At 34.0% G+C, this 72,089-nt stretch overlaps 4 protein-coding genes and 3 long non-coding RNA genes across 21 annotated transcripts in view; 3 read left to right on the forward strand and 4 right to left on the reverse strand.

Annotated features, from left to right (window-relative positions):
* The window catches only part of LOC120074447 (protein RMD5 homolog), a 4,270-nt gene extending 870 nt beyond the window's left edge, over positions 1–3,400 (forward strand). For all 4 annotated transcript variants that reach the window (XM_039027569.2, XM_090311770.1, XM_039027570.2 and 1 more), the window contains one exon: positions 1,912–3,400. In XM_039027569.2, coding sequence (XP_038883497.1) covers positions 1,927–3,093 — 1,167 coding nt within the window. In that variant the 5' untranslated portion in view covers positions 1,912–1,926 and the 3' untranslated portion in view covers positions 3,094–3,400. The remainder of the gene's footprint in view (positions 1–1,911) is intronic.
* A 118-nt stretch (positions 3,401–3,518) lies between these two features.
* On the forward strand, positions 3,519–5,779 carry LOC150037149 (uncharacterized). The gene is made up of 2 exons (XR_016528416.1): positions 3,519–3,680; positions 5,344–5,779. It is a non-coding gene; the product is annotated as an uncharacterized LOC150037149 (long non-coding RNA).
* Positions 5,780–6,449: 670 nt separating this feature from the next.
* Positions 6,450–9,812, reverse strand: LOC120074446 (E3 ubiquitin-protein ligase WAVH1-like). Its single transcript, XM_039027568.2, has 2 exons — positions 8,934–9,812; positions 6,450–8,763 (listed from the first exon to the last, which is right to left on the reverse strand). The coding sequence occupies exons 1-2, from the start codon at positions 9,291–9,293 to the stop codon at positions 6,967–6,969; spliced, it is 2,157 nt and encodes a 718-aa protein (XP_038883496.2). The 5' UTR covers positions 9,294–9,812; the 3' UTR covers positions 6,450–6,966.
* A 15,258-nt stretch (positions 9,813–25,070) lies between these two features.
* On the reverse strand, positions 25,071–27,929 carry LOC150037150 (uncharacterized). Its single transcript, XR_016528406.1, has 2 exons — positions 27,770–27,929; positions 25,071–27,704 (listed from the first exon to the last, which is right to left on the reverse strand). It is a non-coding gene; the product is annotated as an uncharacterized LOC150037150 (long non-coding RNA).
* A 788-nt stretch (positions 27,930–28,717) lies between these two features.
* IAA9 (indole-3-acetic acid inducible 9) lies at positions 28,718–32,527 on the reverse strand. Of its 6 annotated transcripts, none has more exons than XR_016528402.1 (6): positions 32,341–32,522; positions 30,670–31,387; positions 30,310–30,536; positions 29,997–30,138; positions 29,657–29,897; positions 28,718–29,072 (listed from the first exon to the last, which is right to left on the reverse strand). XR_016528402.1 is itself a non-coding variant. In XM_039026889.2 (6 exons), the coding sequence occupies exons 2-6, from the start codon at positions 31,341–31,343 to the stop codon at positions 29,035–29,037; spliced, it is 1,143 nt and encodes a 380-aa protein (XP_038882817.1). In that variant the 5' UTR covers positions 31,344–31,387; positions 32,341–32,527; the 3' UTR covers positions 28,718–29,034. The 6 variants fall into 6 exon arrangements, 3 of the variants coding, with proteins under 3 accessions (XP_038882817.1, XP_038882819.1, XP_038882818.1); XR_016528404.1 differs by having other exon boundaries at positions 30,670–31,402; XR_016528403.1 differs by having other exon boundaries at positions 32,198–32,522.
* Positions 31,795–32,470, forward strand: LOC150037151 (uncharacterized). The gene is made up of 2 exons (XR_016528405.1): positions 31,795–32,047; positions 32,142–32,470. It is a non-coding gene; the product is annotated as an uncharacterized LOC150037151 (long non-coding RNA).
* Positions 32,528–44,597: 12,070 nt separating the features above from the next.
* Positions 44,598–52,019, reverse strand: LOC120074107 (uncharacterized). Of its 7 annotated transcripts, none has more exons than XR_016528108.1 (3): positions 51,192–51,998; positions 51,053–51,116; positions 44,598–46,270 (listed from the first exon to the last, which is right to left on the reverse strand). XR_016528108.1 is itself a non-coding variant. In XM_090311463.1 (3 exons), the coding sequence occupies exon 3, from the start codon at positions 49,070–49,072 to the stop codon at positions 48,242–48,244; it is 831 nt and encodes a 276-aa protein (XP_090167589.1). In that variant the 5' UTR covers positions 49,073–51,116; positions 51,192–51,266; positions 51,371–52,019; the 3' UTR covers positions 47,756–48,241. The 7 variants fall into 7 exon arrangements, 6 of the variants coding, with proteins under 6 accessions (XP_090167589.1, XP_038883052.2, XP_090167590.1 ...); XM_090311463.1 differs by lacking the exon at positions 44,598–46,270 and having other exon boundaries at positions 47,756–51,116; positions 51,192–51,266; positions 51,371–52,019; XM_039027124.2 differs by lacking the exons at positions 44,598–46,270; positions 51,053–51,116 and adding an exon at positions 47,756–49,730 and having other exon boundaries at positions 51,192–51,266; positions 51,359–52,019.
* Between the last annotated feature and the right edge of the window lie 20,070 nt (positions 52,020–72,089).

Consider the following 72,089-nt stretch of genomic DNA (forward strand, 5'->3'; position numbering starts at 1 on the left):
ACCGTATATTCAGGCACTTTACCATTTCTGTAACGCCTTCAATATCAATTACATCATTTTCCATCATCTGTAGTTTGGTCCCACAATCACCGTGATGCTCCCAATTACTTGCTCTTATTTATGCGTTAAGCCTGTTGCAAAAGATTTGGTGCCACTGTCGAAGCATTTTCTGACAAACTGCGATTGAGAATGAAAATTGATTTTTATTCCCTACTTCCATCGCTCATCTAATGGGTAATCTGGTGTTATTAGTGTATCTTTCAGATTGAAATGTTGACACTGGATAGCCTAAGTTGGCTCTACTACATATGTTGTCTTAAGAAAATAATCGTCTCACTTATTTATTTATTTTGATGAAAACAACAACTCTCATTGAGAAAAAAATGAAAGAATACAAGGACATACTAAAAAACTAATCCACAAAAGAAAGGATCTCCCTCTACAAGAAGGGACTCCAGCTATGCAACATAACACATATAGCCTTTGAAACCGATGCCCACAAAAGAAACGCGAAAACGGACAAGAGACGAAACCTCACTTGGGACCTTTTGCATTTGCGTTTTATTTCATTGAAATTATAGTTCTTTTTTTTTCCCTATATAGGAGAGGATCTTTGTAGTAATGCATATTCTGCTCAAGTGTTTGAATGTGGTGCTCTTCTAACATTTTCGAAAGAGGCCTAAGTATTGATAATTGATATTTGGAGTTGTTTTTCTTTTCACGACTAATGACCCGTAGATTTGGATTGTTCATTAAACTTTGGTTTAAACTTTCAATTACCAACGTCGGGTTTATATCTTATAGGAGCTCATTGGTCCTAGAAAGTAGTTGAATTAGTTGCACCAAGTATTTGTTAAAGAATTCTAGTGATCACTGTTTTATAACACTCGAGCAAAAATAAGCGATGTGATTTTGTGCCTAGATGTAGGTGTGGTGCCTGACATTCTGAGCCCACAATTATTGCTTTAGCACAATATTTGTTATTATACTAGGGTTAAATCAAATCAAAGAAAGGACAAAAAAAAAAAAAAAAAAAAAAAAAAAAAAAAAAAGAATACTGTAAGTTCATCTTCTTCATTTGACCTCACTCGATTCTCTCTCGCTCTCCACCAATAGATGTGGTGGAAAAATGGAGATGAGACTCAAGAGGAAGATTTGGAGAGCAATATGTTGAATGATGTGGGAAATGGGAGTGGGATAGTTATGATAAGTCCTATGTTTTAGATGTTTAGATGTTATATTGTAGTTTATTTATGTGAATTTGTAGCTATAAGTCTAAGGAAGTGACAAAGAGAAAGACTTGTAATATTTGAGTTATATTACTAAGACTCGTAATATTTGAGTTTTGTTTCCATATTATTCACGGCTAGTGACCTTTATGTCTGGGTTATTTACTTATTTTTTTATTCATTTAATATTTACCTTTACCTGAATTTTTATATCTTGGGAACTCATTGTTATATTGAAGTGGCAAATTGTCAACTTGATATGGCATTAATAGCCTTTCTTGATCTTAGTTTGTTGGAATCCACTCTCATGTTTGCTTTTAATACTAAGATGAATATAAATAAATGAATAATATGGGGAACTGAAGCAGTGAAAACATTTTGATTTATAGATCTGCAGGATTTTCTCCTCCTATTGCCTTGTAGGGTTTTTAGCTATAAAGTAGGTAAATGGTTTTACTTTAGAGTACTAAGACCTTTTCTTTCCTTAGTAGAACTCTGTATTAAATTAATGGCATGGCTTTTATTCTGTTTTCCCTCCTCCCTCTTTCCTCTCTATTAGTATTTCTTGGCATTTTTGTCTTTGAGTTTTTTTGACACCTTGAGATCCTTCCATTCCATTGTTTGGTAATGGTATCTGTTTGTTACTGAGCAAATTTGTTTGACAATTTGAGTTTCTTTGCAGGTATTAGAGTAAGAAATGGAGCTGGATAGCATTAAAGATGCATTTGATCGTGTGACAAAGAAGCAGAAATTATCTTCTTCCAAAAGTCAAGAAGTAGCTGATAAAATCCATCTGGAATTGGAGCAGGTGCTACAAAAAATACAGTTAGCTGATAATCCGGAATGTCCAATTGATTTGAGTTCAGTTGCTGCTGAACTCAAAGCTAAATTGAAGGATATTGCCCCACTCACTCAGCTTGAAAGCACACAAAAGGAGTTGAATGCTGCTCTGACCAAGTATCCAAAGCTTGTTGAAAAATCTTTCAATCCAGATATATCAAAAGCTTATAGAAACGTTGATTTTGATAGGCATACTGTTAATCAGATTATTGCTAGTCATTTCTATCGCCAGGGTATGTTTGAACTTGGTGACTGCTTTATTAGTGAGGCTGGCGAGTCAGAATCTGCTGCCTCGTTGAGGTCTCCATTTCAGGAAATGTATCAGATCCTTGAAGCCATGAAGTCCCGGAATCTAGAGCCAGCTCTGAACTGGGCTCTGAATAACTCAAATAAGCTTAAGGAATGTGGGTCGGATCTTTTGCTAAAACTTCATAGCATGCAGTTCATGGAGATTCTACAGAAGGGAGATAGACATGATGCTTTGAAGTACGCTCGGACCTACCTGGCTCCTCTTGCATCGAATCACATGGCTGAACTTCAGAAGCTTATGGCTTGCCTATTGTGGACTGGAAGGCTTGATTGCTCCCCGTACTCTCATTCACAATTATTATCAGTAGCAAATTGGGATAAAGTTGCTGAGGAGCTTATAAGACAGTTCTGCAATTTTCTTGGTCAGTCCTACGAGAGCCCATTGGGTGTAACGGTTGCTGCAGGGGTCCAGGGATTGCCTCCCCTCCTGAAGTTTATGAATGTTATGGCTGGGAAGAAACAGGAATGGCAATCTATGAAGCAGTTGCCTGTTCCCGTGGAGTTGGACAGAGAATTTCAGTTCCATTCCATCTTTGTTTGTCCAGTGTCAAAGGAACAGTCAACCGAAGAAAATCCACCAATGTTAATGCTGTGTGGCCATGTCCTCTGCAAGCAGTCTATCATGAAGATGTCTAAAAACAGCACAAAATCGTTTAAGTGCCCCTATTGTCCAACAGACATTGATGCTACACGGTGTAGGCAATTGTACTTTTGACGCTTGCACAAAAGTCATGGTTAATGTTGTATGAAACTTCCTCTCTTCAACTGAACCAATATTTGCTGGATTTAGTTGTATGGTGTAACAAAGGGTGTGAAATGGGGGGGAAATGATGGTCAGTTGTGTACTGTTTGTTGCTGTATTTGTTGTAAATACATATTCTTTCTACGTGTTGGAATGTAGAGCAAGTCACTACACAGACATCTTTTAAGTTTGATAGGTTTACAGCATAGGAGTGTGCTTAGCTGCTTCTGGAGCTCACCTCCTACTAAATAAATATATTTCTCTCCTTTTATTTTCTCAACATAAGTATAATTTAGATCAGGGAAATGTGAGCCCTTATTAAGTTAATTGGATTTTGTCTAATGAGACATATATCTCCCACCTCTTGGATTCTTAGGTTTTTGTGGCCCTTTCTTCAGGTATTGATTTGGCCATGGGCCTAATTTCATCAACATTAGGCCTTGACGATGGAGATGGTGGAATTTGATGTTAGGCCAATACAAATAATCCTTGCCCCCTAGCACTCTACTATTCCAATCTGTGACAAGCTACAGAAGACACATCCGATGAGAATACTGAAGGTGAGTTTCCAATAACTTTCAAAAGTAGAACTTTTAAGTAATTGTCCTTAACTATTAGGTTAAATTACAGATTTGGTTCCCGTGGTTTGAAAAGAGTTAAGAGTGTAGTTCCTATGATTTTAAAAGTTAGAATTTAATCCAGTTGGTTTGATAAAATTTCATAAATCATCCATATGCTCTAATAAAAACCTTATAAATAGCTTCTACCATAGAGACTATTTATAAGAATTTATCCAATCATAAGGTCTCAATTTTAACTTTATCTAAACTATAGAGACCAAATTTACATTTTAATCTTATTGTTATTATTATTGTCTGAACTTTAGAAGAAAGAATATTTACATATCTCTTCCTCTTTTAAAAAAGAAAGTTATCATAACTGCCCCTTACTAACTTCTACTTGTCACTGTTTTGAAAGTTACGTCAAACTCATTCTTACCCATGTATATCAAAAAGTTCATACAAATACTTTAATATCTATCTCCAATGATTATACTCATTCCCTTTCTATTTGTATATTCTGAACAAAATGATTCATGTGTTGAGGACGCCAAGAATATTTGAAAGAAAAGATAAAATACTCGGAGCAAGACTTACCCTCTTGATTACCAACTTTTGCACCTCCTCCTCAAGTCTTTTGTCTCTCATTACGGAAACCTTGCTGCCCACATAGACATAGGGATTATGATGATGCACCACCTTCCCCATTTCTTTTTATTGAATAAATGGAATGGCCAATGAGCACTAGGGGAGAAGGGGAGAGGATGTTGATACCTACCCACATACACTTACTTTATTATTGCATTATTCATAGACATGACTCATGCTTCTTCAACCAATACATTATCAAAACAAAAGTAAAGCTAAAGAATACATGGCCTAAACCACTCATCATAATTGGTTCCAAAAGTCTGCGCAAATTAAGGAGAACCCCCTGGAAAAAAATGAAAGCTTAGAAAAGCCTCCCCTCTCATTCTAAACCTTTTCTTACCTTCTGTCCTAATTTAACCCTTGAAAGGACCAACTTAAATGCACTTCTTTTTAGTATTGATGTGTTTGAGTTTTGTGCTGCCTGAACCCTTTCTTCCTGGTGTCAAAGATATCCAGTTATTGTGATTTGTTTAAACATGGGAATGGGAAAGTTTTTGACAGTGGAGTGAAAATCTTTCTTTACCATTTAGGCATTTCTAATGCTATAATATTTCGGGGAATTTATTCTCTTTTGTCACTGACATGTATTCATATCCTCAATATAGAAAGGAAGGATAGATTACAGGTTTGATTTTTAAATGTAAAATTTTGATAATTTAGTTTATTGTAATAGAAAACTTAGGACCTGTTAACTGAGAAACTTTCTTTCTTTCTTTTTTTTTCTCAATTCTATGCTTGTTTCTTTCTAATTTCCTTCGTATGGTTTTCACTTTTCTTAAAGAAACAAGCAATTTCTTACTCAAATTTAAAAAACAAAAACAAGTTTTTAAAAAATACCTTTTATTTGTCTTCAAAACTTGGTTAAATTTTTGAAAATATTAGTAGAAAATTAACTAAACATAGATAGGAGTTGTGTTTTTAAAGTGTATTTTAAAAGAAAACTAAAAAGCAAATGGGATTTACCAAACTGGGCTCACTGATTTATTATCTTTCTTTTCCTCTCCCCACCTAGATGTATCCCAAGATCAAGAGCCAAATCTTGACGTTTGCAACTTTTAGGTAGGTGGTGGTGGCTGCATCTTCCACAGAATCTTTACTTACTACCATAGGAAAAATTTTGTGGGGTTGTACCTCTAAGATCAAAACTTTTCTCTGGACCTACTGGTTCACTAAAATTTTGGTTTTTTTTTTAGAAAAAGAAAAAAGGAAAAAAAAAGTATTATATATATATAATTTATGAAAAATAATTAGGTACATTCTAAGATGTTCAATCATAATTTATTGTGTGACAAATTTGTTTATATATTTTTAAAAATATTTTGGATTTTTTGGGTGTGATTATAGTGACTAGTTATATGTATAACTATGGATGTATCGAGATACACCAAGTATTGTCTTTTCTCTCTTGTATTTGTTAAAACTTAATAATATGTAGTTTTTTTTTGTCTGCCTTGTGTGCATAGCTTTTATCCCGCTGCATGTTTTTGTTAAATTTATAAGAATATATATATATAAACACTAAATAGGTAACTAAAATGATGAGAGATTGTTTGTTTGGCAGAGAAAGAATTAAGAAAATAGTAAAATAGGGTACTCCAGAAAAGATGGGATCAGCTTTTATATTGTATTTGTCTGGAATTCCTCTTTTGGTCTGTTGTGAAAGATGTGAAACTGATATGATACACCACTTTCACCTTCTACCTCCATTCATTCTCTCTCTCTCTCTCTCTCTCTCTATTGATGATGTTTGAGGTTATCCAGAGTGTTTCTTTTTCTTTTTCTTTGACATTTGAATTGAATAGACTAAAGAGATGGTAGTGCGCCACATGTGATAGTGAGGCCCAAAGATATTCATATCCAAATATCTCAACCAATTCATATCCCCCTTTAGACATTATCATATCAATCACACCCCTTATGTATACTCTTCTAATTAAATGTCCTCTTTCATTATGACTATCACTTAAATACAAATACCCTTTTTATTAATATAAACAGACCCCCCCTCTCTTAAAAAACCACCCACCCACATGACTTCCTTCCCTCCAACTAACCCTTAATTCTTAAACCCTCCGAAAACAAAATACAATACTGTTAAAAGCAAGTGGTAGATAGGAATAGGAACAACCAACATAATCACTTCAACATTAACTAACAGCTCATACATACAATCATAGAAACAAACGTACGAAACTGAACATGTTCTGAGTTCATTTCATAATAAAACCTATATTATATCTTCAAGTTTTTTTCTTTACAAAATTCAGAGAGGAAAAAAGAAACAAATAGAGATGGGGGTGCTTCAGTTTTGGATACTTCAATTTCAAAATAATGCAATTTCTGGTAAGTGATTCCAGACAAAGCAGTCCCCTTCCTCTTCAGTCTCTTCTTTGTTGGGTCCCCATTTCTACTCTTACCAAACTGTTCCTTTCAATTGCCAATGCCCAAAATTAAAAACCAAAAAAATTAAAAGAAAAAAATTTTTAAAAAAGGAAAAGGGCCTAGCCGTCTTGTTCCTCTTGTCCATATTCTAGGCTCGGGCCCATCTCCACTAGTCCAATCATATTTTTTTCCCTTTTTTATTAATTTTTATTTTCAAGAATGATTTTTTATTTTATACTTCTTAAAATTTGAATTAAAATCTGGCATCTTCGAAGCCGTGTAAATCGCTGACTCTATTCATCGACTTCCTCATAATCGCCACTTTAGCTAGTCTTTCCGCGGCTCGCCAAGCCGAAGTTGGCGTAAGCTGCTCAAGCTTTTCGTCTATTCGGCTTGCCTCTCGTCCTGCAATGATGTTTTGTCTTTGGCTTTGCATCTGTTGTTTCCGTCGGCTCAGCGCGGCTGACTCGGCGTCTAAGCCTTTTATGTACTCGCTGGCTGATATTGAACCGGATTGTTTCAGCAGCAGGGCTCGAGCCGATGACAGCAAGTGTTGGGCTGCCGAGAAATCATTGTGTTCCATCAAACGTTGTGACTCGGCTACAGCTCGGATCGTGACGTGAAGGTTCCTCAGCCGTTCGATGTTCGAACCGGATGATCGGACGGTCCGAGGCCTTGGTACTGGCAATGCATGTTGTTTAGAACAAACAAGCCCTTGTGATTGCGATGACGTGTCCTTGAAAGTAGATCGTACGGACAATAACGAGTGGGTCCCAATCGACGAAACTGGCACTTTCAATTCCACTAGCATTTCTCGGACTTCTTCAGAAGAGAGATCACCGATACGAATCGAACCGGGTTCAAGGGCTGTCGGGCGAGATGAGAGTGAATAGACCGCAGCGATTTCAGCGGGGGTTGAACCGGATACGAACCCCAGTTGGAGTCTGAGATCTTGAACCACCACGCTCAACAAGCCGCTAACACATTTCGCCACTGCGTCTTCCGGCGGCGCGGGGCCGTCACCGAAGGAGATGGCGTGAACGGGAATCTCCAGGTGGGGGAAGCGCGTGGAGCACACAATTGGAGACGATCGTTTGCAGTTGCCGGAGTAAGAAGCTCCAACGCGGTCATCGTGACCGTCCGAAATGAGGATGATACTGGCGGCGGGATTTCTCTCCCGCCGATCTTCGAGAACCTTCGCCGCCTTCTTGATTGCGTCGTTAATGCACGCTCCTTGGCCTACTTCGCAGAGCAAATCGACGATTCGACGCGCCGATCGGCGGCCATTGGAGGTCATTTTCCGTAAAGACAACAGCCGCTTGGAACTGGCGGAGAACGCCACAATCGAGAGGCGGTCAGAGCAACCGAGCGAAGAAATAACTAATCGCATAGTGCGTTTCACCATCTGGAGTTTGACGCTGTTGGCGCTCGCACTCACATCCAAGACCGTTACCAAATCGATTGGAGGACGAAGGTTCCGATTCATCGGCGATGACGATGTCGTCGCAGATCGAGACGGAGCCTTCACCTTCAACACCACCGCATAGGTTTCATAGCTACGACCGGCCGCGACCACCGCAGCCTCAGGCAATAAACTGACTTCTACATTTTTCACAATGCTAGGTAATCTCGGAGAGGCTAGTGGTGCAGATGTAGCGAAGAAACCTTGAAACTCCACAGCGCTATCCTGTTCTTCATCATCTTCGTTTTCGTCGGATTCCGGTATAGGATTGAAACGACCACCGGAAGTCGTGGACATCAAAGGCTCGTCATCGTTGTAAACTTTAAGCGGCTTCGATTTCAGTTCTCCGACTTTAATCGATTCTACACTTCTTGTCTTGTCCGTCTGGATTGGTTTTTTCTGAGCGTTATGACCATCGAGCAACGGAGCTTCGTTCCACACAGAGCTGCAAACAGGACACGCCACAGTCCGATGCTTCTTAATGTGCGCAGAGATACAAGGAAAGTGAAAGGAGTGGGAGCATTCTGATGTGAAAATGGCAGTTCCTTGTCCTCTTTTAACGCTTTGTAAGCAGATTCCACACCTACTCTGCAAAGTGAAAGATGGGAAAGTGGAGTTAAAATGATAGCTTATTGAAAAAAGCAAAGGGAATTAGAGACACAATTTCATTGAATCTTGAATAAGAAACCATATTTGACTGCGACAATGATGTAGCCGTGCAGAGTACAGCAGAGAGGAAAAAAGAAGAATTTGGTTACCTTGGAGAGCCGTAAGCCGGTTTTAATGAAGGAGAAACTGGAAGGGGATTTGGGGGAAGAAGGATTGGAGAAATGGAACAACAATCTGGAGCCAGTACTGGTTTTCTTTTGGGTCGTGAGCTTGGGGCTATTGGGAGTGGAAGAAGGGGTAGAACCAGAAGTGGCAACGGAGGTTCGACATCGGAGACCGAGGCCTGCAGGGTGGTGGGGCTGTGGGCGGGATTGAGAGCGAGGTGTGGATGGGTTAGAGAAAAACCCAAATTTAGAGCTGATTCTGGGGCTTTGAGCTTCATTGGTGATGTCTATGGAAACAGTATCTTTAGGAATGGAAGTGCAAAACGCTCTTCTCCAACCCGTCATTGTATGTATGTATGATGTGAATCTGAAATGGGTGTCAAAAGCAAAAGGTGAGTGAAGAAGGAGATAGAGATATGGGGAAAAGGATTGTGAATAAGGAATAATCAGAAGTGAAAATGGATAACATGGAAGAAATGGGGAGAAGGATTGAGGTTGGTAGTTCGTTTATGGGCTAAAAAGGGAATGGGGTGAAAAGAGGAGACTGTTGCTTCCAAATGGAAACTCTGTGTGTGTGTGTGTGTGAATTTGAAAGTATATGATAATGATAAAACAAAAGAAGGCGACGGGAAAGAAAGAGAAAAAGAAAAGGGTTTTATTTTTGTTATGGGGAATAATGATGATGATGATGATGAATCTGAATGGAGAGGGATGGGAGATGGAGGAATGGGTAAGAGAGAATTCTGGGATGAACTTTGTGACTGGCAACTGGAGGTTGCCGCCTATTCTCACAGGTCAACGCGGTCGCTTCTAATTCTAATTCTAATTTACTTTCCATTCAAATGACACGTCTCCCTTCTCTTCTTCTATATTCTAATTATAATGTACCCTTTTAATTCCCTTTTTCAAAACTAAAATTATATATATATATATTAATGCCAAAGCCACCAAAATTCAACCGATTCTTTTTTTTTTTTTTTTTTTTTTTTAAGTTTGTAAATGTTTTTAAAAAACTGTGTCAAATTTTTAAAACTATGAAATGTAGACTCTCTTGACGAACTAATTGATTTTTCATAGTAGTTTTTAAAATTTAAGTCTATAAGTATTGTTGCTTACCGTTTAGAAGGGTTTAAAATTAAAGGCAAAATTTGAAAATTAAGTAAAAGTTAATTTAAAAATTTTTGTTTTTATTTTTAAATTTTGGTTAATAATTCAAATGTTCACAAAGGATAGTTAAAAGTAGTGACTAAAATATTACATGAAAATTAACCCAATTTTTCAAGAACTTCTATCAAATGGACTGTAGTTCTTAATAGTTTGTTTTCGTTTTTTAAATTTGCCCCAGACCTAATCTGTTTCCTTTAGGAAATGAAAACTATCATGAAAAAATTCAAAGGTATTGAGGAATGCTCAAGGCAAGACCTAAAAATTCATGGACAAGTCCAAGCCCACAGGATATCGGAATGAAGCATAGAGGAGAGAGCAGCCCAAAAGAAAAATATTAACGCCTCAGAACTTAGGCAAACCAATCGAGCTCACAAATATATATTAATTGAAAAATCACCAAATTGAACTTGAATTGGTACTCCTGTAATGTCTAGTGTTAAAAATATCCTTGACATCGTCAATATTACATTTAACCAAAGGTGAGCATTAGAAGAAAGACCTATAAATAGTTCCATTCAACCACCCATAAGGAGAGAATAAGTAATCTCCAAACGAGAGTCTCTAACCTTACTTCACGTGTGCTTAATTGAACTATACACTCCCTATCCTAATATAGGCATCAGAGTATGGTAGGTTTGACACCACACTGGTGCAAGAACCTCTTATGCATGTCAATTCACACTGGTGCAAGGACCTCTTATGCGTGTCAATTCAAAATAACTCGAGATCAGACCAAAAAGAAGCCAAATGTCAAGTCTAGGAAGAACTCGTAATGATATCTGACACAAACGAGATTCGAGCTCAACACATATCCAAATTTAACAAATTTGAAGATCTATATATATATAGAAAAAAAATCAAGTTGTAGAATTAAATGGTAAGTTCAAAACAAAAAAATGTCTTTTAACCTCACAAGAAAAGACCATAAATATATGATACTTAAAAAATGAAATGGAAGGCATGGTTTGGGATTGTAGGTATGGGCAGCCTTTAGCATTTGATACCCACAGCAAAAACTTACCAATTTGAGTGATAACAGAGTGATGGGGCTACCAAATATTTTTTGGTTACAAGGGTCTGTCTGTTTCCCTTTAAATTTAAATTCTAATATTTTAAATTTTGTTAAAAAAGAGAATGCCACTGAACCTCTCTGCACAAAAACTGCACACTCAGATCCTTCTGATCCTGTCCGTTTACATACACAGGCCAAGAGAAAAAAAAAGGTCCATTCCATTGCACGTTGAATTTCATTAATTTGATAAGATCTTCCAGATTTTGTTTTTCCTTAATAATGTGTTTTTGGCCTTTTTGAGTTTCCTCCTTCCCTCCCTCTTCTTAATTATTGGTTTTCTATATAACTTTTTTTGGTCCTTCCCTTTCTTTTACTATTTCAAATATGCCATTTATATATATAATTGTGCTTTGTTATAGATCAGGACAACTTACTTTATACCTCTTAATTTTTTTTTTTTACATTTCAAAATAACCCATTTGGTAAAAGACATTGTAAAGGATATTCAAAACATTCATAATCCAAGAGATTGAATCAACTCAATCTAACTCCTAAGATTTAGATTAAATTGGATTCATTATTTAATAAATGTTAGAAGAAATTTATAACTCTAAAATTGTGTTGGATCTAAAAAGTAATTCAATCAAACTCAATTTAATTTCAAACACCCATAATCCTTATCATAACATTTAGAAAAAGAAAAAAGAAACTCCGTTTCATAAAAGTATTTTAAAAAATATATATATTGATTAGACATTTCTAAAAAAGATTGTTGGTGTGTATATAGTACCATTAATGTTCCTTTATCATCTCGATTAAATGAACTAATCAAACATTAATATCTGTAACAAAATTGAGAAAAGAAAAAAAAAACAACGTAGAGAAGGTGACAAATAGAAGCAATATTTGAATGAAGGGGGATCTTGACTCATGGACTAAATTCACATGCTTTCCAAAGTCCAATGCTCAATAATTATAAAATAAAAAGAGAAATATGTGTGTTTTTGAAATTTGACTTATTATCAAAGCCAAAAGCCGCAGTTTTTATTTATATATATATATATATATATTTTTTAAAAAAAATAAGCTTAAAATAAGTTTGATAGAGATCTACAATCTTTATCATAGAAATTAGCTTGATTTTCAAGCCACCTTCTAAAATATTATTTTATTGTAACGGTTAAACAATTTAAAAAAAAATCTGGAGGCTTCAGTTATTGGCAAACTTAGGTCATGCATTAATGTGACAAGGATTTTTTTTTTTAAAGAAAAAAACCCACCATAATGGAATTGACGTGACTCTCTCTACAAAGAGTTATAAAAGTTAAATTAAATTAAACTTACCCTCCTAGAATTATTAATGCCAAGCAACCTATGAAATTCAATTCTTTCATTTTTCCCTTATGGTGAGATAATTAGAAATTTAATTGGTTAATAAGTTATGAATAAAATTAATGAGTAGAGAGAGAGAGAGAAAGAAAAGGTTTAATTAAAATTTGTGTGGGTAACATGGAGTACTTATTGCTGTCGCATTATTGGCAGCAAAACCGTTCTTGTAGCTTACTTTTTTTTTAAAACTCCCTCTTTTCTTTTATTTAATTTTGGAAGGTGATAATTGGTAGATGGAGGACATGAAATCATAGCCGTGGATTTTACTGTATTACGGAGTTCAAGAAAATAATTACCCACGATCCACTAGGAACGGAACGGAAGGTAAACGGGATCCGTCCGTGGGACGGTGGATGGCGGTAAAAAATTAAAAAAGGGTTTGGGGTAATTAGTGGAAAATAATTAGGGTTTGTGTAATATTGGGAAATGGGGATGATTGGTAAAGTAAAGGTTCGTGTGGATCCTCACCTCGCGGTTTGATTATGTTTTCAAAGAGGTGTGACCGGTTACCGGCTGGTGGGGGTAAATGACGTGGCATGTGAAATTGGAAATGGGGTAAAAGTCTCTGTAATGATTTTAACTTTTTAATCCCATGCATGAGATAATTCTGACAGTGAGGTCAAGTTGGAGCTTTCAAACATTCGGTTTAATCGTCTTTATTTTACCTCAGTAATTTTAAAAGTCTTCCTTTATTAACAAAGTTTGACATCAGTTTCATTTTCTGTTTTTTTTAGTTTCTATAATTTATTATTATAATTAAATTTATAATTTAATCAACTATTTTTTATCCACTTACAAGTTGTATCAATTACCTTCTAAATTTTAATGAATCCTAGATATTAAAGATTTGTTTGATATGCATTTTGGAATTTGTTCTATATTTTTACGATTTGTATTGAATGAGTTTAGCGACAGTACATTTATTGTTTATATTTATTTGTAAATTTTGTAGTAAATAAAAATTGTGAAAACAATATTATTTTCTCAATGTATTCAAATTCTAAAATTTAAAATTTTAAAATATAGAGTTACATTTGGAAAAGGAAATATTTCATGTGAGTAAATATTATTGTCAAATATATGACATTTAAAATAGGGTTATTTTTAAATATAAAAAATAATCAAAATATTTACAGAACATAACAGAATTTTAAAACTATCAATAATTTCCCTTTAAAATATATTTTTACATAATTTATTGCATAAAACATATAATAGTTTCTAAATTAATTATTGAATGGATTTCTTTTTAAGATTTTAAACTCATCAATTTCACCATTTGAGATATTGAAAATTGTCTATTAAACCATTCCAAAAAAAATTAGGACTACTTTCAAATATAGTAAAATTAGCCAAAATATTTACAACTATAATAAAATGTCATTATTTATTAGTGATAAACAATGATAGACTACAATCATATATCATTGATAGATGTTTGTAAATATCTATCGTTGTTTATTACTAATAGACGATAATATTTTATTATATTTAAAAATATTTTTCAATAATTTTATCATTTAAAATAATTATCCAAAAGTTTATGTTATTAAATTATCGGTTTGCACTGAAAAAATTGACTTCTTTTTAATGGCTAAGCCATATTTTACTAGTTCAAACTTCACACGTCTATTAAAAAAATGCTATAATTTATTTAAAAAATGTTGATGTAGTAATAAATTATATATTCATTAACATTATATACCCAATACATCGATATTTTGTTAACAAAAATTTAAAATTTTGGTACAGAATGATCTAATTGAATTTTTTAAATATCAAGACTAAAATTAAAATAATTTAAAATATTAATTAAGAATCAAATTGACACATTAAAAGAACGTCCATCTTTCGATATATGTTCCCCTTTTTAAATCAAATTTTCACTTTCATTATATATATATATATATATCACAATTCAAATAAGATTAAGATAATGGTTTGAACCTCTATCTTATAAAATAAACTATAAATAAGTCTCGCCTTGTAATTGTGTTATATCTTTATTTTAGTAAAAAAAAAAAATGAAATTGTGAAGTTTTGAATCTTCTACCTCAAAAAAATGAATAGATATATGAAACATTAAATTACATTTTTTTAAGCACACATGTTGGCAAGCTGAGTTATACTAGGTTGAGAAAAGAGAATATTTTTTTTTCTACATCTTATTTAAAGTTTAGTATCCATTACATTCTTTTAGTTCAACAATACGTGAAAATAGTAACTTGAATTATAAATTTTGTTAATCTAAAATTTTAACCCATTAAATTATGTACATTGTCCAATCATACATCAAAATATATGCACAATTTTGACTTAGTTAATAATATATATTTTTATGTCGTATTATTAATTAATCAAAGGCAATGATTAGATACAACCTAATTTTATGGATGATAGTAAAAATAATATAATTTAATTTTAAATAATTATCCATGATAAAATTTATTGGAAAGTGTTTTTTTTTATTATTAATTAATGAATTCAAGTTTGAGAAAGTAGAATTTGATTTTAAAAAGAGTTAGAATATCATGAACGCATCTAGAAAATTAATATAAAGATTAAGAAGGAAATGACATATTTAGACTATATATTTTTTTTCAATGAAAATGGAACCTTGTAAATGACAAACAATTTTTTCTTTCCCAATTTATGGATTTTTTTGGAAGAAAAGGAGGTCAACATTTTTAGACAATGTTATAATATTGAATATAAATATAAATAATGAAAAGAACTGTGTAAAAAGATGATTGCGAGCAGAAAAAAGGGCCCCCATCCAGTAGTTCTTTTCATTTTTTTCTGAAAAAGAGAATTTTTAAATTAAATGAGGGATAGTGAAGGAATAAATTATTGAGAAAAAAAGGTAACGAGGTAAAGTGGAGATGTACATAGTCCGAGTTGGAAGATTTTTGTAGACCAACCTAAAAATTAGGGTTGGAACCCTATTAATTTTTTTTTGAGGGTCAATCCAACCCAACCCAACTCAAAATTTTCGGGTGGGGTCGGATTGGGTCACTGATTTTTTTTTTAATTTGACCTTTTTTAACTTTTATATATATATTCGGGTTGGGTCGGGTCGGGTCAACCCGACCATGAAATGGGGCAACCCGAGACTCAATCCGAATTTAATATTTTTTAACCTTTTTAATTCAATCCAACTCAAAATAAAATCTAATCCAACCCAAATTACGGTTTGGATTGGTCGGATTACTGGGTTTTTTGAACACCCCTAGTATAGAGAAACAGCAGTAATAAATAAAAATGAAAAAAAGATATACACAGAGTTGAAGATGGTAGAAGAAAAATGTACAAAAGGAATGTAATAAAAAAAAAAAAGGTAAGTGCAAAAAAAATAGATAAAAGTAGATTTTGAAAGCTAGTAAAGCAAGTTCATGCCAAAAAGAGACTGGGCTACACCCCCACAATAATAATAGTAAGGAAAAATAAAAAATTAAAAAAGAAAAAGGCATTTCAAAGAAAAAAAGATTAGTGATAACTTCTCACATTCATGGGATTTTAGGAATATTCTTTCCTTTCAAAATTTTATAATTTATCTTCATGGTATTCCTAAAATATTTTAACGTGGGTAGTTAAAGACATGTAATCATTCACTTAGATTTATGTAAAATAGATAAACCTACATATTTTTTTAGTTAGGTTAAAGAAGAACGCTCCACATATTTTTACGATATAAGTATGAGACTTACCATTATAAATGATCAAACTTCCTCATTTTTCTTCAAAGTCGGCTGCCAATCTAATAAAATTCAACCACAAATCTCCTAACTATATTTTCTTTGTGACTTGCAAACTCTTAATTCAATACTTGAAGATTTCATTGACATCGCTAAGTCAATAGTATGGCTTTGATTGTACTTATTAGGGACAATTGTGGTATTGAATTTTTGTCAATATGTTGATATTTTCGTCAAATTTTCACTTTTTTTATGAGTTCGACATTCACATGAGGATGAATCAACATTTATATTATATTGTAAAAAAAAATTCATGAAATATTAAGAAAATGTCTAATGTAAATTTAATATAAATAACAAACATGCTAACTTATTTAAGCATAAAAATGTTCATTTACTAATATATATATATATATATCTTCTTCTAGAAATATTCGTTGACGAGGACATTTTATTCACATTTTCAAAAATTTGAGATATCAACATTTTAAACATAGAGACAACAAAAAAAAAATCCAAATATCTCCATTACGTGGTATTGTCTACTTTTGGGCCTAAATTCTCATTATTTTACTTTCTCATGACTTTATTTTTTGTTTAATCCAAAAAATTTTATATATGTTAGAGGGATATTGTTCATCATTTATGTGCTCAAGACATTCAACTTATATAATCAATGTGTAACTTTGGTTGCATCCAAACAAACATAGAAATATGAAAACATGCTAAATAATAAGCCTTCAAGAGTCTCTTGATCTTTTATTCACATCAATAACTTCTATATTATTTATTTTAATTGAATATATTAATAAGAGTCAACACATATAATATAACAAAATTTTATGAAGAAAATAGAGAAGAAAAGAAAAGATGGAATGAAACCTAAATCAAAATTATGTTCATATCTATTGAAGGGAAAAAAAAAACAAAATCTTCATAAAAAATTACAGTGAGCTAAAAAGAATAAATATCATTAATGGTTAACTTTACTAAAAAAGTTATTGTTCTCTCTAATTGAATAATTCTTTATGCATGCTACAAGAATAGTGAAGCCGTTGTCCTCTTTCAATAATAGAATCGTACTTGCATTAATAATTGTCACATTAGGAGGTTTCTTTTTTCCTTTTTCTTTCCCCTTTAAATTCTTCACCATGTGCCTATACTAAGGTAACATTAGAAATTTTTAAAAAAATCCTCATTTTCATTTTTTTACCAGTTTTTAAAAATTTATGGTTTCACTTCCGCGGCTTATTGTTTTCAATTGCAAATTTGATATTCATTTTGTGTATTTTTCAGATAAAATAATAATAATTTTAAAAAAGAAGGAAAAAAAAAAAGGGGCAGCGGGTAGGGTTTAAAATACAATTATTTGCACTGAATGTGAAATTAGGGCAGCACATGATTGATGGGAATTCCGTGTGTTTGATTGGGGGTTGAGTGGGCCTCCACGTCCCACCTATCAATCAATCAATGCTTCTCTTATCTTTTTATTTAACCCTCTCTACAAATTTGTCATATATTACAATTTCACAATTTATTTATTTATTTTATTTATTATTTATTCAATTCAATTTTTAAAATTATAACTATCAAATAACAAATTAATCTCCAACAATCCAAAACTAATATAGCCACATTAAATTTCTTGATTAATACCATATTTCTTAGCTTAGAGATTTAAGCATTAGAATAATTTTGATTTTAAGTAAAAAAAAGAAGGAAAAGAAATAATAGTAGATTGATGTGACAGAATAATGAGGCTGAAAAATGAGAAATTTGATATTATGTATTGGCAATGGTATTGTCACTGTCCTTTTTGATTCCTTTCTTCCAAGTATCCAAGCATCTGTCTCTTTTACATATATCACTCAAAGGGCCAAACCCAACAGCCTATTTACCATGCAAATCCCTAACCCTAACCTTACCATAACTATCAATTTTAACTCTATTGTTCCAATTTTATTATTACACCCCTCCTAAGTCCAAAGTCTCACATCTATATACCATACGTGACTTTGTTAATTATTTCAAAAGAAAAAAAAAAAGTTATTTTGTTAAATAATTGCTTTGGTTCTTGAAATATTCGTCAGTTCTTTATTCTCTTATGATATGGCGAATTGAAAAAAAAATATATTCAATGTCATATAACTCCAAGTTTTAGAATTTTTTTTTTCTTTTTTGTTTTTCTCGTAAAATTGTTTGACAACATCGTATTGATATCTTCTAATATTTTCTCTTGAAATTTAAGTGTGTGTTTAGATTGATTTTCCAAAAATTTAAATAAATGTTTATAAATGAAAAAAAGTATTTATAAATACTTATAAAGCGAATTCAAACCGGTTCTAATATTTTTGATATTTTATTTTGGAGTTGTCCATTTTAAAAATATTTAGAAAGAACGGAGGCGCCCATATGAAATCTGTATCTTCTTCACGAGGTTGTCGAAAATCTAAATTGGTTCATTATTCCATGTCATTTATTTGAATAGAATTAAATTTTAAAACAAACTTTGGATGTGTGTTTTTAATGACCAAATAATATAAATAGCCTATTTCTATTAACAAATATTAAGGGTTATTTATGTAAACTAGCCCAACTTTAGCTTTAAGATAGGTATCAATTATTGTCTCAATAAAAATAAAAAAGGAAAAAATATACGGATAAATTATACTCTTAAATGTTTAGTTATTTTATTCAAATTTCTAAACTTTTGAAATTATTTCAAAACTTACTTTTAGAAAATTTCTCCGTTAAAATAAAGAACAAAAAATTGACATGGTAACTTATATTTAAAAATTAAAATATGTATGCATAATATAATTCATCAGTCAATTTCAACTATATATATACATAAAAAATTTAAGATATTATTTATCTTTTACTAAAAAGATACTTATTCATATCACTTACAAAATACAACATTTATTCAACGAATTAGGGTGTATTTAAATTAATTTTGAAATTAAGTCATTTTGAAAAAAAAAATTTGATGTGTTTGACAACTATTAAGAATAGCTTTTAAAACACATTCAAAGTTTATTTTAAATAATTTTTATAAAAAAAAGTTTAAATAAAAATGATTTTTTGAAAAAATATTTTTTTCTCTAATCAATTCAAACAGACACTTAATTTATTTAAATAGTGGGTGTTTAATGTAAATTATTTATTATAAATGATGTTACGTACATCTTTCAATTTTCGCACATCAATTGTTAGGTCAATCAGCTACCAACTTAATAAATAACTCTTGAAGTGCATTTTTTTTTTTAATAATTTCAAATTTTAAGAGATAAAAGGTAACTTTGAATATTTAAGGATATAATTGAAATATATCAAATTTTATAATTACACTATTTTGTATAATTAAACTATACACTAATCTCAAGTATGACAAGTATATACAACAATAATTTTAAAAAGTTACATAGTTAGGGATGGGATTGAATTGAATGTAATTTTTATTCTTTAAAGTGTGAAAAAAAAATGTAACCCAAATTTAGACCCACTTTAACAAGGAATCTTAGCCTTATTTGAAGGGTCCATAAGGTTTCTTTGCCATCTCTATCAAATATAATATAAAAAAGGTCAAATAAATATAAAACGAAGTGGTTGCCAATAATTTTAGGACAATCACTTCTTTAGAGTGAAGAGTAGCATTCCCATTTCAATCTTGTCGTATGCTCCATGTTAATTTTATTCATTGTTAGCTTTTTTTTTTTTCCCCTTATCTTCTATCTTTTTAAAATATTTTCTCTAATTATTTTTCAATTAAGGATGCACTTTTTAAACTCTTCTAATGTTTTAAAATTTTGATTCTAATATTATTCATTGTTTTCTTTCATATCATATCTTTCCAGTCTAATTTTAATATTTTCAAGTAAGAATGTACTTTTATATGTACCTAATATTTTAAATGGATTCTTATTACCTAGTCCATATTAGTATATATTTACATCTAAATGCTGCAATATATTAATTTTTTAAGCACAGATTTTAATAGTAAATAACTTAACAGTCAATTACTTTGCCTTACAAAAAAAGTCAATACTAAAATGGAATCCCTTTATATATATATATATATATATGTATATGTATATATATTCTTAAAAAAAGTCCTCCCCTTTGATTTAAGTTCTTAAAATTTTAAAATGTCTACTTTAATCTTCTTTTTTTTTTTTAATTTTCTTGAAAAATAATGTTTTGGTCCTTAAACAAGAAAATAAATGTTTATTCTTAATAATATTTTATATCACCTTTTTTTTATTATTATTTTTTGTAGACTCTATACTTGTTTTAACACACATACATGGCTCCAAAATATGTTTAATATACCAATCAAAACTAAAGTTATAAAGGCATGAAATAGACAAAAATTTTCTTTAAAATTTAAGGACGAAAATAAATATTATTTTAAAAACTCAATATATATATATATTTTTTGATTGGGTGGGGAATCTCTGGTTTAATCGAGGATGGGGTCAAACCGGGGACGAGACGGGGATGGGGAGGATGTCCCCGACCCCGACCCCGCCTCGATTAGGTTTTTAAATATTTTTTCTATATATATAATTCGATTTTTAAATATTCTTTTCTCTATTATCAGGTATTTAACTTTTTACATTTAGCTTAGTTTTTAATTTAGCTCAATGTTAAGCTCAACTAAAGTGCCCAAACCCAAACCGATAATTTTACAAAAAAATAAAAAAAAAGGCTCCATAGGAAAATAAAAGGGAAAATGGGGAATGGGTCCCCGCAGAGACCCGTTTCCTCGATGGGGAATCCTTGTCCCCGTCCCCGCTTTGAAATGGCGGGGATGGGGATAAAATCCCCCATCGGGGATGGGGACGGGGAACCCTCCCCACCTTACTTCGGCCCCGTTGCCAACCCTATATATCACTTAGCCAAGCTCATTTTAGCTTAAAAACTTATTAATTAAGACCCTGTTTAACCATTTAAGGCCCCATTTGGTAATTATTTTGTTTTTGAAAATTAAACCTATATCATCTACATTTCTTACCATGATTTTGCATATTTTTTAAATATAATGGTCGAATTCTTAGCCAAATTCCAAAAACGAAAACAACTTTTTGAAACCTACTTTTTGTTTTTATTTTTTAAAATTAAGCTTATAGACACTACTCCCAGCTCCAAAATTCCTCATTTGTTATCTACTTTTTATCAATGGTTTAAAAAACCAAGCCAAAATTTGAAAACTAAAAAAGTAGATCCTATTTGGTAACTATTTGATTTTTTGTTTTTGTTTTTTAAAATTAAGCTTATTTCATCCACATTTCTCACAATAATTTGCATCTTTATTAAGTATAATAGTTGAATTCTTAGCCAAATTCCAAAAACAAAAGCAATTTTTTGAAACTGCTTCTTTTAGTTCTCAAAATTTGGCTTAGTTTTTTAAACCATGGGTGAAAAATTAGATAAGAAATGAAGAAATTTGGAGGTAGAAGTAATGTCTATAGGCTTAATTTTCAAAATTAAAAACAAAAAAACAAATGGTTATCGGATAAACCGTGGCTTTTAAAATTTTGTTTTTATTTTTAAAATTTGGTTTCAATCATTATAGATGCAAATCATGGTAAGAAATAGAAAGAAAATAAATTTAATTTAAAAAAAAAAAAATGGTTATCAAACCACCAAAGTAAATGAAAAGTTTATAAGCTCCACTGAATCTAACAAAGAAATTAGAGACAAATGAAATAAGATGTAAAACTTCAAAGATCAAATATTATTTAAAAAGAAATAAGACAAAATTGGAAGAATCGTGCATAAGGAATAATATTAAAAGCATTCTAGAAGGAAAGGAATTAATTAAATTAAAATTTGATAATTAACAAAAGCGAATTAAAAAAAAAAATCAATGATTTGATGTGTTTAAAAAGAGGGCTGAGATAATCTGATTTGCATCCACCAAGGTCTAAAGATAGAAATTAAATTGATTAAAAGGACCTAAGTCCACTCAACCAGTGGGATGCAAAGGGAATGCACCCACCCAACTCCTAATTATTAATCACCTCAACACAAATTAAATTACTATTAATTATATATTATCAATACTAATGGATTTGATTTCCCACCAAAATATCATTGTGATTCTTTTCCACTTTTCTTTTAATAATTCAATTAAATGGGTCTTTAAAGAAAAAATAATAATAAAGGCCACTTAAGAGAAATGAAGCATATGATTCCAAGGCATCTAATGGAAACCAGAATTGAAGTTGATTTTGAATATAAAATTTAAAAGCAAAATCTACACAACACATGTGATGGATTTTCTTTATCCCATTTTTTAATAACTTTAAAAAGAATTAATCTATGTTCATTGTTTCTAAAACCATTTTTTTTAGCAAATCTCAGAGCACTCTCTAATTCATTGCTTCCAAGTTCCAAGACACATCCCTTCAACTAAGCATTAAGTTGTCAATATGCTTTCATATTTTGGACCATAAGAATCCTTCTAATTACTTTTAAAGCTCAAAAGTAAAATAATGTAAGTGAATTAGGTGGAGAAGGAATTTTAATGTTTGGGTTAAACAAAAAAATAATGTAGAGTTTTTGAGGAACATTGAAAGTGAAGTGAAGCTGTAAATGAGCATAATTTTGGCTGCATTAGGCCCAAAATAAGGCATGATTAAGTTTTTGAGAAATTAAACCACCATCTTCTGCCACCATTTGAAGAGACCAATAGGTTTTTGAGTGATCCCCATAATCAAAATCAGAATAAAGCCAATGATATGTTATGGGACTTTAAATTAAACCAGATTTCTATTAATAATCCTGACATCCCCACAATCAAAAACAATGCAAACACTGACATCTATCATAATGCTTAAAAGATATGTTTGACTTACTTTTTTTCTTTTTTTGATTGAATTTATTAACTTTTTTTAGAGTTGGTATACCTAGATTTGTACAATCTATATATATTTTTTTTAATACAGATAAATTATAGAAGTTTAAGGTGTATTATTGCAACCAGCATGTTGTTTGACTTGTGAATTAATAATTTATTAAAGTTAATATAGTGAAGTTTTTAAAACAACAAATGTGATCCATAGTTATGTCTAATGTCAGGTCAACTTCTCAACTTTAAATTACATCCATATATATATATATGTAGTCATGTGGCATGAAGATAATTAAAAAAAAGTTCGAGATGTAAAGATTGGTATAGAAATGAATGTAAACTAAATAATGTATGATGAGAAGTGCGTATTCATAGTTCAAAAATAGAATTGAGTAATTACAATACATTTTACTATATATAACTTAAAAGTTAGAATACTTCGGAAGATATATTAGACATTTTTCTTCTTTCTTTTGTTTTGAGTTAAATAAATTTGTAGAGTTGAGAGATCGAACTATCGACTTTTGAAATAGTAATAATTGACATCTTATCCACTGAATTATATTCGAATCAGTAAGATATACCGAGCTTAACCAGAGTAGTACTACTATTATTATTATTTCAAATGATGGTGAAAAGAAAATATCTCTACAAAGATGCATTTACTAAGGAACTGAATGTTGATGATTACAAGGAGGACGTGGTTTTCTCAATGTGCAAGCCATAAAGTAATTAATATGAGCATCTGTCAACATCAGATCAGACAATAAGAAATAAATGTAGAACAACATAGCCTCATCTTCACCAACTTAAATTAACAAAAACAAGAGCTGAGACAGTCAAATGTTTACCATTCTCCAATTTCTAGGTTAAGAAACACCCACGATTCTCCCTCCATTCATACCATGTTTAGTCTTTAACCTTCACAGAACCTTAGTTTCTGTAGTATAAAATTTGTTATGATTTAGTTTGTAAATTAGAGTAGGTTTGCTATTGACTACAATCCCATTCTTAAGTAGCTCATATTCAAAGACTTGCTGAAACATGTGGAAATATATATATATATATCAAAGTGGGGTTAACAACAGTAAAGGTTGTGGGATTGAAAGAGATATCTATGGAAGTCCCAATCAATTGCAAGGAAGACATGAAAGGGTTAGAAAAGAGGATGGGGTTGTGGGAAGAACGCGTGGAGCACTGTGGCTGAGGGCATCAGTTAATGGCTAAGTTTTGTTTTTGATTTCACAAACTCATTTGGGAAAGGTGGGGGCAAATTTAGAAGAGAAGGAGAGGCCATAAAATTACCAAAAAGAAAAGAAAAGGCTGGATGTTAATGTGTAGGGACTGTCTAATACTGCCATGCACAATCACTGTGTTTCATTTATTAAATGCTTCTGCTTCAGCTTGAGCTAGGGGTACTTTGCTTTAGCGCCCCCCCCCCCATTCTTTTTTCTTTTTTCATTCAGGACTTTTCACAAACATGTTTCCTTCATTATCTTTCTCGCTTGCAGCTGGACGTCCTTTTCTGCAATTTAATGTTTTTTTCTTTCTGGTTTACAATGGAGTTTGTTGTCTCATTCTTTTATTTCTATTTCATATATATTGTGAAGAACATGGCGGTCAAGTTGGTTCTTGGTTTGAGTATCAAGAACTTTTAGCCATTCCTCACCCACCCATTTTTTTAGATCTGTGTCTCTTTTAAAACAAACCTATAACTTTGTTTGTACATTTTGTTTAATAGTGAGTTATTGATGATGCATGTTGAGACATGTTTGTGAAGTAGAGTGATCTCTTGATATGATAAAATCAACCCTTTGCGTTTTTACATAAAAAGTCCGCGATGCCTACAATACAATGTGTGGTTCAAATTCTTGAATCTACAACACTTGGATTTATATGATTGATTATTTTGGATACAACACTTTTCTGGTATCTATTTCAAGACAACGAACAAAAACATTATTTTTATCATTTTCTACTTCTAAAATGCATAATAAATATAACAAAAAAGAATTAAGTATTTCATTTTAAAAGCTTACTTCCATGTAATATTTGTACATGAAAACAAGAAATAAGAAATAGTGACAAGATATGCTTATATATTTTTTCTAATAAAAAAGAAAGAACAAGAAATAAGAAATAATTATTACACCCAGTTCTCTCTATCTTTTTTTAAAAAAGAAGAAGAAGAAGAAAAAACAATAAACAAAAACCAAAAAACAACAAATAAGAAATGAAAATGTCACCAAATGGACTTTGGTGAACGACAAAGAAAGTAGACCTATATTCATCCACAAATTGCTGCAAACTTAAATAGAAAACTATGGTTAGTTGCAACTTAGGCTACAACTAATCCTATATTCCCTTTTTTTAACACACAAAGAAGAAATTTAAAAAATCATTTCTTTTGAAAAAAAAAAAAAAACTACAATGTGGCAGTTTTTTACCGAAAAACTTCCTGAACGGCACGAAAAGCACCTAAGCACCTAAGTATTTTTCAAGAGAGAATGCATAATGTAAAGAAGAACGTAGAAAAGTACCGATAAAAAAATAACAAAAGTTTTCGTAAACAAGCAATACAGTGAAAGCGTCTCAAGAGAGAATAATATAGTGAAAGTGATGTAGCTGCTAAATAGGGTATCAGTCCTATAAAATGTTCCGAGAAAATTTAAAAAAGAACACGTATAAAAAGAGAATAATGAAATTAATTTCTTTGTCAGTATAAAAAAGGATGGGAGATCAAACCTGAAATGCATGAAAATGAAATTACCATATTATTCAGATACTGAAAAAGGTGGTTCGTTCTTGATTAAATAGACCAAAAATATTATCCCATTTCTAAGCTTTTCGAATTTATGAACTATAACTATTTTCATAAAAGTCATTTGAGAAGCAACAAAAAAAAAATGAAAATCAGAGAATTCTATAGGGAAAGGTTATTTTAATTCTCATTGTTAGCTAAACGGATCAAGAGAGGAAAAATGAAAGAATGGGAAATAGAAAAACCAACAAATAATCGATTGAAGTTCAAGATTTATAAGATGAAATTGAACCTTTAAAAGAAGTTAAACTTTTCGGCCTCATAAAAGTATCCATTTATTTTTAAACTTCAAGTTAATAATAATTTAGACCTCATTTGGTAATCATTTCATTTTTTGTCTTTGATTTTTAAAAATTAAGTCTTAACCAAATTAAAAAAAAACAAAAACAAAACAAAACAATTTTCAAATTTTGACTTGATTTTTTAAACCATTAAAAAAAATAGATATCAAAAGAATAAATTTGAAAGTAGTGTCTAAGTTTAATTTTCAAAAACACATAAAAAAAACTAAATAGTTATCAAACGAGCCTAATCTCTTACCTCTCAATTTTATAACCATTCAATTTTTAGGTTTTGCATTTCATAATCTACTTGCCAAAACAAGGATAATTGAATTCAAGTGAGAATGTTATTGGCCACGATTGTACTGAAAGAAATTTAATTTGTGATTTAATCTCTATCTTTAAAAATACTTCGATAAAATGAATATAAATCAAATATATTTAGAAACTACAAGAATTAGTTTAGAATAATAAAAATTGATACTTGATTTTGATGGAATTTAGTAATAGTAACTAAATCATTACAAATTCTAAAGTACAAAGACTAAATTAATGCCTATTTTAGTTCACAAACTAATACCCCATTTAGTAACCATTTCATTTTTTTATTTTAAAATTTTAAGTCCGTATTCTCACATTTTCTTAAACTAATTTGCATATTTATCAAGTACAATGGTTAAATTCTTAGCAAATTCCCAAAAAAACAAACAAACAAACAAACAAACAAACAAACAAACAAACTTTCAAAAACTATTTCTTTAGTTTTCAAATTTTGGCTTGGATTTTGAAAACATGGGCGTAAAGTAGATAACAAAACAAAAAATCTAGAGGTGGTAGAAGTATTTGTAACCTTAATTTTCAAAAACTAAAAACCAAATAGTTACCAATCGGGACTTAAATTTTTACAAACTTAAAAATAAATGGATTAAGTTGTTACAACCTAAAACTCAATAACAATTGTTCCAAAAAAATTCAGTAAAAGTGTTTTTTAACATTGTTATGTAACCAACAATTAAAGAATACCAAAAATGTAAAAAAAAAAATATATCCACACACAGATATACTAACGATGTGTTAGCTACGTCCATAAGACAAAGGGATAGCAATATTATTAGAGAAAATGTTTTCTGAATATACCAAAACAACGCCTCTAAGGGTTAGAGAGTTTATATAGCGCACTACTCTAAACTCTAGGATCATAATTGTAAATAACTACAAATAAATAAATATGTTAAATACGAATTCTAAATAGGTTTCAGGAGCGTTGCCCCCGTACCCCTACCAAGGCACACCGCCCCTGGACCCCGGCTCATTGATCCCATATTTGGTTCGAAGCACCAACAAACAAATTCAAAACATTCCAACAAACATTTAAATCTCTACCAGACGCACTAAAACTAATTTGAAAAGTAAAGAGAAGAATCATATTTTTCTCATTTTGGAATGTAGTCTAAAGAACTGAGATCAATTATGAGATATCTTTGCAAGTTATGGGATTTGTGAAGACCATTCAAAGGTCAATCTTCCAACACCTGGGAATATTAACCTCTCAAATAAAGGTAAGAAAAACAAGGCTATACAGTAATTAAAAAAATACCTCATTAAGTTTGTGTCGCATCTCGAGCCCAAATAATGCTCGAACAGCACCCACTTGATATTGATAAGAGTTGCGAGGGCAAAAAAATTTGCATAGGGTCAAAATTACCATGATTAAAAGCTTTTATCAACTAAAATATTGACTTATCAACTAAAATATAGCACTCACCTTTGATTCTGTTTCCCTCAAAAAGAAAGCCCCCAGCCAGTGGGCGTTGGCCGCTGGGAAAGAGATTTCAATGGTAAACAACAAAAAGACACATTGAAAGAAAAGATATCAATAGTCCATATAATCTAGAGCTAACAGGTCCCATCAAAATACCCCCTTTGTTCTTCCTAACTTTAAAGGGCTAGTAATGATTTACACTGCACTAACTTATGACTAATAATTAAAATTAAAGAATCAAATCCATGAACCTGAATTATTTATGATGCAAAGTTTAACAAATTGTAGGCAATATGGAACGGAAAAGGCCGAATTGAAAATATGTTCTCATATAGAAACAATCCAATCAAACAAAAAGGCAATGGAGGAAAGTGTTGAGATGACATGTGATTCATACATAATCAAACCAAAAAGGTTGAATATAGATGACATGGTTTGTATAATTACTTCCACTCATAAAGGATACTATTGCAGATAAGCAAAACTAGATGCGTACTTATCCCTTCAATGAGAAAGTCAACAGATCAATTATATATTTTCAACTTTGATGGAACTATATTTGCATTGTTTACAATTAATGCCAAAGTTGCATCTCAATAATGAGATTAGCAATTTACTATTAAACTAAAATTTACACCACTTTGTCTAAGATTACGATGGAACTTATCACTTCACAACTAAACAATGACAACCATAGCTGATTGGGCTCTCTACGTTACACACCAGGCTATAGCTTCAAAGCAAAGAAAACTTGGCCAGCGAAGCAGAAAATAGTCAGTCCTCTAATCAAGTGCATTCGATAAATACAAATTATCTGAACGATAAGATTCATAGATGGTTATAAGATCCACAAACACCAATTATGATAATGACTAAATTATGGTTTACAAAAGCAAAGGCAAAAGACAAAAAAAATAGATCAAAGAGGACAATTTTCAGGGAGTCAAAACATGAAAAAGGACAAGGTACGCATCTGAACCACAAATGCCATCCAGCGGAGCACAGATACCAGTCATTTTCTAACTTCTTTTAACTTTCACATCTCTCTCCTTCACACCACCATTCTGAACTTGGTAAAGGAGTCGTCACTTCAGCAATAGCTAAACCCTATTTTTGGATCTCTCCATTGCTCTTGGGGCTACAGAAGAAAGTAATTAATGAGTACCACAACTTATCAACCACAATCTACAAGTCATGTGAACCAGATCCCACCCCCACAAAAGTCAAACTAACAGTTGATGGAAAGACAACAGGGCAAATTCATGATGCAAATCAGTAAGTTATGCGTCTAATTGATCCTACGCTTATGTAGTTAAGTTCAGAGAGAGAATATTCTTCATACGTTCACCACGTAAAGTGAAGAAGAGAGAACAAAGAAATAAGAAACTACTGATGATTTTAACTCCAAGGCATATTTATAGTAATATATTCGCATGGGCAAGTAACTCCGAGGGATAAAATGACGAGCTGGAAGTGTATACAAACTATTATCATATAAGTTGATGGAATCCCCAGAACTTGAATGAGGAATAAATGAGCATACATATATTTATTTGTTAAATGCATAAATCACTTCTACCCCTCCTAGTCTCAAGAAAATGGAGTGATGTTGATAATCTCAACTGCCTTTCCAACTGGAAAAAATTGAGCCTGCCTAACAACTGAGTTTTGGCAGACGAAACATTTAAAAGGAAAAAAAAAAAATCAACTTCTGAACTGTACCTAAGCCAATTGCGTCAGAGCCCTTAACGATTTTCAGCCTCTTGCACGAGTCAATGAACATCCTGTCATGTAAGTCCACAAAATTTTATGTAGAGTAAGTTGCCTGAATCATGAAAATATCATCTGATAAAATGAAATTAGTGGGAGAAATCAATGATGATGTGTTGGAGAAAAAGTCCTTCAAAGAGCAAAATCCAGATAACCCCTTCTAGATGAAAGTACGGAACTTCTAAAACATGTCCTGCAGCCAACTCACCAGTATAGTACTCTTGTTACACTACTAGAATTTACTTTGACGGAAGTAAAAATATCTTCTAATAATTGAAGTCAGTAAACTTACTCCCAGGGGATTTCCCCAACAAGCATCCAGTCACCATCCCTATCTTCATATGTAAGCACATATTCGGATCCATGCAGATGATCCCTTAACTTGCTCTCACTCAGCTTATCCCTCCCTGGAGCTCCATGGGATCCACATTGACCTGCAACATGGGATCCATAGAAAAAAATTGTATTCTTGTGATTCAATATGACAATTAGATTACAACCTCCCATACTATCCATGATGAGTTTGGAAAACATTAAATATTAATTTGATTTTGTTGTAGAGAAAAATCTGGCATACTATTAAATTGAAAATAATTGAAGCTCACCTAGAGTAAAACAGCTAAACATCTTCTCGAGGGCTGAAGATAGCTCCTGATATGTAGAGTAAGTTCTCAGATCAACCTTCCTCAAATACGGGGCACCCTCCATGCTCACTTTCACAAAAAGAGCACTTGAACCTGGCTTTCCGTCAACCTCATCGTTGTTTTTAGAGTTAGTGACCAATGAATTCTTCCGGAATGATTTTATAGGTGGCCAACCAACAACCTGCGCCCTGTAAAAGGAGGAGAGTTGGCAATCTGTCATCAGGTGAACTCAAATTACTTCTTTCCTAGTTAATATCATAATAAATTCACAGTTCCTGCTATCAAAATTTTGTGCACCCGTCTACAACCAGTTTCACTTACTTTGAAGCAGGAGCATTGTTGTTGTCATTCGAAGCACCTTTATTGCCATGGTCAGATCCTTTAGTCTCACAAGGCCATTCCTGCAATCCCTTTGAGGGAAATTCTTTGGTTGCATTCGTCTGAGGTCCAGAAGGCCTTGATGATAGCATTGCATTTAGCCCTGAATTAGCATGAAACTTCCCTTGGCCCACAGGATATGGAGATTCAGGATCGGAACTGGCTGCATGAAACATCCAATTTCTTTCTGTGTAAAGGGGACCTTTCACCTCTGAGTACCCCTCCATAGTATCAGAGAAACCTCTTTTGCTGCCAGAAACAATATTCTTCAGTGATGCCACACTATACCCATCCTTTGAAGGAAGCAATTGAAGTAGGGTTTTCTCATCAGGTTCTCCAGAGCTCATCAAGGTAAATTCCTGATCTCTTTCCGGTGACAGAGATCCAGGTAAACCAAGTCTCAACTCGGTAGCTTTCAAATTGAGATTGCTTTTGTTCTCCTCTGACAAGTTAGACACGGCAGAGCTGTCCACAGAAGAACAGGGTGATAGCCGGAGGTAGTTGCGCTCTCTAAATTTGGTACCATTTTGGGAAAGACAGTCCATAGAAGGTGAAGCAGCCACTACAGGGACATTGCCAAGAGCCTCCTCTACAGAATTGAGCAGTGGAGGTGACATTGGACTTCAAATATCTATACAATCTAATCAAAAGGTTTTATAGCCTGAAATAAGCAAACCTAGATCAATAATACACAAAGATGAGAACTGAATTGAAAAAGAAACTACATAGTTTTCAAGGCAAAAAGGTTCCAAGTTTCTCCGGTTTAAAAGGGGTAATGCATGCAGTATTGAAATTAAAATTAAGGGAACACACGATTAATCTCCCTTTCTTCGAGTAAAAAGTCAAAGATCCCTTTTGAACTTAGCCAATAGCATCAAGTTTCAAAAAATTATAGAGGAGTTTTGCGATTCGAGAATCAACCCTTAAGGATCACTTGATACAGATGCTATGACCCAAAATACATTGTAAAAACAGCTTGACTTCAACAATTAACACCACGAAATACCCGAACTGCATGGCTTGATTTCAAAGCAAAAGCAGAAATTATAAAAAATAAAAATAAAAAAAAATAATTAACCAACCGAAAAAGACAGAAAGAGATACACCGGCAGCAGTCTTTGTTTTGATCGCAATGAAGAGCAAGAAGAAAGGCAATCAATAAATGAACTGAAAAGCACAAGTCATCTATGTTTTCGATATGAGAAAAATTAAAAGAAACTAGTCAATAATACTTCTCTTATTTTCAGAAAATGACATATACAGATTCCCGACACACTTATTTCACGGAGAGGAACAAAAATCAGCGACTGCTAATACACCGGTACTTCGCTTAAGTTTCATTATTCATTTGATTAAAACACCGTGATGAAAGTAAAGGTTCATCTTCCATTTCTTCGTTTCTTGAATATTCTCAGTTACTCAAGGCAGAGAGAGAACAAGAGTTTGATCATAGCAAAACTCGAGAACTCACCTCCGGCTAGACATGGACAAAGAAGAAGAAGAAGATGGATTCGGAACTCAGGCAACCTCATTTTGAAGCGTGTAAAGAGAAGAATATAAGGAAGAAGATGAACCAAGAAGACGAAAAGAAAGGAAGAACGGTGTAGAGAATACCTAGAAGGAGTCGTAGATCAGAATGGAAGATCGGAAGGCTGATGATTTTGCTGTCTGGGCGGAGAAGAAAATTTGCAGGAACTAGCAGGGAGAACGAGAGAGAGAGAGTTTAAGGGCCTTCCATTAAAGCAGAAACCAACAAAAGTGTTTGTGTGTTTCTTTCTTCCCCGAGAAACTCCAAGCTCCGAAATTAAAAAAGAGAAAGGGGCAAACTCGAAAATAAGTCTTAAAACTCTGTCCCTTTTTTCTTTTAATTTTGTCTATTTTTTTTTTGTCAGTATTGTCGTACAAGTTCATAATGATTATATCCCAAAAAGTGAATATATATCGAATCTTTATTTCAATTTTATGATATTTTAGATAATATACATAACGCTTGAGATGTGTTTAAATTGCAAATTTAATCACTGAAAGTTCATTTGATTTTAAATATTTCTCTATATTATGTTTGCGAACTTAATTGCTACTTTGATTCTTATGGTTCTCAAATTTTTAATTTAAATTATACATTTTACAAATTATTTTTAGATTTTCTCAAATTACATGATGAGAAGTTGGGATTCTTTTTTTTTTTTTTACTATTTAGACTATCAAAACCTAGGATGAGTAATGAAATAAAGAAATTTGATGAGTTTTTAAGAGGAATGAAAGATATTTGGAGATAAATTATGTAGTTCATACTAAATAGTGCTTTGGGTAACAAATAAAATTATGAATTTCTGAGAAGTGTAAGGATTTTTTTTTTCCTTTTCTTAAAAAAGTGTAAGGAATTAATAAGGATTTTGTTATGGTCCAACTAACTATTTGAGGTTTTAGTGATGCCTCAAATTAAACAACTTAAATATTGAATTGAATCTTTTAAACACGGCAAAATCCTATTTTTTTTAAAAAAAAAAAAAAAAAATCAAAATCACAATCCATTTACATGGTACGAATATTAGAGAAAATTCAAAGTTTAGTGGCGGAAAATAAGTCAAAGAAAGAATTGGAGGGCTATGATTAAGCGAGTGTGTGGAAGATTTTTTATGCCCACGTAAATATAAAGAAAACAGTGGAATCCCTTTCTTGGCCTCCCATGGTATGGCAGCAAAAATCATCTTCGAATTCGTGTGGCGAGTCAAAAAAATGCGCTTGTCTAGGTCAAAATCTCCACTTTACCCTTCTCCACCTTCTTTCATCTTTGTTTTGCTTATTAATTATAACTCACTGCTTAATTACTTCTCCTAATGCTCTAATTAATCAAAGTTGGAAAAATGAAAATTATACAAACCACCTTTACGATTAGACCCCTAAATTTTTAGTTAAATCAATTATCTTCAAATAGTTTGTTAATTATTGCGTTTAGATTTTTGCATTTACTTTTATTCGTTCCGTTACATATAACTTTTTTTTATTTATTTAAATAACATTAGGTGAAGTTTCATTTTACAAATATATAGATATATATTAGAGTTGATTGTAATAATTAATAAATTATAAAAGATTAATTGATTAAATTAAAAATTCAGGAATATAATTGTAACAAACCACAAAGTTCATCGATCAAGTTAAAAGTTCACATACGTAATTGTAACAAACTGATTTATGTAATTAAAAAAATCTTTACATAGTTCTGATTTGATTTATTTAGAGTAACTATTTTATTTTTTATTTTTTATTTTGAAAATTAAGTCTATTTCCTTCTAAATGTTTACAATAATTTGCATCTTTATCAATTACAATATTACATTTTTAACCAAATTCCAAAAACAAAAACAATTTGTCAAAAACTACTTTTTTTTTTTAGTTTTTAGATTTTGACTTAGTTTTTTAAACTATTGATAAAAAAAAAAAAAATAGATAATTAAGGGGAAAATCTGGAAGTGGAAGTATGTCTATAAGTTTAATTTTCAAAAACAAAAACAAAAAACTAAATTATTATCTAATGGACCTTATTTTTTAGTTTTTTTTTTTTAGTTAGTTGATATTTATATGGTAAAATAATGTGGTTTTTTATACAATAAAAAGACATTGAATAATTTTGAATATTAAACCCCTTTGCAAACAAAAATTGAATATTAAACTATTGTCTCATTGTTAATTAATAAGAATAAGCGTGATTTGTTAGTATTAAATGCAATGGCTGTGAATATGATAAAATCTAATTGAACCAATTGATTCAAGTAAGATAACCTTTTTATTTTATTTAGTTTGGTTTGACATTGAAATTGACCTAATTCAACTAACTTGAGTATACTAAAACCTTTCAACTACATAGTTTGAATTGTCCACCTATTCCATGTTTGAATTAGAAAAATAAATAAATATTGTGTCAATAAACTGTGATATAGGAAACAAAATTGGATTGTGTCAAGGAAACATGACAATATTCGTAATTTTATAATTTAAACTTCAATGTTATACAAAATTAATGTTGTGATCCTGTCGGCATTCAAATCCCGTATGTGTTGGAATTCACTACGAGTCTTTAGTGTTTCTGATCTATGGTCGTTTCTTTTTGGTCTAGTCTTAAGATACTTCAAGTTAGCTTGTGTATGTAAAATATTCTCGCACTGATGTAGTACCAAACTTACCATACTTTGATATTTTAGTTAGTACAAAAAGTGGCTAATTCCAGTTAAGTTCAGACTAAGCAAGGTTGAATCTTCATTTGGAGATTCATTATCCTCCCATTTATGGTGGTCGAATGGGATTATTATAAGTTTATCCTCTAACACGTTGTTAAAGAAAATTCTATTGAGTAGTTCAAAGACTTCCACATAAATTTATAGAGATATTTGAGCAACTAATTCAAGACACGAATAAGAGAAGAGAATAAGAACATCAACAATTATGGTGGTTCGATCATAACAGATATATGTCCATGTAGTCAATGTTGTTGAGTGTATTCAGTAGCTATATTTTCATATACAAGAAGAAGAAGACGAATGTGATAGTACAAAGATAAATCCTACCTTGAAGACTCAAGCAACCAGCAGCTTTACTCTCTATGAAGCTTTTCAGCAAACTCTATTAATCTCTCTATCAGCTTACCTTCGACCACTCTATTTCCCTATAAGGATTGATGAGAATATCAATCTTTTTTAATTACAGAGCTTCTCCCCTTGCTCATGCTTTTATCAATCTTAAAATTGCTACACTCTTCTGTCCCATTTAAAAGGAACTCACCTTACTTATACTCCTTAATAAGACGGTGAAAATGGCATTCCTTCTTCTCTCAGCTAAAAAAGCCCACTAGTCCATGATGAAATCATCGGCTTGAGAGATTCTAACAGAATTCGTTACCTGGCACGTGAATAGTCTCAAACCACCAATTAGTGAATTATGTGATTATTTAATAAAAGAGTGTAAAACAAGATGATGTAGTGGGATTAGGATAAGTTAGGGTATTATGGTCAAATCCTTAATTGATTAGGATTGTAATTAGTTTCCATGATTGATTAAAATTATGATCAGTTTCCTTGATTTATTAGGATTAGGATTAGTTTCTTTGACTAATTAGGATTAGGATTAGTTTATTTGATTAATTAGGATTAGGATTAGTTTACTTTCCAATTCTCTATAAATAGAGAGATTATCTTCTTATATTGGCAACTTTTGATTCATAATAAAGACTTTGATTTTATTATTGAAGATTTCTATCCAATAACTTAAGTGATCCTAATCCTACTATATCACAAGATTAATCTATCAAAATTAACAATCCCACCTTGATACCTTAAATCTTAAACAGCTACTTAACTCAACAACAAGGACCCCGATTACTTATCATGAATCAGACAGGACAGATTTTGAGATTTTGAAGACAACTCTTAAATTTATTTTATGGCAGTGACTTGGTAAATGCATCACCTGCATTTCTTGCAGAACGTATCTTTTCGAGACTAAATTTACCTTCACTTAAGATGTCTATGAGCAAATGATATCGGATATCTATATGCTTCATTCTATTGTGAATAGTCTGATTTTAGATAAATAAACAACACTCTGGCTGTCACAGAACACTCTAATAATGTTGTTATCTTAAACTAACTCATTAGTCAATTCCTTCAACTATATTGCTTCCTTAAAGGCATCAATAGCAGCAACATACTCTGATTCTTTTGTTGATAAAGATATAACACTTTGCAAAGAAGTTTTCCAACTAACAAGATTTCCATAGTATGAAAAACATAACCAAATAAAGATTCCCTTTTATCACTATCAGTAGCATAGTCAACATCTACATACCCAATTAAGTTGCTAATATGGATACTTTTATCTTGATTATACAATGAACCATGAGACAAAGTTAATTTTACATACCTCAAGATCCACTTGACAACATTCCAATGTTCTCTTCCAGTGTCTGCCATGAAACGATTAACAACACTCATTGAATGAGCTAAATTCGATCTTGTGCAAACCATCAAATACATTAGGCTTCCCTCAACACTTGTATAAGGAATATTGTTCATATTAGATTTCTCTTCTTCATTTTGAGGAGACTACACAGAGGACAACTTAAAATGTTTTGCCAAAGAAGTTAAGACACCTTGTTCATATTAATTTAACAAGCATCTTTAGAGAATACGATTTCTGAGATAAACAAAGTATTCCCTTAAGTCTGTCTCTTTTAATATCAATCCCTAAAATTCTTCTAGCTTGCTCCATTTCCTTCATATCAAATTTTCCCTTTAATTGACACTGAAGATGCTCAATTTTTCGTCAATCTCTACTTGCTATCAGCATGTCATCAACATAGAGAACCAAAAAAATTGGAGATTTTTCTACAACATGCTTAAAGTACACACAATGATCTAGGTATCTCCTAACGAAGCCACATGATATGATAAATGAATCAAATTTCAGATACCACTGCCCTGGGGACTGTTTGAGACCATATAAGAACTTCTTTAAAAGACATACCTTGTTCTCAATTGATTTATCAACAAAACTGATTGGTTGTTGTATATATATAGTCTCTTCAAGATCCCTATGTAAGAATTTCGTTTTAACATCTAGTTGTTCAAGCTCAAGATCAAACATAACAGTTAAATACAACAATATTCTAATTGATGTGTGATAGACGACAAGGGAAAAAATCTTTTCATAATCAATACCATGAGTTTGTGTAAATTCTTTTACTACCAATCTAGCTTTATACCTCACTGATTTTCTATCATCACCACCAGGTTTTAGTTTATAAATCCATTTAACATCCAACCAACTTATGATTAGATGGTTTATCAACTAAGACTTATGTTTGATTTTTATGCAAAGAATTCATTTCTTCTTGCATAGTCATCGACCATTTATCACAATGAAGAGATTTGATAGCTTAACTGTAAGTCATTAGTTTTTTATCAATCTGATCTATCTCAATAGTTAAAGCATAATAAACAAGGTTAGTAGACGCATACCTTGATGGTTGCCTTATTTGTCTTATTTGCCTATATCTGGCCAACTGATAGGATTGAAGATCATTATGAGGAGTTGAACTTTCAAAATGATTTTCTACAGTTTCTGATGAAGATTCAGCGAATAGATCACCTTCCAAAATTGTGTTTGAATCCTCCTCTTAGTTTTGTTCACTCTGAGATGTGGAAACTCCATCTTGATTGGATGGTATTGGACTTTCAGTAGTTATACCATAACTCATGTGCTCAAACTCCATTTCACAGGAGATAATGTCTTTTGATTTAGTTTGTTTTTTGTGAAGTTATTTTTGTAAGATTGTATCAATAGTAGCGGAAGCACAAGAATCATCTAAGTATTCGAATTCACTAATTTTGGCAAAATATAAAGCATGCTTTTTGCATAAACAAATGAGTTTCAAGACATACCTCTTGTAGAACTTCTTCCAAGCTCCTTTACCAGTTGTTATCTTCTCCAAATCTTGTTGTAGACCATATCAAGATCTTTCCCACTATTCTCTTGGTGCTCTAGATTGAGTTGTGGGACTCAAAACAAGCTTGAATCAAGGGTAGAAGAAGAAATGCTCACTGCATAAAACTAGCTGAAGAACTCTTTCTTCAAACCAAAATTTCTCTCAAAATCTCTATAGATTGCATGCCTGATTTTCACTCCAATCTCTTCATTATATTGCAGATCAACATGCAAATAAAAGAGTTGCATGAGTTGCAGCTCATGCTTGGAGAAAACAAGGCCAAGCAAATGCTTCATATGTGAGCAACTACAAAGATGGATAATGGAAAAACTCTTTTTTCCATTTTAGTGTTTTTTTTTTCTCCTTTTCAATTTTATCATAAAACCAAAATTTGATTAAGAAAATCTATTTTGATTTTAAAAAAGAAAAATTAATAAATTTCATAAATTAATTATTAAATAAAACATAATCAATTTAATATCAAATACTAAATTAATTTTAACACATATCCATCTTTATATATTTAAATAATATTTAAATATATAAATTCTCCTATTTCGTTTAATTCTAAAATTAAACATATAATTATATCTCATATAATTACTAATTCCCTTAATTCTGATTTGAACGTTTCAAATTAACTAATCATGTTATTCTAGAGCTAGTTTGTTACGAGTTAGTAGGGAGACCTTGCGGACCTTTAGATTATGGGCTCCAACGATCCGAGATTAATTGGCTAAACTCATTAGACCAAATTAATCCTCATTCGTTAACTAATGGGTTACTCCACTAAAGCCCATAGTTACACTCCCCTCACTGTAGATATATTATGTCCACATGATTTAACCATAATCAACAAGTCGACCCTTCACAGGTTGTTCGTAATAACGGTTGGGTCAAATATTTGTTTTACCCCTGAGATTGCGTCTTATTCCTCAAGTCCCTGCTGATCCTTTAATGAACAACTGGTTTGTGATCCGATACTAAACCAAAACTCTCTCAGCCTAGTGAGAGGGTGGGACCCCTTGTTCAAGACTTGGATTCAATACTTGAAAGAACAACCTTTCTCCTATCCCTAAATCGAGTAGGCGTGAACTTCGTCTTGCACCCTATGTCCCCAGCTATCTATTTGGTTTTACCCCTGAAATGAGAGTCTTATTGAGCCGGCATTGTTGAGCTAACCCTCAACTATGCAAATCTAAGGGCAATCTTGAATAAACAGGAGTTCATAGTTAGCTCATGATTAAGATCGAGTTACCTAGGTCATCTAGGTGAAATAGTCAGTCTTAAATAGTAAACAACGTTATACAGTAAGAATGACTTATTTCTTGGTCTTGATCTTATGCAAATTCATTGAATAGGATGCCCCCACTCCTCATGTCATAACATGTACGAATTAGGATCACATCGTATGTAGCACTTTACAACTCTTTGTAACAACTACAGAGTAGGCCGCATCCAATGGTGTTACCAGAATAAGATACCCAACCTTATTCATGTACCATAGATCATTTTGACTATTTACTCGAACATGATCCACTCTTATGTCTCCACATAAAGTTCAAGTACTCATACAATAGTCATGGGTCTTAGTTTATTAGATTTAGACTTTCATACAATTTAGGAGATCAATAACAAGTATATTGATAATAGAAAATATTTATTATTTTATAAGCTGTGAATTTTAGACATAAAACCCAACAGTTTTAAGAGTCATACCAATTTTTTATTCATAAAAAACAACATCACGACTGATGAAACATCTTTCTTTTCCCTTATCTAAACTCTACAATCTATAAATTTTCACTCCATGTGGATAGCCCAAGAAAGTACACTTCTCAGTTTGATGGTCTAACTTTCCTTGTCTTGAATGAGCATATGCCAAACATTTGAATATTAAACTGCTTGGATAGATCCGAAGGATAACTATGCCACATTTCAAAAGAAGTTTTATAATCCACTATAGATGAAGGACATCTATTAATTAAGTATGCAACAACTACTACAGCTTCTCCTTATAATCTTTTGTCTAGATTGGCACTAGACAATAAACATCTAACTCATTCTAATGGTATCTTGTTCATGCGCTTTACAAATCCATTTTCTTGTGGAGTTCCTTTGACAGTGAGATGTCTTTCAATGCCATTTTTGTCACGCATGTCCTTGAATTGAGAAATTAAAAATTCAAGTTTATTGTCAATAAGAATACATTTTAGTTTTCTCTTAGCTTTGTTTTCGATGATAACCTTCCAATATTGAAATTTTTTAAAGGTCTCATCCTTAGTCTTTAGAGAATACACCCACATTCTTCTTGAATAATCATCCAATATTGATAAGAAGTACTTGACACCACCAACAGTAGCTGTCTTTTCAGGCTCCCATAAATGTACATGTACATAGTCTAGTATTCTAGTGGAAGAATATTTGCCCTTTTTAATGAGACTTTTGTGGTTTTGCCATAGATACAATGCTCACATGTTCCTAAAGACCCAAAATAGATGAAGATCCAATAAGACCTTGCTTCTTTAACTCAGTAACTCCCCTTTCACTTACATGCCCTAACCTTGAATGCCATAATTCAACATTCTTCTAATCATCTCGTGAGGCAATAGTTGTAGTTCCAAGGATAATTGTTCCTTCAAGGACATATATTCCATTGAACAACCTTCCTTTAAGCTTGATCATAGCTCATTTGATAATTTTCATCACTCCATTTTTTACTTTACATGTGTATCCGATTTTGTCAAACACTCCTAGTAATAAGATACTTCTTTTCAAATTCAGTACATATTTAACTTTCAGAATCACTCTTACTTGATTATCAAACATTTTTACTTGGACCAAGCCTATTCCTTTGATCTTGCATTCACAGTGATTTCCAAGAAGAACAATTCCATTGCCCAAAGGTGCAAACTCTTGAAACCAGTCTCGATTGGGTGTCATATGGAAGGATCACCCAGGGTTCATTATCCAATCAGAAGTTCCTATTCCAGACAAACACTCTGAAGCCATCAACACTTCTGCAGACTCGTATCCCTCAATTGCATTTGCATTGTTACTTTCTTTTCCTTTCTTATTTTCAGATTTTCTTTTGTTTTGCTGCTCTAAACAATTTCTACAGATGTGCCATTCTTTATGATAGTAGAAGCACTTTTTAACCTTAGTTTAAGATTTTGATCTACCTCGGTTAGCTTCAGATTTGCCTTTACTACTGCTCCTTTTGCTTCCTTTCTTTTCAGATTTCCCCTTAGTGAAGTGAGCTTCTCCATCTCTTGAATTTGGCTTCTTAGATTCCAAGTCATGGGACCTTAGAGCATTGGATACAATTTCTATAGTTAGACTATTCCGGCCATACTTAATAGCATTTTTAATCTCATTATAAGTATCAGGAAGAGAATTAAGAAGTATTATGGCTTTATTCTCATCACCTAACTTTTCATCAATATTACACAGATCAATTGTAATCCTATTAAATTCATCCAGGTTTTGTTCCAAATTTCTAGAGGTATCCATTTTAAAGCCAAAGAATCTTTTCTTCAGGTAGAATTTATTGGTTAAGAACTTAGTTAGATAAATTTCATCTAATTTAGCCCATATTTCCTTTGATCTATCATATGATTATTTACATGAGGAGTACATTATTGGCGAGATACAAAATGATTATGTTGTAAGCGATCTCCTTCATCTCCAGATAATATTCTTCAATCATCTGTTCAGGTTTATCATTAGACTCGACAAGTGCTCTGGCCACCTTCTGTTGGACTAATAACACATTCATCTTCTTTTTTCACAACGAGAAATCCCTTTTTCCATTGAACCTCTCCACCACGAACTTAGTTGTCATTTTAACTTGAAGGCTCAAGGACAAACCACGAGGAAAAATAAAAATAAGTAGTATGCTCTTGGCTCTGATACCAATTGTTGAAGAAATCTCTATCGAGCAATTCAAAGACTTCCACATAAATTTATAGAGATATTTGAGCAACCAATTCAAGATACAAATAAGAGAAGAGGAGAAGAACACCAACAATTATAGTGGTTTGGTCATAACAGATCTACGTCCACTGTAGTCAATGTTATTGGGTGTATTCAGTAGCTATATTTTCAGATACAAGAAGAAAAAGATGAAGGCGACAATACAGAGATAAATCCTACCTTAAAGACTCAAGCAACCAACAACTTCACTCTCTATGAAGCCTTTCAGCAAACTCTACTAATCTCTCTATCAGCTCACCTTCGATCACTCCATTTTCCAAGAAGGATTGATGAGAATATCAATACTCTTTAATTACAGAGCTTCTCCCCTTACTCACGCTTTTATCAATCTTAAATTTGCTACACTCTTCTACCCCTTTTAAAAGGAACCCACCTTACTTATACTCATTCTTAACAAGACGGTGAAGATGGCATGCCTTCTTCTTTCAACTAAAAAAGCCCATCGACCCATGATGAAATCACCAGCTTGATAGATTCTAATAGAATTTGTTACCTGGCACGTGAATAGTCTCAAACTACCAATTAGTAAATTTTGTGATTGTTTAATAAAAGAGTGTAAAACAAGATTAAGCTGAGACATTTTTTCTTCTCGGAGTTCCAGGTGTCAACTTGGGTCCGACTCGATTTTTGAGACTTGCTCCAATGTGCCTCCTCTCAATATCTTGTGGGCTTGGGCCCTCCTGTAGGCGTTAGGCCTTGTCTCGAGCAATTCTCAACAAAATCAATCTCATAAGAATGAAGATATCGATATCGATAATCATTTTTTAAATATATTATAAAAAAATATGCACAGATATATTTAGTACAATAAATAGAGTAGGCAACGATGATAAGAAAAGTAGCATAAGTCTAGTTTTCATATTCATAGATAAACGTTTCATATTTTTAGATGAACTAAAATAATTATTTAAGTTCATATTGGAAAACGAAGAAGTTCATATATATTTATATATATATTAAACTTTTTCTATTGGTATTTTGATTTGATTTGATTTTTTATTTTTTTTTTTGTCTTCAATTTTTGTTTATATGTGTGTGTATAAATTTGAAAACACGAAAACACGATATCTGTTTAATATTATAAAAATAGGAGTTGACCTTTCAATGTGACATCGAACCGTTCAAATTGCCTGGGACCTCAGACTTGCGCTTTCCTTAATACACACATGGAAATATTGGCAAAATGTAATTAATTATCTATTTTTGCAGAGGTTTATCAGCTAGTTTTTTGTTTTTTGTTTTTTTTCTTTCTTTTAACTGTTTTGTAAATTTATTTAAGTAATACTTGCATATATTTCAAGATCTATCAATATTTATTCATTATCTTTTATCACTCACATAAAAAAAATTTAAATATTTTAAAAAAGAAATAAAAAGAATTTGTCATATGATAAATTATGATAAAATAATTTGATGGATACATAAAGATGTATTGTTCGAGATGTATTTAAATATTTTTTAATTTGTTTAAAAAAAAAACAAATATAGTACAAATGGGTGAAGATTAATCTTTTTTTAGTTCATGAGAAGTTGCAAAACATAATATGTTTACAAACTTAACAATTTACTACTATTAGTCAATAGTAAGCGTGAATATTCAAATATCTTTGATACGTGATGAACGTATAAGGGGTCATTTGTTTTATAGGCATTCTAGATTTTTATGAAGTGAGCATGTAGATTACCATATTTATTTTGCAGTATTGTGAGATGTCTCGACATCTGAAGAATTCCGAACAGAGGACATTGGGTTTTCCAGATTTCCGAAAGGAGGCATCCCCATTTTACCCTTTTGTCTTTCAATTTTATTTTATTTTACACATGTATTGATCTTCATTTGCATTATGTAATTAAATAAATATCGTCAATAATGTATATCATATATTTTTAAACATATCATAATTTTAATTATTTTTTTAGCAATATATTTAAATTAATATTTATTTTATAAAAATCTTAAATTATGATATATTATTTGTTGGAAAAAATAACATATAAAAATAATATAAATTGTGTTAATTTTTAAAGAAATTCAAATTGATTAAACGAATATGTTATATAAATTCAAATTATATCAAATTAATTATAAAGTAATAAAGTAAGGACATTTTTTTGGAATTTTGTGTAAATTTTAAGACATCCCCGAGTAGAGATCTTACGAAAAAAACACAATTATCAAAATATTCTCAGATATCTGCAAAAGCATTCTTACAAAACAAACATGGTAATTAAAGATGTTGGACATATATAATTCATAATATATATAATTTTGGACATCTAAGATTCCAGTTATTACATTCCTAAAAAACAAAGGACTCTAAAGGATTTGTCGAGTTGAGTCATACACAAATAAAAAATGAATATATATTTTTAGAAATATAGACATGAATATGTCACATACTTATTTGAATTGATTAGAGAAAAAAATATTTTTTAAAATATTTTTTATTTAAATCATTTTAATAAAAACTATTCAAAATACATTTTGAAAGTGTATCAAGAGTTATTTCGAGGGATTGTCAAACGCTTTATTTTTATTTTTCTAAAACGACTTATTTTCAAAATTAAGCAATTAAATAGTTAAACCAAATACATTTTAAATCTAAATTAGATTACAAATTTAGTACCTATAGTCGGAGGAAAATTCAAATCGAGTCCATGTTGGTTTTAAAAGTTACAGTTTTCTTCCTATAGTTTGATGAAATATCATTAATCATTTTTATAGTCGGATGAAACCCGTGTAATTAAGAAGAAAAAGGGTTATTTTCAACAAAAATCCACACCTTTTTTTTCCTCTCTAAAAACGGACATAATTTTCTATCATGGCAACTCCTCATTTCATAAATTAAATCACAAATTTAGCCTCTATCAATAAAGTCCTGTTTTACACATTGAGTTCAACTATTTCGAAGATGAAAGTCGAACTATCGATGTTAAAGAATAATAAATAATATATTATCTACTATAAACCATATTCTAATATAAAACAAAGTGAAGTTTTTTTTCCTTATTTTGTCAGGTTAGTCATGGTTTTTAAATTGAATAACATTTATGAAGTAGGGGTGTTAGTGTAAGAAATTAATAGGAAGAGAAAGGGGCGAAAAAGGAATTTTGTAAAAAAAAAAAAGGGTAAGAAAAGAAGGGAGGAGGGGGACAGAAGAAAACAGGGAAGAGGTGTTGGGGGGGACAGAAAAGCGCCACTTTCAAGTTCCTTTGCCGGCTTCTCACTCTTCACTTCTGACCCTTTCCTTCATTTGTTTCTTTTAATTCTCCCCCATTCCACCTTCCACCCCCCATCATTACCCCTTTTTTTAATCTTCTCTCTCTCTCTCTCTACTTAATTACTTATTCATTTTTAATTTTTTTAAATGAATAATAATTAATACCTATTTTTAAATTGAATTATTATTTAAAAAATGAAAGAAAGAAAGAGGAGTGAGATTGGGCAGAGTTGGTCGCCGCACCGGCATGGCATCATGACCTCAGCTGGGTCCGGTTTCCCACGCGACGGCCTCTTTTGCTTTCATCCTTTCCTTCCAAAACCCATGAGGCCATGACCTATTAGCTTACAAAACCTTGTAGTTTTATCACGCCCTGCTTCTTCTTCCTCCTTACTGGTTACTTCTCATAAACTCCCATTTTGAAGATTGCTGGGTTTTGTGGCGACAGGACCGGGGTGGTGGGGGACCCAATGCCGGCTTCATCTCCCTAATTTTTCTAATGGGCTGGAGGGAGGCCCAATTGTAAAGGCTTGGGATTTAGCTTGGAAAGGAATACGGTGACAAGGCAGGGAGCTGAGAGACAGTGACCACTGACATCCACATCAATACCAAATTGGGCTTTTTCTCTCTTCTGATTTTCAACAGTCAATTAAACCACCAACAGCCACAGCCACAGCTACAGCCACACACTCTGGGGACCACTTACTTATCACACGTTTCTCTCTCACGTGTGCAATATAACTTCCTTGTCTCACTCTAACTCTACCTCAAACTCCTCTGCTTTTCTTTTCGTGATGTTTGGATATTATTATCTATGGTAGGATGCATACCATCTTAGTCAATGCTACAAATAATGAAAGAAGACGATTATAAAATAGTAAACAACATAAACAATTAAGATTTTTAAATAGTTTTACCCCACCCAAATGTAAGTTCTAATATTTGATAAGTTCAACTATTTTAATAGGAGTCTCAAACATTGAGTGGACTACAATAGTCCATTCTATTCAAAGTAAATTGAGACCTAAATACTCATTTATGGCATGTTTGAAGTTAAGGGTACTCAAATAACTCGACAACTTGAACCATCCGAATTACCCAATCCAAATTATAAGGGTTGGGTTGGGTTGGATTTATTTTAATTTTGGGTTTGAATTTTTTTATGTTTTTTTCTAGGTTGAATTGGGCTTGGGTTGAACCCACCCAGTCCGAAGTTCTAATATTATTAAAAAACATTTTTATTATAACTATAAATATTATAACTTATATATATTGTTGTGATGTTTGCTTGACGTTTGTAATAAATATATTGGATTTTGATATTTAATATTTGAGTTTTAGTGAAATTTTATTTATTAATATGTGTTATAGATAAATTTAGGTATTTTAAGTTCATAAAAAATGTACTAAAAAAAAGAAAAAAAACACATGACAACTCAACCAAATCCAATCCAAATTTTAAGGGTTGGGTTGGAGACCAACTTGAAATTCCCTTGATCTAACCCAATCCAACCTATGTACACTCCTATTTGAAACGAAACCTTATAATTTTGAGGTATTTCAATTCATAACAGATTTAAAATGAATTCTATTGTTTGCTGTGGCCAAAAAAGAGAATGATTTTGAAATTCGAAATGATTTAAAATCCCGTTTTTACTTTAAAAACTTTTTTAATTAAAATGTCAAATTTTACATAGATTTCATAGAATGTAAAAGTAAATTACTTATTTAATCTTGTCATACAAATTTTGACACGTTATAGTTAACTGTTTATATTAATAAATTCTTAACTTTATTTTCTTTATCCGATACAATTCAAACACAAAAATTTGAATACATTTATTTCAAAAGTTTTTCGTTTCAAACAAAATATTTAATTTCAAATCATAAGATTTAAGATCATTTCTTAAACATACTTGAATAAATCAATGGAGGATTAATCTATCTAACTAAACCACATTTTATTTTATAACCCATTATCTTTTTATTATTGTATTTACTATTATTAAATATAAAATCTTCTTTATCCTCAATAATATTTCTTAACCGGAGCTACATATAACCAATTTGATGCCTTGATTTATAAATTAGAACAACCAGAGATGTCTAAAATAATAATAATAATAATAATAATAATAATAACTAAAAAGGAAAAGTATAATTACACTTAAATCATTTTCTTAATCCACTTTATACTATCTATTTCTTTTCCTTTTCAAAAGAAAATTAATTCTTGTCATTAATTTTCAAATTGATTTTCAAAATTGAATAATTTTCACGTCAACACTTAAATTCCAACACTTATACTTCAAATCCAAAATTTCAAAAATGTCCTCCAATAACAAAATTGCTGAAAATATATAAAAAGTGAAAATTTGGGGTGTTACATTCTTCCCCCTTAAAGAACTTTCGTCCTGGGAAGTTCATTTCTGGGAAAAAAAAAAAAACTCTTGCATAGGGATAACGAAACATACATGGTCTCTTATACTAACTAAGCATAGAAAAGAAGGCAGGCAAACATAGTCTCGAACAAACCTAGAGTGTCAAGGTCTAAAATGTAAATTTATCTATCACTACAGTGTCCGACCTCCCCACCTCATGTCAGGTTGTGGCACTGTTCTTGTTCCATTACTATTGTCCACTTGAACCCACCTGATCTTGATCTGAAGGTTGGTCCCTACCATCTGTAGTGCTCCTACTAGAGGACTCATATGCCATATGCCCTTTCTGTCCACAACGATAACACACCCCTACTCCAGCCAAGCAACGACCCCAGTGACACTTTCCACATGAGTTAGCTTTTCCTCTTTAATAATTACAGGTTTCTTTTACTGAGATTCAGAAGTCTTCTGGTCTGCTTTCCTTTTCTGACCTGTGGAGGTCCCAATCCCGAGCGATCTCCTGTCATCCTCTCCCACCTAGAGTCAGCATCAATCCTCACGGCGGTCCGTAGTACCGCAACGTACGTCTTAAGGTCCAAGGCATGTACCATGCCTCGCAGTCCGCTCCTCAGACCCTGGATGAATCTCTCAGTCCTTGCTGCCTCGGTGGCTACTAGTTCAGGAGTGAAGTGAGACAACTTATCGAATTCCTGTTCATACTTCTCCATTGACATAACTCCTTGTTTCAAGTTCAAGAATTCTGCCTGCTTGTTGTACCGGGTGTTGGCCGAAAAATACTTCTCATAAAAGCGCTCCTTGAACTGCTCCCAGGTTGTAAGCTTCTCACCGGTATCAATCATCTTCTCTACTGAACACCACCAGATTTCCACGTTACCAGTCAACATGAAAACTGTGCATTGAAGCTTGTGCTCTTCCGGACACCTCATAAAACGGAATATCGTCTCAATAGATGACAACCACATCTTTGCTTTGGTGGGGTCTCCTAACGATCCATCAAAGGAGCGAGGGTCATACTTCCTGAAATCCCTCAGATGTTTAGCCTCAAGAGACAAGCCCTGCATGTCTCTATTCTGCGGTCGGGTCTGCTGTAACTGCTCGGGTGGCATTGGTTCCTCCTGAGCCTGGGTCTGGGCAGTCTGTTCTACCATCGCGCTACGGATTAACTCTTGCAGTTTCCCCATTAGGGAGGATGCAACAACTTCACTAATTCTGGCTTCCATTGCCTTCTCATCGACTTGGGCCATAGGTGGATTTGAAGCTATCGGGACAGTCTGGTTTCTCTAAGCTTCTTCTTACTGCACCCCTTCTCTAACTGTCTTTCTTGTTCCAGGTTTAGGTGCCATGTCCAGTCATGAACTCATACATTAACTATCTCTGAGTCTTTCTCAGAAATCAAGCATTTAAAACACTACATCATTATTCTCACATATGCATTGAAACTTTTATTAGTTGGACGTACCTGGCGATGACGAGGGATCCGTTACTGAGCCATAGGGACTATCTAGACTTACGTAGTATATCAGTCTACAGAACCCAAAACATGGGCTGTAATACCAACTATAACGACCTGACTCCCTAGGACTTAAGTTAGGCCGTTACTAAACACATGCATGTGTGAAACTTAAAACGACACTCTGTTGTGGTGAAATAAATGCTAATTAAATAAGGTAAATTTAAAAGACTTATGCATTTAATTTCAAATATTAAAAAAAAACAACGGTAGGGTATATGATAATAAATAATTCAAGAAGCGATTCTAAATAGTAAGTTTTAAACATCAACACTGAAAGCTAAGAAAAACATGAAAAAAAGTTAAAATCTCATGAGCGGAAGCATAAAACTGGTCCCAGTAGCTCGATCACGGATTCCGCCTGTCACTCGCCAATGCGTCCCTACTCTTACCTGAAACATAAACATGAGAAAGGATGAGTATAAAAATACTCAGTAAGTAACCCTACTACTGGGGTCAGATTAGGCATTTATGTCCTCTAGATGCAAACCTTGGTGGAACATATAAACTGTCCTAGTCCTCCTGGGACTCATACATACATGAAAAGCTAATCTCTATCCTACTGTAGCTAAATATGCCTACTACCTCTAGTAAGTCCCGTAGGACCCACAACCTCTGGTGAATCCCGAAGGAAACACAATCTCTTACATACACATGATTATGCATACACCTCTTTCGTATACACATAACCCACTTAATGTGTACCTCTTTCGTACACATGATTACGTATACACCTCTTTCGTATACACATAACCCACTTAATGTGTACCTCTTTCATACACATGGTTATGTATACACCTCTTTCGTATACACATTACCCACTTAATGTGTACCTCTTTCGTACACATGGTTATGTATACACCTCTTTCGTATACACATAACCCACTTAATGTGTACTTTTTTCGTACACAGGGTTACGTATACACCTCTTTCGTATACACATAACCCACTAAAGGTGTACCTCTTTTGTACACCTGGTTAAGTATACACCACTTTCGTATACACATAACTCACTGAGTATGTACCTCTTTTGTACACCCCAGATCCTCTCTATAAATGTAGGAATACGTACCTCTTTCGTACACATGGTTATGTATACACCTCTTTCGTATACATGTAACCCACTGAGCGTGCACCTCTTACGTACACCCTAGTACCCTCTAGGTGTGCATCACTTTGATACACACCAACCCCAGTACATTTCTTTCATGTACTAGCGCCCTTGGACATGCATCGATTTCATGCAATCACATAGTCTGGACAGGAAAAGATATTGCATCTAACTTCATATTACATATAACGTTCACATGATTATGAATCCTCTAAAATCTCCTGATCCAGGTCATGTTAATTAACCTCAATATACGTAATTAATCTACTATTAATGGACCCATTCTAGTACTTCACTTTCAAGCACGTTACATCAATAAAAGTTCCAACTTTTACCTAACTTTAAGACATTCCAGTGGTAGTGCCGCTTAACTCATATGTTAGGGTCATGCTCAATCGTCCTTTTCATATATTTCATAAAATTCTAAATCATGCTCATACATCAACATGCTTCAGACATACTATCACATACTCATATATCTTTTCTAAACATTTCATTCAATCTCAAAACAAACAAAATTATCTTTGTGACTAGTCTTACAACCCTCAACATAAATCATAAATTTATCAACACAAAGGCGGTTCCAGTAGTAAGATTACTTACCTTGTTGTCAAGATTCACGGCTAATTAGGCAACCAAAATAATACATCAACTCAAGGTAACAGTCCTATCACAAGAATACAACCATTCAATTCCATCCCAAATCCCTAGACCCAAATCCAGAATACCCAAAAAGGCTTACCTAAACAGTCGCCGAAATTTCCCTTCCACGATGCTGAACAGCACCTCAGAAATCTCTCAGAACTTCAATCTAGCCCTAAACGTGATGGGTATCAACCAAACCGAAACCAAAAGTAAAAGGAGCAACAATTTAATCCACGAAATTCACCCAAAATGTGAAAATCTTACAAAAATACTCACTGACAGCAGAGGCACGAAGAAAGGGGTGAACGAACGACGAACGACGGCAGCGGAATGAGCAGGGCGATGCACGGCTAGAGACAACGTTTCAGATCTGGCTTCGCCGACGGGAAGGTTGGTTAGGTCCAGTAGACGGAGGTGGTGATCTGATGCGACGATGGGCTGCTCAGTTGAACGGCGAGGCGAGGCAGCCGGTGGGCGAAGGATGGCTAAAGAGGCCAAAGGCTAGGCTTGGTTCGCACACAAGGGCCGACACAGTTGAACTGAAAGGAAATTGATGGCGGCACAAGCTTCGACTGGCGTCGACGACGACGAATCTAGTACCAGTGGCGGACGTCTGGGCTAGGCATGACGGCTGGTCGCATGATCGGCTGGAGACGCGGTGGGGTCCAAATCTGAGTAGAGAGGGAGGCGACGGCGGAAGGAATTTTTGGGTAGTGAAGGAACGGCTCGCATGAGAAAGTTGGGGATGGGTTCTTTCTTTTTATTTTAAATAATAATAATAATAATAATAATAATAATAACTAAAAAGGAAAAATATAATTACACTTAAATCATTTCCTTAATCCACTTTATACTATTTATTTTTTTTCCTTTTCAAAAGAAAATTAATTCCTGTCATTAATTTTCAAATTGAATTTCAAAATTGAATAATTTTCACGTCAACACTTAAATTCCCACACTTATACTTCAAATCTAAGATTCCAAAAATACCCTCCAATAACAAAATTGTTGAAAATATATAAAAAGTGAAAATTCGGGGTGTTACAATTATTAATTTATTTATGAATATGATTTATGTTTAAAAATTGTATATAATCATATTTTGTAATATTATATAGTTTATAATACATTACATAATACATATTATATTCTTTTAAAAATAAATTGAGATTATAGCATATATATTGTATTTCTAAATATTTTCTTATCTTTATTTATTATAATTCTACCTTTAAAATTTTAAAATTTAAAATTTGGATATAATAATTATTATTTCTTTATAAATGTTGTTTTTAGAATTTATATCATTTAAATCGCATAATCCAAAAGTAATCTGAATTTAAATTATTTGTCAAACACATATTTATTTAATTAAGTGAATCTGAAAATATAAAATAAAATTTATAATCTTTACCAAACAAAACGTTAAATATTCTAACCCACACTAACAAGATAAAACCTACATGCAACTCAAATGTAAACCCTTTGCGTTAATTATTCCCGCGAACAATACATTATATCTTGATTTTGTTATACACAGAAGAAGTGGGAATAATTTCATGTCTCGATTCAAGTGAAAAAGAAAAGAAAGCAAGAAGAAAATCACATCTTAATTATTTATAAAAACGCATGCAAGGTACATATGATCAGAAAATAGAAAATAAGCAGAGAAGAGAAGAAAGCAGATTGAGGAATTCCTCTATATGGATTTTGTATTTCTATCTTCTTCAATACAAAAAGAATGCTCAATACAGTTACATATATACACCCAGGAGAATATAAATTGTAACTAATCATATGCGTGTACGAATAGGATTAAGAGTCACCTAACGGAATGTAGAGAAGGAATAATTCTAGACCCTTCTGTCCACATTGGATACCAGGTCACAGTTAGCAGAAGTTGAGTCATTATTTGACTGCTTCATCATCATCAAACTCATCATCTTTAATATTGTTGAGTTTTATGTTATAAAACTCGTGGTTTGTAAACAATAAAACTTATTCTGAAAATTCAATAAGTTATTATTGAATATATGTATTGCTTATTTGAAATCCAATAAACCTAAAAGACTCTTGACTATTACATGAGTACTTGAACTTTATGTGGAGACATAAAAATGGATTAGGTTCGAGTAAATAGTCAAAATAATCTATAGTATATGAATAAGGTTGGGTGCCTTATTCTGGTAACATCATTGGATGTGACCTACTTTGTAGTTGTTACAAAGAGTTATGAAGTGATGCAAACAAAGTGATCCTAATTTGTACATATTATGACATGAGGAGTAGGGGTGTTCTGTGTAAAAGGGTTTGTACAAGATCGGACCACGAAATCAGTCACTCTTACTTTATAACGCTGTTTACTATTTAAGACTAACTATTTCAAGGCGATAACTTAGGTAACTTACCCAGTTAACAAATGGGGTTAATTCGGTGTAACGAGTTTAACCAACTAATCTCGGATAGTTGGAGTCCATAATCTATAGGTCCGCGAGGTCCCCCTACTAGCTCGTAAATGGATTAGCTTTAGAGTATCGTGATAAGTTAATTTGAAACGTTCAAATTAGAATTAAGAGAATTAGTAATTATATGAGACATAATTACATGTTTAATTTTAAGAATTAAACGGAATTGGAGAATTAATATTTTAAATATGATTTAAATATATGAAGGTGAATTTGTGTAAAATTAATTTAATATTTGATATTAAATTAATTAGAATTATTTAAATTATTTAAATAATTATTTATTCATTTTATTAGAAAAATTAATTTATGAAATTAATTTTGTAAAATTAATAATATTTTCAATTTTATAAATCAAATTGATTTTTGAAATCAATTTTGTAAAAAAATAGAAAAGTTAGAAAATCACAAAATGGAATTTCGGTTTTTTTCATTTACCTTCAAAGTAGCTTACACAAAACCCATAAACTTTGGTTTTAATAACTCCAAGCGTGAGTTGCATTTCATGCAACCATCTTCTTTACATGATAGTCTACAATATATTGAGAAGATTGAAGTAGAATTGAGGTATGCAATCGATAGAATTTTTGTTGAAAAATTCGTGTAGAAGAAGGTGTTCTTCAAGTGGGTTGCTGCTGTAAGTTCTTTTCCAAGTTCCCTTAATTCAAGCTTATTTTGAGTCCCATAACTCAATCTAAAGCTCCAAGAGAATAGTGCAGAAGATCTTGAGGTGGTCTACTACAAGATTTGAAAAAGTTTGCAGCTGGAAATCGAGATTTCAGGAATTCTACAAAGGTATGACTTGAAACCCACTTGTTTCTACAAGAGCATGCTTTAGTTTCTACTAAAATTAATGAATTAGAGTGCTTATTGATCCTTGTTGCTTTTGCTGCTTGCTAATACATTCCAACAATTGATATCAGAGCATCAAATAAGGATTCAATTCGGTTTAATTTTCGTGTGGTGGGTGTTTTTCATGAGTTATATGAAAATAGTGCGCTGAAAGTATGTTATAATATATAGTATGCATGGTAGGGTTTCTTGTATTTAATATAATTGTTATATTAAATATTGAATGCCATTGATGTATATTGTGAATGTTTAGCATGTCTAAAATTTTGTAAGCTGTTATAAAATTGGATTAGATGTTTAAAATCCATAACAAAAAACAGTTGCATGCTCACGTAGGTTAACCACTCGTTTTAAAAGTTAAAATAGGTCGTTAAACTTGTAAAACTCGAGTTACAAACTCAACCGGTATATAATCCTGTCGAAGGCTGGGGGTATTGATAACTTGTAGAAATACAAGTTATTTATGCCATCTTATCTAGATATTGCGGCCAAAAGTTAGTAAATATGCGCCGATTGTATGAAAATTAGCCTAGTATTACAATAATTATAAATGTTTGCAATTACACCCACTAACACCATAAAGATGGAAGACAAGCTGGATTTTACTCTGTTTTGTAGGAGACCAAGTCATCACTTGCGCTCAAGTCTCTTGAGAAACTGATCAACGCATCTCTGTCACATTGCGCTCGTCAATCAACAATGAAGAGATGATTACCGCAATGGCGGCGTAATGTGATAGTCGATCCAGAGTTGTGTTTCAACTACACGTGGTAATAAAAACAACACCGCATACGAACCCATGATCGAAAGATGCAGCTGAGCAAAGCAAAAGCGGAGGATTGAGACACATGTACAATTAATGGTTGTGCAGAATTGACGGTCTGATTGCATAACAGAAGGAATAATATCCCTCCATCTTCGAAATTACCATGAAAATCATGTGGGGACCACAAGGCTGGAGTCAAAGACCTGCACCTATAAATACCTCATTGATTTCAGAAAAAAAGTATGCTACGGGATACGGGGTAAATGCTGCAAAATTTTTGAGAGAAAAGGCTGAGCTGAGTGCTTGAGTGAAGAAATCCGGGAAGAAGACGAGATAAGGCCGGGAGGTGAATCTCAGATCTAACTTGCCAAACACCCGATTGAAAGCTCTGTGCAAAGATCCCTACTACCGGTAGAGCAAGCCTGAGAGGGAAGCTCTTCCTACCATCAAATCCATCCTATCCGGCAAGCAGATCTCCATCGAATCAGTGCCAAGACATTGACACTTGTTTGTATCTATTCTATCTCTTCCATCATTGTATTTCATGTCTCCTTCATCTTTTCATTCACACACCATGTATCAAACGCTTAATAGACGTATTAAATGTTTCGATAGCTTTCATTTACCATATTCTGTCTATTTCCGTTCACCCATCAATCACTTTCTTCATGACGTCTTCTTAATTCCCTGATAAGCAATATGAATTAACTAAGTACTTAATCTGTGTTAAAGATATAAAATGCGTCTAGCTATGACATGCTAGATGACATCTTCACCTGTGAGAGCAAAAGTGAAGATGCCATTCTGATCTATCGAGAGAAGGTCAGAAGAATGCGTTAACTAAAGCGAGTAGTCCTTCCAGCCATGGAAGCAACCTTGCGTTCATTACGTTAGTCTCTGTTTCACCACAGACATGTGGGAGCGCGGTCGATCACTAAAAGGTGTACCCCAAGAGAAGAGCGGAACAACATTTGTAGCTTCAACGTAATTGATAACTTGCGTTGTTTATATTATTTGTCTTTCTCTTTCTATCCTGTTCATAAGACTTGCCGCCGCATTCCACGTCTTTGCATACCTTTCACAGCCAGCCTTGACCCTAGCTTCTTGTGCATGAAGCTTGTATCTTGTATCATCTAGCTTAGGTTTATTGTATTTCAATTTATTATCGCATCTTTACCGCTTTACTTTATTTTATCGTAATTTATATACCTGTACAAACACATTTTTAAAGATTGAAAACCTGGTCGATGAGCATACCACAATAACTAAACCAGTCCCCGTGTTCGACCTCGGATCACATCGAGAAACTTGCGATGGAATTACACTTGGTTTTATCGTAAGGAAACTTGTGACAACGCATGGCATACTACGTGAACACCCATCATTAACGCATATCTAGTGGTAGTATCGCATCATTTCGAGCATAGAACATCAATCACAGTATATCTTAATTTCACGTCGTTACAAGTTTATGGCGCCGTTGTCAGGGATTTGGTAACGGTTTATTATTTGAATATTTTTATGTTATGTGCAGGACAGATCTCTTTGTACTGACTGTTCAACGCGCAGAGCAGTTTGACGGCTTATGAGTGCTAGAGTGATCTGGTAATTCTAAGCGGACCCAGAGATCAAGTGTATTCTTCGCACAGAGTCATCAGGGCTAAATTAATTGGTGAAGAAGTATGGCTGATGAGAATGTGGCACCTGCTGGAAACCAGAGGGGAGATTTACTAGTGCAAGATCCCATTTTTCTTGCTGCTGATCAGAACATCTCTATAAGGGAATATGCGGCGCCAGATTTCTATAATTTTTCACCAGGAATATCAAGACCAGTAGTCGAGGGGAATGCAAGCTTTGAAATAAAACCTATTATGCTACAAATGATTCAGAATGTGGGGCAATTCGGAGGATTATAGGGAGAAGACCCACATGCACATTTGAAAAATTTTGTAGACATGTGTAGCGCATTCTCTCTCCTGATGTAACTCAAGAAAGTCTTAAACTATACCTATTCCCATACACATTGCGGGAAGAAAGAAAGAGGTGGGCCCAAGCATTAGAGCCAGATGAAAATAATGGATGGGAGCAGTTGGTTGATAGGTTCATGAATAGATTCTTCCCTCCGTCTGTCAATGCAAGGAGGCGGATGGAGGTTTTGAATTTCGAACAAAAGGGTTATGAAACCTTGAGCACCGCCTGGGTGCAATTCCAGTAATTAGTGAAGAACTGCCCGCATATCGAGATTCCTGACAATATTTTGATGGAAACCTTTTATAATGGCCTCGACCAATTAATTTAAGCAGTTGCCGATGCCTTCGGGAGGATTAATGAATACGGAAGCGAATAACATATTGGATGGCATCTCGCAACATTCTGATGAATGGATTGATACCGGGCTTGAGATAAGAGGTCAGAAGCAAGAAAAGGTAGAAAGGGCCGATGTGCCAACGGACACAATGAGCACATTAGTCGAACAAATGACCACAATGACCTCGCTCCTCCAGACGGTGGCTAATCAACAGAGAACTCTCTCTCAAGGAACAATGCAGGTTAAGGCGGTGACTCATAACTTGCAGTGGATTGCACTCAATGGAGAGAGGCACATCTGATTGACGTTTGCCCATGGAATCAACAACCCGTAATGCTATGTATGAGAAATTAGGGGGCAACAACCATAACCCTGGTTGGGGGGGTCACCCAATTTTTGGATTGGATGAGAATCTCAATCAGGAGAGCCATAGTTTTTATCAATTTAGTTATCAAGAGGATCGAGGAAACCCTCCAGTCTTCACTAATTCGGACTGCAGCCCAAGTAATTCTCAAGGTACACCACCCTGTGACCATCTGTTCGCATATGATACCGCTTTCAGTACCTCATCTCTGGAGACATCATTAAAACATTTTATTGAAAAGAGCGAGACAATGAGACAATCGCAAGCTGACTCTCTCAAAGAATTAGAAGATTAGATTGATCAACTTACGAGGGAATTAAAGAAGAAAGTTCTTGGTACGCAACATGAAGGCTCAGAGTGTTGGGGCCAAGAGGTAAAGAACGATGGCATGTAGTGACATTACGGAGTGGCAGAATGACAGCCCCCATTATACTAGAGGTACCAGATGCGGTAACAAAAGTACCAGCAAATTTAACAGTTAATGATGACCAGTTACTGAAGAACGGAAGTAGCCCTAGTTCAGAAGTAAGATCATTTACAAAAGATAAAGCTTCTCAAGACTTGAATTCTCAGTCAACGCAGCCTCCAACCAATGACACACAGCAAGCAAGGACCTCACCAAGTAGCAAAGTGACCAAGAAACACGGTGGGATCCTCTACCTTTCCCGTCTAAGCTTAAAAAGAAAGACGACAGCAAGCAATTACAGAGGTTTCTGGACGTTCTCCGACAACTACACATTAATATTCCCCTGATAGAAGCATTAGAGCAGATATCGAGCTATGTGAAATTTCTCAAGGATATTCTCGCCAACAAGAGAAAGATTGGGGAAAATGAAACAGTTGCACTAACATATGAGTGTAGAGCTCTGTTTCAAAACAATCTCCCTACTAAAATGAAGGACCCTGAGACTTTTACATTGCCCTGCACCATAGGGGGGAAGATGGTCGGGAATGCGGTGTGTGATTTAGGGGTAAGCATAAATTTGATGCCCTTGTCAATTTTTAAGAAGCTGGATATCGGCGAAGTAAGACCAACCACGATCACATTACAGCTAGCCGATAGATCGATAAAGTTTCCTGAGGGCAAGATAGAAGATGTTCTTGTGAAAATGGACAAGTTTATCTTCCCAGCAGACTTTGTCATATTGGATTATGAGGTCGATAGAGAGATTCCTATCATCCTAGGACACCCATTTCTCACCACAGGACGAGCATTAATCGATGTGCATAAAGGAGAATTGACCATCCGGGTCGATGATCAAGAAGTAAAATTCAATGTACTCAATGCGTTGAAGTACCCAGAAGACATAGAGAATTGCCAATATATCCAAGAGCTACGGGGAGAATAGTGGCACGAACCCCTGAAGGAAATGGAGGAGGAGGATTTTGAGGTCGGCGCAATATTAGAGGACTGCACCGCAATTCATACGGAATCTAATTTTGAACTGCTCAAGTTATCTGAACGGACATCGCAGCACATTAAGCCATCTTTAGAAGAGCCACTTGTGTTAGAGTTAAAGCCGTTGCTAGTACACCTAAAGTATGCTTACTTAGGAAGTAACGACTCGTTACCGGTCATTTCTGCATCACTAAGTAAGGAGAAAGAAGATGCTCTCATATGGATCCTGAGAAATAACACAAAAGCATTAGAATGGACCTTGGTAGACATTCGAGGAATCACTCCCTCGTATTGTATGCACAAGATTCGCTTGGAAGAAGGAAAGAATGGATCAGTAGAAAGGCAACGCCGCTTGAACCCTGCCATGAAGGAGGTTGTAAAGAAGGAAATAGTAAAGTCACTGGACGTAGGTGTTATCTACTTGATCTCTGATAGCAGTTAGGTGAGCCCAGTGCAATGTGTTTCGAAGAAAGGGGGAATGACAGTCATCACTAATGACAAGAATGAATTGGTTCCCACAAGGACAATTACAGGGTGGAGAATCTGCATAGATTATCGCAAGCTGAATTGGCCACTAAAAAGGACCACTTTCCACTCCCATTTATCGATCAGATGTTAGACAGACTTGCAGGGAATGAATTTTTCTGATTTCTTGATGGCTATTCAGGGTATAACCAAATAGCAATTGTGTCGGAGGATCAAGACAAGACAACCTTCACGTGCCCATTTGGTACGTTTGCATTCCGACGCATGCCATTTGGACTCTGTAATGCACCAGGCACTTTTCAACGATGCATGATGGCAATATTCTCAGATTACTTGGAGGAGTCAGTCGAGGTATTCATGGATGATTTCTCAGTCTTCGGCAGTAATTATGACTCCTGTTTGTCTAACCTTGAAAAAGTTTTGAAGAGATGCGTGGCAACAAATCTTGTTTTGAACTGGGAAAAATGCCACTTTATGGTGGAAGAAGGAATAGTTCTGGGCCACAAAATCTCCAAGGTAGGATTGGAAGTTGACCAGGCAAAAATCGACGCAATTTCCAAATTACCCCCATCTGTGAACGTAAAAACACTTAGGAGCTTTCTGGGACACATGGGGTTTTATAGAAGATTTATTTGTAACTTTTCCCAAATCACAAGACCCTTAAGTGCACTTCTTGAAGCTAACTGCGAGTATAATTTTGATGACGCTTGCACCAAAGCATTTAACACATTGAAAGATGCACTCATCTCCGCACCCATTTGGTTGCGCCCGATTGGACGCAACCATTCGCCCTGATGTGCGATGCCAGCGGATATGCTGTGGGCGCAGTTTTGAGTCAGTGCAAGGATAAGGTGTTGCATCCTTTTTATTATTCGAGCAAAACATTAAACGACACGCAGAAGAACTATACGACCACAGAAAAGGAAATGCTCGCAGTGGTATTTGCATTAGAGAAGTTCCGACAGTACTTAATCGGAACGAACGTGGTGGTGTATACGGATCACTCTACGATTAAGTATTTAATGACGAAGAAGGATGTAAAACCGAGGCTGATACGGTGGGTGTTACTCCTGCAAGAGTTCGATCTAGAAATCAAAGACCGGAAGGGCACCAAGAACCAAGTCGCAAATCATTTGTCAAGTTTGGAAAACTGCGAGGTTCAAGGGACAAAAAAAGATATTGAGGAAAGATTCCCCGATGAGCTGCTGATGCCAGTAGACATTGATGTTCCTTGGTATGCGGACATAGTAAACTTCATAGTTTGCGGTCAACTACTGGATGATTATACATACCAGCAGAAGAAGAAGCTAAGACATGATGCCAAATTTTATTTCTGGGATGATCCCTTCCTATATCGACAAGGACCTGATCATATAATACGTCGATGTGTTCCTCAGCATGAAGCCAAGCACATTTTAGAGCTCTATCATGAGTCCTCATATGGAGGACATTTTGGGGGGCAAAGGACTGCAGCAAAAGTCTTACAGTGCGGCTGCTTTTGGCCAACACTATTTAAGGATGCCCATGCCTATTGTGCAATACGACAGGTATCAAAGGACGGGGAATATGTCTAAAAGAAATGAAATGCCATTGACATCAATCTTAGAAGTTGAATTATTTGATGTTTGGGGAATTGGCTTCATGGGCCCATTTCCACCATCAGAAGGTCATCAATATATTTTGGTTGCGGTAGATTATGTATCGAAATGGGTTGAGGCCATTGCATGTGCCAAGAATGATGCGGCCACTGTGGCAAAATTTCTCAAGAAGAACATTTTTGCTCGATATGGGACGCCTCGAGCCTTAATCAGCGATGAGGGCTCTCACTTTATCAACCGCATAATTGCCAACCTGTTGACTAAATTCAACGTCAGCCATCGAGTTGCAATTGCTTATCATCCGTAGACTAATGGGTAGGCAGAGATTTCTAACAGAGAGATCAAAACTATCTTGGAAAAGGTAGTTAATACTTCCAGGAGGGATTGGTCACCCAAGCTTGATAAAGCACTATGGGCTTACAGGACCGCCTACAAAACACCAATTGGCATGTCTTCATACGCCTTGGTCTTCGAAAAAGCTTGTCATCTGCCGCTTGAATTGGAACATAAGGCGATATGGGCATGCAAGAAGCTGACATTTGATTTAGCTGGTGCGGGGAAAGTTCGGAAGTTGCAATTGAATCAGTTGGTTGAATGGTGAAGGGATGCCTATGAAAATACTAAGATATATAAGGAGAAAACAAAGAAATGGCATGATGACCACAAAAATGATTGGACATTTACCGAAGGTCAGCAGGTATTATTATTCAACGCGCGTTTGCGATTGTTCCCAGGATAGTTGAAGTCTCGCTGGTTTGGGCCATTCCGAGTCAAGACAATATTTTCTCACGGCGCAGTGGAACTAACAACTTTAGATGGGAACAACGCATTCAAAGTTAATGGTCAAAGGATTAAGCCCTACTATGAAGGCGACTTCGATCGACGCATGGACACCATTGACTTGGGCAAGCAGGATTAAACCGCTTGCAGGGAAAGCGATTGCAGTAACTCTAAGAACTTCTTTCAATCAACCTTCCTATCTATGTTTACTCGCTTTCTTTACTGCTTTCTTTTACCGTTTTCTAAATTTCGTCAATTACTGTCTAGTAGAATTAGTCTTTAATATTTTTGTATTCCCTTCCAAATTAATTTTGCCTGTTTCTTCATATCTTAAATTTAGTAGCACCGGTCATAGAATTGTTGTGAATGATTGGATAAATCACTGCAAGGTCTTTTTGACTGACGTTTTTTTGATGAATTAAGAGGACAGGAAAGTAAACTATGAGAGGGTGGATGTATAAGTAAGCAACACTGTGCATCTAGTACACCCAAATGCATTGTGTTGAGGGGTGTGTTGTGCTCGCATATGTATTTTGCCCGTCCTTAGCCAAATGCGCTATGTTGAGGTATCCTCCAGAAATGAGTTGGTGAAGGGGTGTGTTGCGGGGATATATGCGTGTTGCCCGTCCTTGGCAAAACTATATCTGCGTTTATTGGAAGTATGGTGTGGATTCTGAATCATGCACCCTTCTGAATCAAATTTGTAAAGTAATCAAATTCTTTGACTCTTATACAGGCAGTAGAAAATGTTGTAATGTGTTCATTTGTAATTTATTTGTATACCTTGTTAATAGTCAATACAATCAAAGTATATATTTGCTCCACTTTTTACCTGTGCCTCTTTCTTTATCTTCCTTTGTCAATTTTTGTGACATTCTAAATCTCTTATTTTTACAATCTTCATTGCGTTACTATGATGTATTACATGTTTATACTTAGAAACATTTCCTATATTTAATAAATTCTGACTAACACTTAGTTAATTCTTAGTTTATGAGTACTTTACCTTTTATCTTGCAAAGTTATGCTCACACCTTCTTTTTGAAATTTTCTTCTAAGTGTTTGTCTAGTCTCTCCAAACGACGCAATGAGGACCTTGCTCATCTTTAAATTTGAGGGTGGGGAAGGTCTGAGCAGATGAGATCAAGATTATGCTGTAGTTAAGAAAATGTGTCCATTTTCATAATTTTTTTTTTTTATGCAAAACTCCAATGTCAGCGCAAGGGAAAACATCAAAACTGCCCCAATATGATAAGAGTTTAGTAGTGAAAGGAGTTTGCTCGTAGTTGGATGTTCGTATGACACCCTAGGAGCAAGCCAAAACGAAGGTGGGTTTCCAAGAACAACGCAGTATGAAAAAAGAAAGAAACAAAAATAAAAGAATGCAATAGATAACTCCTCTGAGTATCATGAGTTAAAATTAAAATTGGCACACAACCGTAGTTGGATGTCCGCATGACACCCGTGGGGACAAGCCAAAACGAAGAGTGTAACCATGATCAATAGTCTCTAAGTGAATAAATGATGCAAAGTTTTGCTCACCGCATATAGACACATCAAGTTGTTTTGACAAAAAAGACATAAACATTCTATTTTGAAAACTAGAAAAGCTTCTTTGAGCAGAATTTTGTCATATAGAAGAATAAAGTAGGGCTTACTAAGAATTAGCAAGGATAGAAAGAAATTGCGATGTCAAGTAATGTGCCTAAGTGTAACATTCGGAGCAATCAATCATCGCAAAAATAGAGGCTAGGAATTGAGGATGATTGCCTTAGTAGAAGATATGCTTGAGGACAAGCATATATCTAAATTTAGGAGTGTGATAACTTGTAAAAATACAAGTTATTTATGCCACCTTATCTAGATATTGCGGCCAAAAGTTAGTAAATATGCGCCGATTGTATGAAAATTAGCCTAGTATTACAATAATTATAGATGTTTGCAATTACACCCACTAACACCATAAAGATGGAAGACAAGCCAGATTTTACTCTGTTTTGCAGGAGGCCAAGTCACCGCTTGCGCTCAAGGCTCTCGAGAAACTGATCAACACATCTCTGTCACATTGCGCCCGTCAATCAACAATGAAGAGACGATTACTATAATGGCGGCATAATGCGATAGTCGATCCAGAGCTGTGTTTCAACCGCATGCGGTAATAAAAACAACACCGCATGCGAACCCATGATCAAAAGATGCAGCTGAGCAACACAAAAACGGAGGATTGAGACATCTGTACAACTAACGGTTGTGCAGAATTGACGGTCTGATTGCATAACAGAAGGAATAATATCCCTCCATCTTCGGAATTACCATGACAATCATGTGGGGACCACAAGGCTGGAGCCAAAGACCTGCACCTATAAATACCCCATTGATTTCAGAGAAAAAGTATGCTACGGGATACGGGGTAAATGTTGCAAAATTGTTGAGAGAAAAGGCTGAGCTGAGTGCTTGAGTGAAGAAATCCGTGAAGAAGACGAGATAAGGGCGAAAGGTGAATCTTAGATCTAACTTGCCAAACACCCGATTGAAAGCTCTGTGCAAAGATCCCTGCTACCGGTAGAGCAAGCCTGAGAGGGAAGCTCTTCCTACCATCAAATCCATCCTATCCGGCAAGCAGATCTCCATCGAATCAGTGCCAAGACATACATGAGTGATGTGAGGTAATAAAACGGTTTATCACCTAGACATCGTAGGTTTAAATCCATTTATAATTGTTATACTTAGATAAACCGCTTAGACTTAGGGTTGTTTTTATTAGCCGAAAAGAATCTAAGTATAAATTTACCCAATTAATAGAACACTTCAGTGGGAGTTTAATAACTTCTATATGATAAAGATATTAGAACACTTTAGTGGGAGATTAATAACCTATCCGATATGTTATTTTTAGCTCTCATGTCTCTAAGAGTTCACAATCAAGGTTTAAGCGGTACTTCGTGTCACCCTGGAAGTGACCTCCATTGAGAAAGTATTTTTTAGCATAAATCTAGATTTCGGTGAATAAAGGGAAGTGGTTCAAACATAAGTCTATTATATGATATATAGATTTCAACTGCCACGTCTCCACATAGTTCACACCGTGAGATTCATATGACGCTTCGTGTCTGAACTCGAGATTTCCATGAGTAGCGGAATATAGATCATTCCAAGTTACAATCATGAATGAACATTACAAATTACAGTCGTAAAACAAAACAAACAGTTATGCAATTACTACTAAAATTACTGCACGAACAATTACAAATGAACAAGGAGAAAACTCTACGAACATTTGTAGACTCATCTTCACGCTTCTTGCTCATAAATGCTCGAACACAGCAACCTCGAATGCTCGAACAACACGACCGCAACTCTACACGAACACTTCACGCTCGTCCTCAACGATTGTCTCAGTCACGACCTCCTCAGCAACACGAACGGCCTCCACAGAACCTCGACGGTGTCGAGTTGAATATGACACCACCAAGAAGGTTACCTTGGTATTCTCAGTGTGAGAATCTAGAGGGTGGACTCTATTCGGACTTGGTATGAGACAGATGAAGGAGGAAACACCGATCGTGTACATGACTGAATAAGTGGGAGATGGCGAAGACCTGTCGTATAGGTCGATGCCCAATCATTTAGCTAAAGCTAAGCGATCATCTAGCAAAAGCTAAGTGATCATTTAGCTCATTGCATAGCTCAGTGTCCGTCACCTACAGACACTACACGATCGTTTACTTTGGGTAAGCTGTCGTTTAGTAAATACTGCATGATCGTTTAGCACGCCCAAGCTGTCGTTTAGTAAATCTGTATTTACTTGACAACTACCGTGATTTTTCTTTTGCGAGAGAAAATCTCAAAACAATTTTCTAACGTTTGTAAAAACTTTCAATAACTTACTAAAATTAGGAAAACAATTTTCTTTTTAACTCATGGTTATCATGAATCAACAATAACCACCAACTCAATTGGTTATTAAAGAAAAAGAATTAATTATCCAATAATTAATATTATTATAAATATAAATGATAACCAACTTATCATATTATATTTATAACCTATAGTTTTAATATTTCATCTCATGAAACATATAAACCATAGTTCTTTTTCCATTCCATGGTACTTAATGTAAATCTCATTTATATCAATCCTCCACTAGATGTATCTCATACATCATACCGATTATATCATATATAATCAAAATACCTCTTGTCAATTTGAACACTTCAAATCAACACCAAGAACTGATCCTCAACTGAATCCATTGAGCTACCAAGGGGACCTTTTGGACCTGTAGCTCAAAGCTCCAACGGTACGTGAATAACTCACTAAACTCTTTAGTCACAGGATCCAACCATTCGTTAACTGTCAGACACTCCACTAAAGACCAACAGTTGAACTCTCCTAACTACAAATATATTGTGTGTCCATCTTAACCAATCAGCAGTATGACAACATTTTATAGATCGCTCGTAAGTACAGCTGGACCAATAACAATTATGCCCCTGTAGTTACATCTGTCTTCTTAAGTACTACTGATCCCTCTAATGAACATAAATCATAATCCTACTATGACTGAGTCTTCTCTTCCAAAGAGAAGCCGTTGCCACTATGTTCAAGCCCCCGAAATCAGTCCTTAAGGGAGCAATCTCTCTTCTTATCCCTTCTTCAGGAAAGGAGTGGATAACATCTTGTGGATTGAGTTCTCAACTCACAGATCAGGAAAGACCCAAAAAGGTAGGCATGTTGAGTTAGCAATCTAGCCACTCTCACCCATAATAATCAAAGGACCGCCCTCAAAGGCAGAAGTTCCCAAAACACTCAAGATTGAGGTCGTGTCACCTATGGTCGTTTAGGTGAGATGCAAGTCTCTAGTATCAACGACGTTATATACAGAGTCTAGTTATCTCGTGGTCCAAGTCTTATATAAACTCTTTGTATAGGACACCCCCGCTCGCACGTCTTCACATGAATGGTCAGGATCTACCATCTGTAGTAGTTTACAACACTTGCAAACCTCTACAAAGCGAGTCGTATCCGTAGTGTCACCAGGATTAGGTATCCCACCTTAATCCTTATACTACAGACCTATTTAGGTTATCACTTAAGGCATGATCTACTTGTATATCACATATACATGCTTAAGTTCACATAAGATAACCAAGGAACTTTGTTTATTGGATATGAGTAAATGGCAGAATTAAAGAACACTTATTTTATTCATTAAACAATGCATATCTTTAAAAAACAACGAGACTCCGAGAGAATTAGGACACCAATCCCAACAGTGTTACCCTAGAAGTGACCTCCATTCGAAAAGTGGATATATGAGTCAATACCGAGGTAAACAGAGGAAGTTGTTTATAGTAAGTGGGTGAAGGATGTTGGGTTTAATGTCCTATAAACTCGTAGTTTGTAAATCTTTAAACATATTCTATTTCCATAAAGACGCTATTGAGGTTATTCAGTAAAAGATATTATTGAATATGTAAGTTGCGAATATCTAATCTAAATCCAATAAACTAATATCCTTGGCTATACCATGAATACTCGAACTATATGTAGAGACATATCATAGGATTAAGTTCAAGTATATAGCCAAAACTTTCTATAGTATAAGGATAGGGTTAGATACCTTATCCTGGGGACACTATGGATGTGGCTCACTTTGTATTAAGTACAAACGATGAGATCCTAAATTGTTCGTGTAGAGACATGTGAGTGAGGGCGTCCTATGCAATGAGTTTGCATAAGATAGGACTGCGAAATTAGTCACTTTCTCTTTATAACGTCGTTTATTGAAGAAACTGACTATTTCACAAGATGACCTAGGTAATTCGATCTTAATCCTGAGCTAACTATGAACTCCTGTTTATATGAGATTATCCTTTGATCTGCATGGGTGAGAGTGGCCAGACATCGCCGACTCAGCAAGCCTACTATTTTGGGGATAAGATCGGATAGATAACTGGAGACATAGTCTCGCAAGACGAAATTCGCTCCTACCCATTTCAGGGATAGTAGAGAGGTTGTTCCCTTAAGTTCTAACTTTAGGACTTGAACAAGGGGCCCCACCCTCTCCTTGGCTTGAGAGGGACATAGGTTTGATGATTGGACCATAAACCGATTGTTCATTAGAGGATTAGTGGAATTAAGGAACAAGAAGTACTATAGGGGTAAAACGGAAATTTGACCTGGCTATAGCTACAAACAACCTTTGAAGGATCGACTTACTGAACATGGTTATATCAAGTGGACGGAAATATATCTACGGTGAGGGGAATGCAGTTACTGGGCTATAGTGGAGTGTCCCGATAGTTAATGAATATTGGTTAGCTTGGTCAATGAGATTAGTCGGTTAACCTCGAATTGTTGGATCCCATGATCTATAGCTCGATTAAATCTTCCTACTAGCTCATATCGGAATAAAGTCTAGAACAATTAGATAGGAAACTTTGAATCGTTCAAAATCGAGAAAGGGTATTATCGTAAATTATGTTTGACACAATAATTTAATTATGAATTAAATTATTAAATGAGAGATAAAGTATTTAAAAGTGTTTTAAATACTATATACATGAATAATGATTCATATATAATGGATTGCACAAGGTTAGAATGATTAATTGGATTAATCATATGAAATTAATTGGAAAAGTTTCAAATTAATTACCAAAAATTAATTTCAATTTAGAATTGAAATTAAAATTAAAATGAAAGCTAAAATCATATTTTGGATCAAGGATAGTGGATTTTTTTTGGAATCCCACTTATGCATGGTGATTCAAAGTGGAAAAACAACTCATCCATGCACTCTTGCATGTAATGTTACATGAACATCTAAAATCCACCATTGCTTGCATCTCCACCATGTGTCTTGCATCTTAAGGCTTCTTGATGCATGGATTCACTCTATAAGTAGAGGTAGAATCAAATTGAGAGCTGAACACAACCATTTCCATACTGTTATGCTGTTGGAATTTGGTCTCAAACTCACCTACCTTCATATATCTCTCTAGAGCTTGAACCTTCAAGCATTCTCTTCCCATTCCCTATCTCTATGGACTCCCATAAGTCGTTCTTGGCCCGGAGAATGGTAGGGAAGACACTAGAGGTGGTCCATACACCGTTCGTGAGCAAAGGAATCAAAGGGAGTTGTTGAATCAGTCTCTAAAAAGGTTGGTACAAATTCTGCTCTCTGTTTACGGTATTTGGACAACATGCTTTCATTTTCTAAAATTGATGTAGTTAAGTGCCTCCGATCCTAAAATTTTTTCCGCATGTCTTATATGAACACCTTCAATTCGTATCACAACATGATTAAGGCACCTAACATGCATTAATTTTAGCTTGGTGGGTAGCATTTCATATGATGAAACTGTGTAGAAACTAAAGAAAATTGGTTTTGGGATTGAATTTAATTCTCGTTCAATTCATTGAAATTAATTGTTATTGCCTACATGTTTATTGGCATTAATGTGTTCATATGGAGTTTGTAAACTTTGAGAGTTAATAGAGTCCATTTAGGCAGTCAATTTGAAGAAATTTGGAGACTGTTCAAAGCTGGCCGAAAATTCCAGCATGCTGTTTTTTAGTTCCAGCCCAAGTGTGTTCTTCACTTAAAGGCAAAATGGTCTGGTTCAAGCTATCCAAGGGCGGTTCGGGTCGGTTCGAATGGTTTGGGAGCGGTCCAAGCCCTATTTGAAATTATTATTATAATATTTTTAGTTTTTTTGGCTTGATTAAAAATCCCAAAACCAATTCACTTTAGTTAACTTAATTAATTATGCATTATTGAATGTATGTTTTAATTAAATAGTATTTTATGTGCATAATGTATGTCATTTAGATTTAAAATCCCATCATAGGAAGGCATGAATCATGCATTAATTAATATGTTATAAGAGTTATGATATTAATTAAATGCATGCATAAAGTTTCATGAAATTAATATAAATGTTGTATTAATTTAGGGAGATGTGATAACTTGTAAAAATACAAGTTATCTTTGTTAGTGAAACTGAATCCCTATGATCGACCCTGGACTTGCCAGGAACCTAGATTAGATTTATATTTGGGTTTAATCTAGGAAAACTTGAACGTTATTATAAGGGGCTGTGTGCCTTCTGTGCATAATACTAACGCCCCAATGCGTTGCATTCATTTAACCGCATCAAGGCAGAACGCAGCACTTAGACTTTATTCTTCCAATTTGTTTCACTTTATGTACTTCTAAAGCATCTCATGATAGCAAGCGAACAAGTTTTTGGCGCTGTTGTCGGGGAGTCAGCAACAAGAACTAACCAGAAATTCCGTTTGTATTTTTTGTAGGGACACTTCAATTAAGGGAAGTATTACAAGCTACGCCTAGGCTTGTGAACGTGTATGAACACGAAGAACACTCTTGAGTTCAGATATGACCCCAAGATTGAACGAACGTTCCGGCGCAGGAATCGATCCATCCATCGTCGAAGGTTGAGGCAACAGTTACTCAGACAACAAGAAAAGGAAAGAGCAATGGTGGAAGAACAATAAAATTAGCAACTAACTCAGCAACAGCCTCACGCTGCACAGAACCCAATCCTGATGTCAAACAACAGCACGCGTCCTATGAGAGAATACACATCCCTTGTGCTATATGACTTCTCTCCAGGAATCATATATCCGACGCCTGATGGAACTAGGTTTGAAATGAAATCTATTATGCTTCAAATGCTCCAGACTATTGGGTAATTTGAGGGTAGCCGTGGCGAAGGTCCTTATGCCCATATGAAGCGTTTCCTGGAAACGTGCAATTCTTTTGTGATTCCTGGAATCACACCAGAGGCAATCAGGCTTTCCTTGTTTCCCTATTCTTTGCGAGACGACGTAAAGCAATGGGTGAGTTCATTAAAACCTGGGGAAATCGCCACATGGGAAAAGTTGGTGGAAAAGTTTATGCAGAAATACTTCCCACTTACCACCAACGCGAGGAGGCATCAGGAAATCATGAACTTTGAACAGGAAGAAACCGAGACCTTGAGCGCTGCATGGGAGTGTTTCAAGGGCTTGGTCAAGAACTTCCCGAACCACAGACTATCTTTGACTATTCAGATTGAGACGTTTTATGGCAGACTAAACAAGGCGTCACAGATGGAAGCAGACGTAGCAGCAACCGGAGGACTGATGAACAAATCCTATACCGAAGCTAAAGAAATATTAGACCGCATTGCCAAACATAACATGGAGTGGGTAGATGACATATACGATGGAAGAAATGACAAGAGAAGAAGATCTTAGAACATTAACTCTGTTGATGCCAACGCGATAGCCACGCTCTCCGCTTAAGTGGCTACCATGACCAGCCTTCTACAGAACACAACGCTAGGTAACGCACCAAACCAACAGAAGGTGAATTAAGTGGAGGCGTTAGGGAAATCCATAGTAACCTGTGTAGGATGTGGAGTTTTTCACTCATATGCTGAGTGTCATCAAAACCCTCAGTCAGTATGTTTCATCAAGAATAACCCATTTTCTAATACTTATAACCCTAGATGGAGAAACCATCCGAATTTTTCTTGGACAGGAGGAAATCAACAAGAGCACCACACAAGCATGAGCCATCAACAAAGGAATGGACCGCCGCCTGTCTTTCAACAAACGCATCAACAAACTCATCAACAACATCAATAGCTCTTCAATAGAGGTGGCCACGCATCGAGTTCTGGAACTCCACTGGAAAACCTATTGAAAGAATACATAGCCCAGAATGACACAATGCTGAAGAGCCAGGCGTCATCAATCAGAAACCTTGAAATCCAGGTGGGGCAGATTTCAAGCGAGTTGAAAAGTAGGCAGCCAGGTATTCCACCTAGCAGTTCAGAGACACCTGGGAATAATAATGGGAAAAAGCAATGTCATGTAGTGACGTTGCGGAGTGGAAGAACCCTTGCAGAAAGAAAGATGAATCAAAGAAACAATAGTCCTTCGAAAGAACGTATTACATGTTC

The sequence above is a fragment of the Benincasa hispida genome, chromosome 3, assembly GCF_027475165.1.
Source record: "Benincasa hispida cultivar pf3 chromosome 3, pf3_genome.v1.1, whole genome shotgun sequence".
Classification (NCBI taxonomy): domain Eukaryota; kingdom Viridiplantae; phylum Streptophyta; class Magnoliopsida; order Cucurbitales; family Cucurbitaceae; genus Benincasa; species Benincasa hispida.

Excerpts from the sequence above, each read along its gene's own strand:
- LOC120074107 (XM_090311463.1), bottom strand. The coding sequence starts at position 49,072 with ATGGCCCAAGTCGATGAGAAGGCAATGGAAGCCAGAATTAGTGAAGTT.
- IAA9 (XM_039026889.2), bottom strand. The coding sequence starts at position 31,343 with ATGTCACCTCCACTGCTCAATTCTGTAGAGGAGGCTCTTGGCAATGTC. Across the intron at positions 30,537-30,669 it reads AACAATGCTCCTGCTTCAAA|GGCGCAGGTTGTTGGTTGGC; the intron begins GTAAGTGAAACT and ends CTCCTTTTACAG. Across the intron at positions 29,719-29,996 it reads GTTGGGGAAATCCCCTGGGA|GATGTTCATTGACTCGTGCA; the intron begins GTAAGTTTACTG and ends CTTACATGACAG.
- LOC120074446 (XM_039027568.2), bottom strand. The coding sequence starts at position 9,293 with ATGACGGGTTGGAGAAGAGCGTTTTGCACTTCCATTCCTAAAGATACT. Across the intron at positions 8,764-8,933 it reads CCGGCTTACGGCTCTCCAAG|AGTAGGTGTGGAATCTGCTT; the intron begins GTAACCAAATTC and ends TTCACTTTGCAG.